Source organism: Sciurus vulgaris (genome assembly GCF_902686455.1).
Source record: "Sciurus vulgaris genome assembly, chromosome: 1".
In the NCBI taxonomy this organism is placed as follows: domain Eukaryota; kingdom Metazoa; phylum Chordata; class Mammalia; order Rodentia; family Sciuridae; genus Sciurus; species Sciurus vulgaris.
The window spans coordinates 113,650,553-113,722,641 of record NC_136461.1 but is presented as its reverse complement, the minus strand read 5'-3'; the positions used below and the strand labels follow the sequence as shown (position 1 = coordinate 113,722,641).

Genomic DNA, 72,089 nt, shown 5'->3' with positions numbered 1-72,089 from the left:
GTTAAAAAAAAGCTCAAAGAAATAATCTATACCTTTTAAATAAATAAATAGGCCAAAAATGAACAGCAAAGAACTTGCAGGCTCAGGGAATAACCCTGCCATAAGCTCTTCCTGGAGAATCTTGAAGAGGCATTTTTCACACACACACCCAGAATCACAGAAGCAGCTTTTGAATGATACACACTTAAACATTTAAAAATATCTAACTTCAGAACTGAGACTAAATAATGTGGACAAGGTGATAGAACAGCATTTAATGTTGTGTGCTCTGAAAATATAAATACAATATGGTTAACAAAATATAAAGATAGGAGAAAGCATATGGAAAATGGAGTAAGCTCATTGATTGTGTTATGTAAGTACACTTTTAAGAGCAAATTGGGAATAAAAGCATATCACTTCAAATTAGATGTGGGGAAAGTGAAAAGAGTTATAGAAAATATCATTATTAGAATAGGGAATGAATAGACAAAATACAAAGGGGATATAAGATACACACTACATAAATATGTACAATAAAGGTAGGCAAAGATAGAATATAAGCAAACCTTCCTCAACATCAAAAGATATTCCAAGGTTAGAGATGTAGCTCAGTGGTAGAGTGCTTACCTAGTATGTACAAGGCCCTGGATTTGATCCTTAGTATCACAAGGGATACTACACACACACACACCACAATCCCTACACGGACCTATGACTATACATATGTGTAAATGTGTATATGTTGTATACATATACATATATGAATTCTATACATAATCACATACATATGTGTTCTAAAACCCAATCATATAGTAACCTAACAATAAAAACTATTTATAAAATATCCAATACTAAGATGCAAATAAAAAAAGTCATCAAACTGCATTATTCAGAAATAGAAATAATACAAATAGAATTCTTATAGGCACATGCAATATTGATGAATAATGCCAAATCTGTGGTATCAGTTGTTGATGGAAATTAACAACACATACACACACTATTAACTTATGGATAAAAGGAGATGAATAAGAAGTAAAATTGATGAACTTTTAGTTAACAATTAAAAAAGACATATGAGGATCAATTGAAAACCTAGAGAAATATCTACAAAGAAAATGAAACAAAAACAAAAAGAAGAATTAATAGAATTATAAGGGGAAATAAACAACTAAAACCAGAAAATAAGTGAATAAACAAACAAATAAATAAATAACCTACATTTTGGAATCAACAAGGTAGTAAATTACTAATCAACGTAATTTTTTAAAAGGTAAAAAAAGGTGGGAGTGAGAAAACACAGATACGTAACGTAAGAAGTAACAATGGGCAAAAGATGTAAAAAATTCACAGAAGAAATACAAATAATTCTAAAATATGTGAAAGATGCTACACTTGTTTATAATACTAGAAACAGACTAAAACTATACTGAAATACCATTTCTCACCATTAGCATGACAAAATGTCTGTAAGTTTGAGGTGGAGCTCACACTTCCTGGTGGGGATGCAACATGACTGCTCAGAGGAGGGGAATTTGGCAAAATTCATCAATTGTATAAATACCTGTTTTGTATTTATTGTATAAATGCTGTTTCCCCATACTCGAAGTAGGGTCTAGCAAATAGTAGCATTCAATAATTAGTTACTGAAGGAATTAGATGACTTGATCTCTCCTTACACATACACGAGTTGATATCCCTACAGACTTGAAACTATGTAAAGGTAGATATAATCAAGCTCATAGCAAATAAGAAAATGAAGTTTTCTTTAGTGTTGCCAAATGTCCTGCTGTTAGAAAGGGGCAGAGCTAGGACTAAATCCAGGTCCTCTGAATACAAACTCAGTGTCAAATCACACCTCACAGAGCAGATAGAGCACCAGAGAGCGTGAGGATCTACCAAAGGGGTTGAAAGTCATAGAGAGTTGTCCTTCAGTCCCCATCACCATACCCATTGGGTGATTCTGGCCATGAAAATATGAAGCCCACATAGGCCTGGGAGAGAAAACTGCTCTCTGGATCCATGTTCCCAGGGAACTCCCAGGAATGGAAATGGGGTTATGAGTTACCAGTCCTTTTATCAGTTGTATTTCTTGCTGTAAACAGATGGACTGGATTCATGAATGACAATTCTAATCTTTGGGTTTGGCAGACGTGAGACTGACACTCAGGAAGGATCTGCCATCACAGTAGTTCAGAGCCTGGGGCCTAAGTGAGGTTCTTCCTAAGCCTCTGCATTCCCCAAGGTAGCTCAGACTGCTCCATTCCAGGTCATCCCGTGCCTCCATCTCCTTACTGGCCTCCCTTGAACTTTTAGTTTCCACATATATTTGTTCCTTTCAAACAATGTACATGTTATTTGAGAGTCAAAAGGAAAAATTTGTGTAAAATAGAGACGTGTTGGGAATGGAGTGTTTATTCATAGCCCCTGAGATGAACTCTAACATTTCTCTCGAAGGATATAGAAGAATCACTCTTTCACATCATATCGAACACAATAAAATGTACCCACGTGCCACTGACACACGATTTTTGCTGAGAAATTTTTTAAAGAACATTTTTATAATTTTCTTTTTTAAAGTATTTGGATGGAAGTAGCATATTTACCTGATTTTGACTATGATATCCTTGCAATTACAGTGCACATACTTGAGAGGAAAAAAAAAATCTATATTAAAAGTTTCTTAACAAGTAAAAAAATTCATTAGTACTAAATTTAACAACAAATGAAATTTACAAAGTTTTATTTCTAGGTATTTTAAATGTTTATGTATTTCTATTTTGCACATTTAAAAAATTTTTGGATACCTATAGAAAGATGTCTATTTATTTTTGATTCATACATTTTTGCTGTTCCTTGTAAAGCTCATAAGCCCCAGTCACAGTAGCCACAAATGTCTAAAGTCCTGTTCCCAGGAATACTGGGGCAAAGGGCTCACCCCAAAGGCCCAGCAAAACAGATAGCTTCCCATTTCTAGAGAGCAGGAACATCACACTTCTGCCCTCTAGTGACAGTTAAGACTAATGCCATTTTCCTGGAACATGTTAATCAAACATTGGACAGGCTCAGTAAGTAGTGTGGTGGTGGGTACAGCAGCACCCAGAGAAAGTACATCAACAGTGACCAACTCCAGGTTTCTTTGAACCACACAGTTTATTGTATGTGCTTTTGTGTTTAGGGGGTGCCCTTCACAGATCCACTCTCATTAGCAAATGGCTTCCAGTATTTGTACAGCTACATCATTTGCCAGGGACTTGGTTCCACTAAATGGAGACGGCCTTGTGGTTGCCTGATTATCTTACCTGTGAAAGCACATTTCTGGTGTAGTCCAACAGAGAGGCACGGAGGTAAACATCTCATGGCTCTACCTTTTCAAGACAGATAGTGGCAGTCTGTATATTTCTTGCAGAAGGGGGTTCTGAGACCAGAATATGGCCTACTCTTGTCCTGGCCATTCATAGAAACACTGGATTCATCGCCCAGCACTGATACAGACAACTCAGCTGTGTGTGGCACATTCTCAGTGTTCCTCACTGATATATGAGCTACAAATAATCAATGGTGGATCCCTTTGCTACATCTCTACAAAGAAAACAGAGTTTGGGTTGGAGAGTGTATATCCTGTTCTTAAATATTTCCAAATTGACAGAGGGGGAAAAAATCTAAGAAACTAGATCATTCAAATGGCTTTGCCTTTAGTGTCTGCAGATGTGGTGAGAGCCTTGCTGATCCACAAGGCCCAGTTTTCACAGAGGTGCTGAAAGTCAGGGTGTGGGGCCTGTTGGAACTGACAAGGCTGTTTTCAAGGCAGCACCACCTACTACCCATCATGCCTGAAAGAGACCCCTGAACCTCCTTTTCACAGCACTGAACATCTCTCCAGGGCTAGAAGCTCCCTATTCCATGGTGCCAAGCAGAAAGTTGAGGCAGTTTTGTGGCCCATGACTCTGGATGAAATATGAAGTGGACACTGGTTCCAGTTTGTCTAGGGATTCTCTGGAAAAGAACTTTATTACAAAGTGATGCAGTGGGGGCCACCCATAAGAGAAATGCTTCTTGGAGAAGTGTCTTAATGCCAACACAATAACATTTGCATTAGAAGTCACTATTCTAACTGGAAAAGAAAAGTACAGTTAGGTAACCAAACAGTCGGGTGCTATACTGGACCCAGAGTTTTGCCTGAGCTTTGTATAATCTTGTACTGAGCAGGCAGGAACTCTTTCAATCCATATTTTTAAATGTTCCACACAATGAGACACAAACTTGACTACAAATCATTATGTATTTATCACAGAAAAATCATAAAAGATGCAAGCAAAAAGGTGAATACAAAAAATAAATAATACTATTACCCAGAAATAACCATCATTCTTTAATCCCTTCTAGACCCTCCTCTGTAAGGATATTACCTTCTAAATATCTCTTTAAAATGTATCTGTATATGTGCAAATGGATACACCAATATCTATGCTATATATCTATCTGTAAAATATATAAATTATACCTGTATGTAAATCATATGTACAGATATAAACATAGATATGTGTGTGTGTATTATACAAAGATATGACCATGGTTCATGAGGGAATAGCTTTCATGGATTATTTTCAGTAATTTAGAGCAGTCTACATCAGTAGAATTTGTTGGTTAGGACTGTTTACTAGTGAGCAAGTTTACCAGAGTTCACACCTCAGTTGTGTACCTTACAAGAAGTGTGCCCTTGACCACGATACTTGTTTTAATTATCTGAACTCTGAAGTGGAGAAAATAATGGTGTCTCCACATATATATATGCAAGGATAGAAAAATTCATATATTTAATGCCTTGTATATGGCATGCTGAGCCCTCAACAAATGCTAAGAACTGAATGAACCATTCTTTAAGGACAGTCAAACATAAAAGCAAAGAATGCTTGAAGAAGAAAGAGAAGTTACAAATGATTCCAATAGACCTTGATGAGTACAGATGACTCTCATGGGCTAAACTTTCTTCCTTTAAGGATAATTGCAGCTTTTAGCAGCTGCTCTGACCATATATTAATTTAGGGAATTTCCATTTCAAATAAAAGAATTAGGGATAAGAAAAGAATTAGGGATGAATCAGTATTATTCCAAAGTAAAGATGTAGCACCTACCCAGGTCCCTTTTCTCCCAAGTTCCTGTCCTGTCCATCAGGGAAAAAAGTTTCTTATTGTTCACCTTGCTCCGTCTTAAAATTATTAGACTGTGAGATAAGAAGCATCTAAGTAGCAAACTCTAACTGGTGTTTTTCCACAGGACTCAGGGAGAGGAATGGAGGGTATGTGTGCTAGGAGAGGGCAAAGGCAACCATTTGCAATGACTGTATCTGACTTAGAGACAAATATTTAACAAACTAAAACAATCTGGGCCACAATGATGAGAACAATCTTTTGCGCTGCTGTTGTTTTATGATGCATTTCATAATTTAGGTTATATATATTTTTTTATTCCAAGAAAAAGCCACCATCCATGGAGGAAAATTCCTATATAGGGACTGAAATCTACCTTATTTTTCAATCCCAATCCCACAGGTAAATAAACGCCAATAATAAAAATGCTATGCTATCTGCTGATTTATATATGTGAACACCAGTTTTGTGCTGGGGTCCTATTATCAAGTGATCTGGACTTTCTCTTCCCATCAAACAGCTACGATGAAGTTAATAAACACAATAAAAAGTATACTGAAATAACCATGGAATCTGAGCTTGTACTGAAAAAGTCCAAGCCCTCTGCCTGTGGACCCCCCTAGACTAATATTAGATTGATATGGTTCCAGATGGCTTTACTACAGCCATCATGAATCCTGAGAATAGCTGTTTGGGCCACATTCTCTGGTGTTTGCAATGGCAATCTGCTCATCAGAGCCATAAACTCCCCATCCCAAATGACCATCTGTCATTTCATCAGATGAAAAGCTTACCACTCACAACAAACACATAGTTGCCCTCATAAAACAGGCAACTCAAATCTACTTCTATTTTCCATGATAAACCAGCCAGGAACTCAGTACTCTAATTATCAGCTATTGTTTCATGATAAGATCAGTAGGCATGCCTACTGTTGAAGTATTTGTTTGTCTTATGACAAACAAATTGGTGTTGTAAAATATAATTATACTATTACTCACAATCAATGAAAAATTGTCACATCTTCACATAACTCAGGGTATTAGTTATCCCAAAATTAAATATCGATGCAGTAATCTGAGGTAAACCACAGATTTATATTTTTTCCACCCATGACCAAGTCTTTCTGACTTAACTGGTTCCAGTCTTCTGCCCCCTCTCTAGGGTTTTGCTATCAGATTAGTTTGTTGATTTCTCTGCTCTACGCCCTTACATAAGCACCCCTCCTAGGTGGATGTGGGGCTTGCAGGTGGCTCTGCTATGATTCGTGGTATCTATTGAAATCAGTCAGCTTATCTAGTGCAGTAGCATGCCACAAATGATAAGCCTACGCTTCTTCAGGGGAAATGCAGGCACCTTTTATCATCCCAACATAGATAGGCAACCCTCACGTCTCCCCAGATCCAGAAACTAATAATAAAATTTGTCTATAAATATGCCAAGATTTTTTGTTTCAACCTTGAAACCTTTCTGTTCCTCCTGTATCTCAGGGTGCTGATCATCTCCTGAGAATATCATGACGTAGTGGAAAGATGCTGATGCCAGTCTCTGGTGTCAGAGTATCAGCAGACCTGGATTGAATCCTGGCTTTACAAACTGCTATCTGTTCAACTTTGAACCTGAGCCTCTTTCTGCACTTCAGCTTCCTCACTGGAAAATGAGGATCAAAACTGCTCCCTTATAGAATAGTTATGAGATTAATAGTATATGGGAAGCAATTTGCATGCTGAGGTGCTCAATAAATGCTGGTGCCCCATGCTCTCCCTTCTCTCATCTGTGCCTAGTCCTACTACCCTACCAATATACACAAGAAACTGCCAGTTTCTATTATTTTCCTCTAATAAAACTTCCCAAATTCTCCTTTTATTCTGCTTCTTCTACCCACAATCTCGGGTTGATAAGGTCTGTGGGAACCTAGGACCAGAGATATGTTGTTGGTAGATCAGTTATCTGGAGCCCCATGTTGAAAAACTATTTTTTGAGAAATGTGGAGTAAGTTAGTAAATTAGAATAAACTATATGAAAAGAAACTTATTAACATACATCAAAAGCTTTAGAACTATTCACACCTTTTGATACAATAATTTCAGCTGTAGGAATTTATCATATTAAAGAAATAATTGGATAAATTATCAAAGATTTATATATAGGATGGTCATTATAGTATTGTAGTGGTGAAAATGTGGAAGCAATCAAAATATTCAAGAATAGGATGCTAAAATAATGAAGTAAATACTAGACAGTCATTAAAAATTTTGTTTAGGAGGGGCTGGGGTTGTAGCTCAGTCGTAGAGCACTAGCCTCGCATGTATGAGGCACTGGGTTTGATTCTCAGCACAATAAATAAATAAAGTTCCTTTGAAAACTAGAAGTATTTTTAAAAATTATATTTAAGAGTTCATAATATCATTGAGAAATAGTCACAATATTATACAAACTTGAGTACACTATCAAATTTAAAAGTATATTACATAAAACAGAATTATCATATGCTCTAGCAATTCTGCTCTGCGTATATATCAAAAAGAAGTAAAAGCAGGGAGAAGAGATATTTGTGTACCTAGGTTTATAGAAACATTTTTCACAGCCAAAAATTAGAAGTAGGCTAAGTCCCACCAGTGGGTGAAAAGATAAGGAAATGTGGTACATAAATATAATGGAATATTATTCAGTCTTAAAAAGGTAGGAAATTCTGAAGCATGCTATGATGTGCATAAACCTTGAGGATATTATGCTAAATGAAATAGGTTAGCCACAAAAGGACAAATACTGTATGTATAATTTCATTTATATGAAGTATCTAGAATGGTCAAATTCATATAGAAAGTAGAATGGATGTTGCCAGATGCTAGGAGGAGGGATCAATGAGAAGCTTCTATTCGATGTATACAGAGTTCAGTTTGGAAAGATAAATTCTGAAGACAAATGGTGGAGGTAGTCACAATATGGATGTACTTAATACCACAGAACTGCACTGCACAACTAAAATGGTTAAAATGGCCCCTCCCCACCTTCTGTAGTGCTGCTAGGCCTGCAGGTCTGTGTTGAGCCTTGCCACAGGATGGGATTTATCAAAGCTGTCAAGAAGAAGACCTACTTTAAGAAATACCAAGTGAAATTTAGAAGAAGACATGGTTAACACCAATCACTATGTGTGGAAATGCTCAGTGATTCTGCATAAAAGTAAGTATAACACATCCAAACACAGGATGACAGTTCATGTAACTAACAGAGATATCACTGTCAGACTGTTTATGCCTATATAAAAGGGGATATGATAGTGTGTACAGCACATGCACACAAATTACCAAAGTATGGTGTGAAAGTTGAACTGACAAATTATGCTGCAGCATATTATACTGGCCTGAAGGCTTCTCAATAGATTCAACATGGAGAAGATCTATGAAAGGCTAAGTGGAGATGACCAGAGAGGAATACAATGTAGAAAGCATTGATAGTCAACCCAGTACCTTCACCTGCTGTTGGGATCCACTTTGCCAGAACTGCTGCTGGCAATAAAATTTTTGGAACCCAGAAGGGACCTCTGGATGGAGGCTTGTCTATCCCTCATAATACTAAATGATTACCTGGTTATGATTCTGAAAGCAAGGAACTCAGTGCAGATATGAACGTCATGGGTCAGAACTTTGCAGATTATACGTTACCTAATGGAAGAAGATGAAGATGCTTACAAGAAACAATTCTCTCAGAATCTAAAGGGAAATGTCAGATGGGTATGGTGGTGGGTGTCTGTAATCCCAGTGGCTCAGGAAGCTGAGGCAGGAGTTTTACAAGTTGGAGGCCAGTCCTGGCAACTTAGCACGATCCTGTCTCAAAATAAAAAATAAAAATGGGGTTGGGGGTGCGATTCAATGGTAGAGTATGCCTGAGTTCAATCCCCAGTACTGCACACACACACACACACACATTAAAAATAAAAAAGTACAATGTAACTCCAGATGTGGAGGAGATGTATGAGAAAGTTCATGCTGCTTATACAAAAGGATCCAGTCTATGAAAAGAAGCCCCAGAGACAAGTTAATAAGAAGAGAACCATCCCAAAATGTCCCTTGCCAAGAAGAAAGAGCAGGTAGCACAAAAGAAGGCAAGTGTCCTCCAAGCTCAGGAGCAGGCAGCTGAGAACTAAACCAAATAACAATTTTCTATGTAGATTTTTCAGGTAAAGACAATTAGCTTGCTGGCAAAACAGTTTTTAAAAATGGTTAAGATGGTAAATTTAATGCTGTATAGGTTTTACCATAAGAAGACATGTGATATACACATACACATATACATATACATTTGTGCAATTCATATGTACATACATAAATACACATATATAAATGAAACACCAAAAGGCTATAAGCCAAATGTTAGTGACCTGTAAAGTCCAAGTAGTAGGATATTTTTGCTTTCTTCTTTATATTTTCCTGTATGTTACAGCTTTTCTATTATGAACATGATGCATTACTTTTATAGCCAGGGGGATAAATGCTCTTTTAAAACCACTAGAATTTCTTTCAACAGGTGGTTTGCTTTGATCAAGGAGGAGGCTGGCCAGCTGTTCTCTGCTGGGCCTACAGGCAGATGTGTGTGTGTGGTCCACAGCAAGACTTTCTCCTTTCAGATCTGCCCTTAGTCTTTACAAGACAGTTTCACCCTCACAGAGCTCGTAAAGAGTACCTGCCCACACACAGGCATTGTTGAAGAGCATTTACAAGGTCTCTGGATCTAGTACATGAATTCTTGGCTGTTTTCATCAGGACTCCTCCCAATGCCCCAGAAGCTGTTTGGGCTGTTTCCTCTGACTTATAGCCAAATGAGTCAAGTTGAGGCTTGGGTGGCAGAAACAGGATAAGCAGCAGAGTAGCACAGCTGAAGGTAGCCATCAGAATTCCACAAGGTAACCATTGGCCAGATACTCCCTTCCTCTGGTCCCTCCTTCCTTCCTTCACTGGTAAGATGAGGGGCTCAGACAAACCAAAACCTCTTCCTTCAAATCGAGCTTATGATTCACTTGGTCTGTGGAGACTTCCCTGATGAACTCCTCCAGATTCTGAGGGTCACTTTAGCAGTTGTGTCCTCAAATCCATCTCTATAAAGTTGCAGTCATTATTTGCAAATATACCACATTTTCTTTATCCATTCATCTGTTGAAGGGCACCTAGGTTGGTTCCATAATTTAGCTACTATGAATTGAGCTGCTATAAACATTGATGTGGCTGTATCACGATACTATGCTGATTTTAGTCCTTTGGATATATCTATTCAGGAATAGGATAGCTGGGTCAAAGGGTGGTTCCATTCCAAGTTTTCTGAGGAATCTCCATACTACTTTTCAGAGTGATTGCACCAATTTAAAGTCCCACCAGCAATGTATGAGTGTACCTTTTCCCCCACATTCTCTCCATCATTTGTTTACTTGTATTCTTGATAACTGCCATTCTCTCTAGAGTGAGATGAAATCTCAGCATAATGAATTTGCATTTCTCTAATTGCTAGAGATGTTGAACATTTTTTTCACATATTTGTTGACCATTCAAGTTTCTTCTCTTGATAAGTGTCTGTTTAGTTCCTTTGCCTATTTATTGATTGAGCTATTTTTTTTTTTTTGGAGTTGTTTTTTTGAACTCTTTATAAAATATATCTTGGATATTAATACCCTATCTGAGGAGTTGTGGCAACAATTTTCTCCCATTTGGTAGGCTCTCTCTTCATGTTCTTGATTATTTCCCTCGCTGTGAAGAAGCTTTCAAATTTGATGCCATTCCATTTAGTGATTTTTTATTTTACTTCTTGCATTTAGGAGTCTTGTTAAGGAAGTCAGTTCCTGAGCCTGAAGTGGAGTATTACTCAACCATAAAAAAGAATGACTTCATGACATTTACCAGTAAATGGGTGGATCTGGAGACTATCATGCTAAGTGAAATAAGCCAGTTCCAAAAAGTCAGTGGTTGAATGTTTTCTCTGATATGTGGAAATTAACTCACAATGGGGTGGGGGATTAAAAAGAAGAGAACTTCAGTGGAATAGAAAAAGAGGAATAAAGGGATGGGAGGGGAAATGGGAAAAGACAGACAGTGGAATGAATCTGCCATAACCTGCCTATGTACATATATTAATTACTACAGTAAATCTCACCATTGTGTACATTCACAAGAAATTAATTTTAAAAAATAACTATGTAAATGGCAGAAAGATCAATAGAGGGAAGGGAGCAGGGGGCGGGGAAGGGGAGGGGAAACAGAGGTACTGGGGAGTGAGTTATGTAAAAATTGATTCTACTGCCATATATAACTTAAAAAAAGAACCAATACATTTTTAAAAATTTAACAATGACTCACATATAAGTTCTTTAGCAATTTTCATGTGAGTCCTCCACAGTGCCAAGGAGTTAGCATCCATCTTCCAGTATTCTGCCTGACCTTCCATTCCCAGCAAAGAATCCCAATCCTAAGTTATTAAACAGGTCTCAGGCAACTCACAATTCAGCAGACCCTGTGTGTACTGGACACATAGCCTGCCCTATTTGAAGTCATCATTGATTCCCCTGTGCCCTTAAAATAAATTCTGAACAAAGTTCTGATAAAGATATATAAAGGTCCACAACCTAGTTTCTGTCTTCCTTTATCAGACTCAGCCTTTGCTCTGCTTCACTCATGCTTTGTCTCTGTTGGTATACTTTATATGCTGGCTATGTCAAGCTTCCAGAAATTCCCTTAACACATCATGCCATAAATTAGGTAGGAGCCTTTGTATCTGCTTGTCTTTTCTTGCTCTATTTGGATTTGACATCTTTAAAGACACAGTTCAAATGATAGCAATCCCTTACAACTTAGAAACATACTGTTCAAACTGCCTGTAAAATACTATTCTGTTTAAGTAAGCCAGAGCTGGCCACTGTTACTTATTACCAATAATCTTGCACATCATCTTCTAGAAAACCTTACTGAATGTCTCTCAATTCCAGGCACTGTGCTGGTGTAGAAGGGTGGAGGAATACAAGGCTGCAAACCTACTCTTAAGGAGTTCATATCTGTGTGGAAAAAGACAGACAACAATGCAAGGTAAGTAAAGAAACCATCTGAATACTTAGGAAAACATATCTTAGATCTGCAAGAACCCAAATAATGAAGTATTTAACTGCCATGGTGAGTCAGATACTTCACAGAGGGGGTAACAAACACCTGAAGAGGTAGCACAGTATCAGTGCTAGAGTGGGCTCTAGAGCCTGTTTCAAATCCTGTCTGCCATACACTGGATATGTAGTTTGGACAAGTTATTTAATGACTTTGGTTCTTGATTTCCTCACCTCTGAAATAAGCAATAATAATAAGACCTATTTAGTAATGCCCTCTGCAGCTGGCTCATTCTCCAGGGTCTTTATATAGAACACACTCCCAGGTTTGGTTCCAGTTTTTCTTAAGGAATCATCCATCTCAAGCCCAAGCCTCAACTTCAGTCATTAATTTATGAATGAGCCTCTTCCCCTGGGTAGAAGGGTCATTCTTTTGGTCTCTAACTAAAATGTGCCCCAGCCCTTTCCTGTTCTTTCCAACTTTACCTGTGCTTTAAGTTTGGGTCAGCACTATTTCAGGTTTAGCTTTCTTATTCATTGAAAAAGAAATAATCCTCTCCTCTACGACTGCTCTGAATAGTTCTCCCTGAAGCTAACCAAACCCTGGATATTAGCATTCTAGATTTCCCTTAACAACATTCTTCTTACCTAAGTAACCTGGTATATCAAAACCTCCTAGGTTTTTTGAATGGAGAGGTCTGGGTTGAAATTACAGCTTCACTTCTAGCAGTCAAACCTTAAAAAAGTAACTCACCTCTTTGAACCTCATTATCTACTTCATGCAATTATTTCAATACCCAAATAAGGAAGATGTGTGACAAATCTCTGTTGAATGCCTTTCCTTAATTGGTTGCTATTATTTTCTGTATTCCTACTTTGAAATCTCTCTGATGGTCACATCTACAACCATTCCTGATTTCTCTACCTTCAGATTTTTTTTTCTAAAAGTCCTGTCTCCCAAGAGTAATACTTATAGATTTTTGGTGCTATCTCCTTGGTCATGCTTTGCATGAAAGCCATGTTCACTGTCATTCCATCTTAGCTCAGTAAAAGTATTCTCACTTTTAATTTAAGTTTACATCATCATATTATGCTGAAAAGGTATGTCATTGAATTTCAACTGGATATCTGACAAGCTCTTTTATCCTTGTGGAAAAATTGAAGAAATCTTGGGTGCATAAGCAATTATGTAATTGCCTAAACAAAGATAGTGATTAATGAATCAGTGTCTTTCCTAAGAAAGCTTGTAGTGTCATGCTAGGGTTCTATCCACACCCATTATGGCTAACATTTTCATTAATGATTTGGATGCTGATTTCTAAAACAGATTCATCAACTCACAAATGACATGAAGTTAAGAAGGATAATAGATACTTTCAGATCAGAACAAGTTTTCTTTTTAAAGCAGCTTAGTTTGATGGGCTGAATAGAATAAGAAAAATTTTCAAAGGCAAATGTAAAGTTCTTTGCTTGGCTCTAGAAAACCAGCAGTATGATTGAGCTGGTTTAGCAGTATCCATTCTCTCCACTGAAAGAATGATTTTATATTATTTATATAATTGCTGAAAGTTCCATATAATCTTAGGAAAAATTAGAAGTCTGGCTTCAGAATAAGGAAGGTTGAGAAATACCCTCATGCAGCTAGATCACACCTTTAGAACTGGATGCAGCTAAGGGTGACTCATTTTAAGAAAGATAGTAATGTGCTGAAATGCATTTTTAAAACATAATTAGGATTATAAATTATATAAAATGGGAATGTTTGAAGGAGGCAGGAATAGGTAGACTGACCAAAAAATTTACAAGATTCAAAGGGAACAGGACAGTAGAAGGATGCAGGAAGTATAGGACAGGTCCTCATCTCAAGGAGCCCACTGGGTGACCAGTGTTATAAGAGAAGATTTGAAAGGGGGAATAGATGATTAATTAATAAATATTAATTTAGGGGGAATCTATAAAGCTAATATCCAGGGTGGCTTCGGACAGAACAATTTACAACAGTCTCAAAGGAATGGATCATTACTTCTTCCATGAATAGGAAAGCTAACCCTGACAGAGTGCTGGCCCAAACTTAATGCAAAGGGAAAATTGGAAAGAGCAAGAAGGGGCTAAGGCACATTTTAGGTTGAACACTTCAAGAATGAGCCGTAACTTTGCCTGAGACAGATTCAGATTAGAACCAAATTTCAAGAGATTTGGCCCTGGCCTAGAACCAGTTTGTGAGCTGACAGCTCTGTGCCCTGAGTAAGTTCTTGCTGATTTGCTATCTTACCTGACCAACTGCAGTGACCTTTTATTCCAACTTTTTATTTGTTCTTTGCCTTTGTTCTCAATGCAGCCTACTGAAACCCTGTGGTTGTCCTAACCCTTCTTAGCCTTTTTATAACTTATATATATGTATGTCATTATGATTTTAGTGTTACAGATATTAGTAATTAAGATTGGAATAAAAGAACCTGTGATTGCCCAGTTTATGTCTCCCAGGTAACTTGTAAGTACTCAGTGAGTTGCAACTAATGACAGTGATGTAACTTTTGACATTGTGGAAAGAAGCAAACATACCTGGTCTGTGTTAATGGTATAGCTCTCACAACAATAGACTTTTGGAGGCCTTCTAGAGCTTCATTCTTTCAGCTCCTCCCACATTCACATGATCTCTAAATTCCTACATTAATCTTTTATTCCCATAATACAGTGATTCTCTTTTCCTAACAAAAATAAGATGGATACAGTAGGCCTAATTTTTACATGGCTGTCCCTACCCTCTTATAAAAAAGAAGAAACAAAATTTAATCATTCTGACCTCCATTCAACTCTAGTTTTCTTGGCAATGTTGCTTAAAAATACAGTTGGGGATACCTCAGATATTATTGCTTTGAATTACTGAATCATGCCACCTAAAATGCTTCCTGCATTCTTGAGAACAGGCTTCCTTTTGGATGCCATTAGTCCTGCAGTGTTCTGGATACGTAATTGGATACTTTCATCTCAGACTAAACCCCAGCATTCCTAGTGGCACTCATCAATAGGAAGCCAGGTAATGAATGTAAGATTTGGACATATTATAGGACTGACACTGGATCTTCTTGAACCCCTTCCTAAGCAGTGATTCACTATGATCATACTCAGCCAGTTGTTTTAGAAAACAAGAAAGTTCATTACACTACTTGGAATCTCCTACCTCAGTTGGTGCAGGCTCTAAAGCCAGCTGTGTACACAGGGTGAGTTGGGCACATTAGTTGGGTGGCAGAGTTAAAGAGCCAGCTTTGCCTAGCTTAACAGATAAGTTCAACGTAGTTTCTGGCCACAGAGTGGGGCCAAATTGACTTGGGTTGGGTTGTACAGAACCTGGGTTTCTGAATCCTCTTTGGCTGCCAACTGTTGTGATCAAAGCACAAACTCTGCAGCCAGACTGCCTAGGGTTAAATCCTGCTGTGATTTGGGGAAAGCTGCTTACACAATGAAGTGAAGATTAAAAGAATAATGCACTTAAAGTGTTCTATACATGACTGGTATGATAATAATAGCATTATTGGCTCTGCACTAAAATCTGTTTTCTCTTTTTGGTCATTCTCTTATTGCCATTCCATCTATTTTTTCCCAAATAATGATGTTTTATTACAGACTTGTGAGGCACGCCCTCTACCCTCACTCTATCCAAAGTACAGTACACACCATGGAATAGTTTTTCATCTCTGTCTGGGCAAGCCTACCACTTGGCTTCAACACTTTCCCATCCAACTAGTGCTTAAATTATCATACAAGCATATAACCACTACTGTAATATGATCTTGTCTCTCCCCCACCACTTTTCAAACTTCATCTTCTAAAGGAACAAAACAGCTCTCATCACAGGACCTTCATCCACCCCAGAACCCTTTTTCCTCTCTAGAACACTCTTCCCCTGCAACCATGGCTTGAGCACTCACTTCTGTCTTGTCTTTGCCCATAAGTCACCTTCTCAGGGCTTCCCTGATCCACACCTTTCCAATTCCCAATCTTTTTACCTTATTTTTATTCCACAGTGCTTATCACCGTCTGTAAGACTGTCTATTTATTCATTTATTAATTAGCTCTTTCTCCTCATTCCCATTCCTATTAGTCTCCCTGCCTATATATGTCACTGTAGAGGAAGACACTCCATCCCATTCACTAACAGTATAATGGGATTGGACCTGCTATAGCCTCTGAACTTTTTTATTTTTATTTTTTGCAACACTGGGGATTGACCACTCAGGCCTTGTACATGCTGGGAACATGATCTACCACTGTGCAACAACTCCAACCCTTATTTTGAGACAGGCTGACCAGTTGCCCAGGCTGACCCTGAATTTGCAATCTCCTGCCTAAACCTCACAAGTAGCTGGGATTCAGATGTGCACCATCACACATGGCTAAATATCACTTTTAAAAAGTGGCAGGATAGTACACTCTTCCCACATACATAAGGCAAAATAATATTTTATTGTCTTATGAATATATCATCTATATGGTCATTCTCTTATATCTCTTGCCAATAGTAAAGCCGGGGGCTGTAGGTATGCAAAAAAGAAAGTGATAAATATGGAAAACAATATGTGCATGTAAATTATAGGAATAAGGAACACTGAGAGACAGATACGTAGAGTTGGGATGTTCCACAGGTTCATAAATTCCCAGTCCAGATCAAAGGTAACTCACTGAGCTGAGCTGCATAAGGACTTCAAGTTGGACCCCTGTGAATTCTGTCTTAAAGATTTTTTCCATTCCTATTAACTCATTCCATGGTGAGTTAATCTCTCAGATAGAAAAATGACAAACTGTTATAGTGGCAATAGGAAACTAATAAGGAAATAACTTGTTACTGGTTGTTGTGTTACATACCTTTATATGTTTCCAGATGATGTGGTTCCTATTAAATTACCAGGTGCCATGTCTAGAGCCAACTCACATTTTTTGTTATCATTTTTAAGGTAATTATGATGTATTTTGATACATGCCTATTGGTTAATTTGAGCAATATTGATGTAGACAGTAAATAAGTATTTATTGATTAATTGATTCACATTCTGGACTCTATAAATTCAAGTTTCCAAATTCAGACACAGAAAGTCACCTCATATTTTTTTGCTTGAGTCTTCCTGAACTCTTGAGATACTATTTGTTATTTTTCCATCAGAGAGACTATAACAAATACCACAAATTTCATGGCTTAAAACAACATAAGGACTGGCGTTGTAGCTCAGTGGTAGAACACTTGCCTAGCATGTGGGAGGCACTGGATTCGATTCTCAGCACTGCACATAAATAAACAAAATCAAGGTCCATTGAAAACTAAAAAAAAATTAAAAATTTAAAAAATATAAAAACACATTGAAATTGAGCAACACTATCATAAAAAAAAACATAAAATTTTCTCTTACAGTTCTGGAAATTTGATGTTTGAAATGAGTCTTACAAGGTAAAGTCATGATGTTGCCAGATCTGTGTTCCTTCTAGAGGTTCTAAGAAAAAACCCACTTCCTGACCTTTCCATTTTCTAGAGGCAGTCCACATTCCTTGGCTCTCTCCATCTTTAAAGTGCATCCTTCCTACTTCTACTCCCGTCATAATATCTCTCTGACTTTGACCCTCTTGCCTTCCTCTTACAATGAACCCTGTGATGATGGCAGGCTCATGCAAAGAATCCAGGATAATTTCCTATCTGTGTATCCTTAATTTTGCACATCTTGCAGTCTCTTTGTAAGTCCCATGTAAGGCAACGTAATTTACAAGTCCAGAGATTAAGAAGTGGAAGATCTGGGTGACCATTATTCTGTTTGCCACAGAGGCCATTAGATAAATAAGCACACAGTTTAATAAAAAGAACAATGAACTAGAGTCAAAAGGTATAGTTCAAAAGGCCTGGGCTTGAGTATGCAACTCAACTGGCCTCATTGAGTCCATTTCCTCTAAGGCAAAATGAAGATAATAATACTTCAAATGGCTATTATGAGGACCAAATCAACAAATTAGATTTAAAAAAAACCTGTCAACCAAAAGCTATTAAAATTTAGTTGGTTCTGTTCAACAAGCATATCCTAACCATGCTATGCCTGACATGTGTAGGTGACGAAATATCATGAAAAATAAGACATAACCTTAGTGTCAAGGAATAGTTTAGAAGACTGATAACCAAAGATTACACTTTATTAACTTGTGGTTTTTTTTTTTAATTTCAAGATAGGTATGGAAAGCAGTACTCATTCAGTAGAATCCATACTTCAAATTCTGAATTTTGTTCTTTTCCTCTTGTGATGATTGAACAGCAGCAATGAAGTAGAACTCTTAGCCCCAAGATCATGAAAGTAAATAACTGATACACTGTAGTGTACCTGTTGCTAAGTTATGATGGTCAGTAGGTCTGGTACATTAGCTACATTGTCAATTTATCATATTTTCAACTTATGATGGGTTTACCAGGACATAGCCCTATTGTAAGACAAGGAGCATCTGTAGTGTGATTAGAGAAACAACATGATTACAGAGGAGGAGAGACAATAAAGAAAGGGCAGTTCCTGAAGGAGAAAAGGTACCAACAAAGGCTTCACAGGGAAAGTGACAATTCAAACAAGGTTTAGAGGGATAAATCAATTTTCAGACTGATAGAAGAAGGAGGTCACTATACACAGAACAAGAGCCATGCCAAAGCACAGAGGTGGGAAACTGCACTATGCAATCAGGAGTTTTATACTAGTGTTTCCACGTGAGGCAGGGAGATAGGAGTCATGTAGCAAAACAGACTGGAAAACTGAGGGGAGATGAAGAAGTGTTTCCTATGCTGTTCTCAAAAGCTTAACTTTGCATGTACTGAGAAATCATTTAAACATTTTAACCTGGGAGGTGACCAACTATTCCATGTTGCCTGGAATTATCCTGGTTGTTGTAAGGACATTCCTAGGACTCAGGAAACTCCTTAAAAAGGGAGAATCAAATCTAACCTAGGATGGATGGTCACTCTCTGAGACAAATTTGATCAACTTATTTTCCATATAATTCACTGTGGCTGAAGTGCGGGGGGTGAGCTACAAAGCGACAGAATGGAAGAAAGGAAACTGATAAGAAACCGAGGCTATAATCTTGGGGAGAGATGAGGAAGACTACACTGAAGCAGTGGCTGTGAGGAAGAAGGCAGAGGTGAGAACAAGCTGTTCAGAAGCAAAATTTACACAACTTGTTGAATGACTTGGCATAAAAAATGAGGTAGCAGAAGAAGTGTAGGATAACTCCCAGGATCTGAAGCAACTGGCTAAGTGAGTTTAATGCCAATAGGCAGAAAGAAGTAAGGAAGTTAAGTGAGTTGATTGGGACAGGGAATTTCCACTTGGAACATGTTACATTTGGGTTTGATGTTTCCATGGGACATGCAGGTGGAGTTCTCCAGGGCATGATCTAGAACTTAGGGGCAGCTCAGATCTGGAAAGGCAGTCACATTCTGCACAAAAGTGTAAGGAGATGGAAGAAATAAAAGAAAAAAAAAGGTTGTTTACAAACAACAATTATAATAGCTACCATTCAGTGGTGTTGGGACCTTTGGTTGAGAATACAGGCTAGTTTGAACCGGTTTAGTAGACAAATATGTGGGGATGAGTCACCAAAAACAAAGGCATGCCTTAGATCTCAGAAATGGACAGGAGCCAGAGAAGATCCTGCCATCAGGGCTCTTTATCATCACAGTCTTCTTTGTGCCTCTGAAACCTGCTCCATCCACTATTCTCTCTTGTTAGACATTTTTTCTTTTTTTTTTTTTTTTTCCTGCTTCACAAGTTACATGGCTGTCCACATAGTTAATTAACATCTCCATTCAGGGCACCAGACAAAGACTAACAAGGTAATCACACAGTGCTAACACTGAATTCCAAGGGAAAATAATTATTATCCCAGCTTGAATTGGGCAGAAAATCTGGACCAAATGTTTATGGACAGGATTTGGAAGAGAATGGGCAGACCCCAGAAAAGACAACAGAAGGACAATGACCCAAGTTATCCTTTGCCCATATGTTCTTCTTTATCCTTAGAATAACTCTGTGAGGTATTTATTATTTCTATACCTTAGACCATAAATTCTCTGAAGGTGAAGAGCATATCAACTTGCTCACCATTATATTTCCAGCTGAGATGCCTAGGTCAAGATTAATAAGTATACTTTGTATAAGGGAGTGATTGAATGAATGAACCTCACATTTTCATTTGGGGAAACTTGGCAATGAGGAGGTTCAATCACTTCCCCAGAGTGACACAGCCAGGTAACAGGAAGGAGAATCAAATCCAAATCTAATCCACTTCAGACCTTGTGCTCTTTAAGTGAGGAAAATTCATTTCTGATGAGGTCCTCACTGCTACCCTAAAAAGCCTGAATTTCTTTAAGAAACAATATTTTGGACCCTAAAGATAAACCAATAGCAGTGAATCAAGTTATATCCCACCAGCAGGTAAGAGAACTTATCAGGTCTATTCTGTGCTGAGACCCAAATGAACATCAATATATCCACACAACTGTCTGGAGGCCAGCTCTTCGTACTGGGCACAGTGCTCATGACTGGTGGTAATAACACAACATAAGACACTGGGAAGGCATCTGTGGTACAGCAGCCCTAGGCAGTTCTGTCTCATGACTTGACCATCTCACAACTAAAAGGTCCAACTGAAAAATATCCCAGGTATGCATCCAACCATGAGCTAAATAAGATGATCTTATACCCTTCGAGAAGGTCACACAATTTTCAGTCCCTTAATATAAGAATTCAAAACCACCAATTAACAAGTACCTCTTCAGCACTTATGTTAGATAGTTAGGAAATATGGTAAAAGGACCAAGGACTAAGAACACGTGATTTGATGAAGTATTTTTTCTACCAAATTTCTTTATGTATCTAAATAAGGACATATATGGTCATACTTAAATATTTAACAAATCATCTCTTGCCTGCGTTATTGCAATGCTTCATACTTCATCTCCGCAGTTCTTTTCTTGCCCACTCACAATCTATTATCAACATAAGGGTAGGGTAAAATTTTGAAAAAGGAAATCAGATCACTCCTTTGTTCTAAACCTGACGTGACTTCTCATCTTGTTTAAAGTAAAAGCCAAGAGTTGAAGCCTAAGAATCTGGATCATACATCCTAAGTTAATTACCCTCTCACTTACTCTGCTCCAGACACACTAACCTCCTGACTGATTCATGAAATTGCCAGTCACACTCCACCCCAGGGCCTTTGCATGGGTTGACTTGTTGACTGAATGGTTCAAAGAACAAAATAATCTCTTGGGAAGAATTTAAACAATATAATGCAAAACTATAATTTCTACTCTCTGAACTTAAAAGCTAGTCATATTGACAAAATGATTCACATTTTAAATAATCAGATTGATGTGTAAGAACAGATACTAAATTGTATATATGGGACTGTAAGTGTTACATAACTGGAGAAAAGAGAATTGGGTGGCAAAAAATATTTAAAGAATATATGGACTGAAAAATAGAATAATGATAATGATAATCTACATAGTACTGAAGGGTTTAGAGCAAGGCTTTGTAACTTTGTTTTCATTTTATCCTCACAATAGCCCTTTGAAAAAAAAGTGCAAGACGTATTACCACCCCATTTTGTAGAAGAGGTAGCTGAGTGGAGAGAATGGTGTGATTTATCAGGAGAATACAACCAGAAAAGGATAGAGGTAAAACTCAGATCTCCTATAAAAATTTCTATTTATTTATTTATCTTCCTGTTCAACAAATATTTTAGCATCTTCCATGTGTCAGTTACTATTGTAGGTATTTATAAGACAGCAGTAAATGAATTAAGCAAAGTCTCATAGAACTGATATGCTAGTGAAGGGCAGAGGCAATTATTAGATTATTTAGTAAATTATATAATATATTGGATGATGGTAAGTGCTATGGACAAAATAAAGGCAATGGGAGTTGTATAAAGAGGGGGGACATTAATTAGGATATTCATATAAACTAAGAATCAATAAATGGGATGACATCAAACTAAAAAGCTTCTTCATAGCAAAGAAAACAAGAGTATGGAGAGACAGCCTTCAGAATGGAAGAAAATCTTTGGCATCTGCACCTCAGATATAGCAATAATCTCCAGGTTACATAAAGAACTCAAAAAACTTAAAACCAGAAAAACAAATAACCCAATCAATAAATAGGCAAAGGAATGGAACAGGCACATCACATAAGAAATATGAATGGTCAACAAATATTATGAAAAATTGTTCAACATCTCTGGCAATTAAAGAAATGCAAATCAAAACTACATGAGAGTCCATTTCACTCCAGTCAGAGTAGCAATTATCAAGAATACAAGTAACAATAAATGCTGGTGAGGATGTGGGGGAAAGGGTACACTCATACACTGCTGGTGAGACTGCAAATTTGTGCAACTACTCTGGAAAGTAGTATGGAGATTCCTCAAAAAACCTGGAATGTAACCACCATCTGACCCAGCTATCCCACTCCTCAGTATACATCTAGAGGAGTTAAAATCAACATACTATAGTGATGCAGCCACATCAATGTTTATAGCAGCTTAATTCACAATAGTTAAGCTATGGAACCAACCTAAGTGACCTTCAACAGATGAATGGATTTAAAAAAAAATGTGACATATATACACAATGGAGTATTACTCAGCCATAAAGAAGAATGAATTTATGACATTTCAAGTAAATGAATGGATCTGGAAACTATCTTGCTAAGTGAAATTAGTCAGTCCCTAAAAGCCAAAGATCAAATGTTTTCACTGATATGTTGAAGCTAACCCACAATAAGAGGAGAAAGGGAAGGAAGAGATATTTAATAGATTAGACAAGGGGGAATAAAGGGAAGGGAGAGGGAAGAAGAAAAGGAAAGACAGTGAAATGAATCTGACATAATTTTCCTATGAATACACCATAGTGAATCCTACCATCACGTATGTCCATAAGAATAGGGTTCTATTTAGAATAAAATATATTCCTTCCTTGTACAATTATGTAAAAATGAATTCTGTCATGTATAACTAAATATAAACCAATAAAATAAAAAATCATACTACAAAAGTAATATTTTAACATTTATTTTTAAATTTTTTCCAAATTTAAACTTTTTGGTATATAGTTATTCAAACTTTGACATGTACAAATAGGTGTATAACAACTACCATAGTCAAGATATACCCATTACCACCAAAACTACCCCATGCCTTTTTATAGTCTCCTGTCTCCTCAGCCCAGGCTCTGGCAAACACTTATCTGATTTCTGTCCTGATAGCTTTGCCTTTTTCAGAATGTCATTTAATGGAATTATACAGAATGCAGTCTTCCAAACCTGACTTTTCACTTAGCATAATGCATTTGGGATTGATTTTATTATTGATTTTTATTGTATATATCTGGAATTATGTCACAGTTTTTGTTTATATATTCACCAGGTGAAAAACGTTTGGGTAGTTTTCCAGTCTTTGGCTATCATAAGTAAAACTGCTACAAATATTTGAATGTAGGTTTTTGTGTGAATGTAAGTTTCCCTTCAACTGGGGAAATGTCTAGGAGCGTGATTGTTAGGTCAGATTGTTTATTTACCTTTAGAAGGAACTCAAGTTTTCCAAAGTATCTGTACCATCCTTTCATTTCCAGAATCCTCCTTACTCTGCATCTAGTTAGCACTTGGTATTGCTAATGCAACGTTTTTAAAAAATTTATTCTAATAGGTATGTAGTAGAATCTCATTGTAGTTTCAGTTTGCATTTTCCTAGAGACTAATAACATTGAACATCCTTTCATATGCTCATTTACCACTAGTATATCTTCTTTAATGAAATGTTCATTCAAATTTATTGCTTATTTTTTCCAGTGAGTTGTATTTTCATTGTTGAGTTTTGAGGGTTCTTTTATATAAACTAGAAACAAATCCTTTATCAGATGTGTGATTTACCAAATTTACTCATTTGTCATTCTCTCAACAGTATCTTTTAAAAAATTCTTTTTTTCTGTTTCCTTTTTTCATACTGGAGATTGAACCCAGGGGTGCTTTACCACTGAGCCCTTTCTATTTTTTATTTTGAGAGAGGGTCTTGCTAAGTTGCTTAGGGTCTTGCTGAATTGCTGAGGTTGGCTTTGATGCACCACCACACCTGGCTTCTACATTTTGATGAAATCCAGTTTATTTTTTTTTCTTTCAAAGGTTGTGCTTTTACTACAGTATCTAAGAAAACTTACCTAACCCAAGATCACAAAAATTTTTTCCTGATTTGTTTTCTTCTAAGAGTTTCATTCCTTCTCTCTCTTCCTTTCTCATCTGACTATTCAATTGTCCGAGCACCATCTGTTGAAGAGACATCTTTCCTCTATTTCCTAAATGACTACTTTTTGCTAATAGGACACTTTCTTGCTTAATGTAGCTAGATAGTCTTCAAGAACCAGTGGGAATCCCATTTTCTTTTTTTCAGGTTTTTTTTTTTTTTTTTTTTTTTTTTTTTTTTTTTTTTTTTTTTTACTATTTTAGTTCCTTTTCTTTTCCTTACAATTGTGTGTCTATATGTTGTAATTTCTTTGGAATTTTCTACATCAACAATCATGCTATCTGCAAATTGAGTTTTTACTTCTTCCTTTCTATTCCAACCAATAGTTTTCTTGCATAGGCCAAAATCTCCACTATGATTCTCAAAATGAGCAGTGCAATCCATACTTCTTCCAATCTTAAAGGTAAAGATTTCAGTCTTTTACCATTAGCTGTAGGAATCTTGTAGGTACCTGCTATCTGGTTGAAAAAGTTCTCCTCTATTCCTTTTTAGCCTACAGATTTTTTAAAATCACAGATGAATGTTGAATTCTACCAAGTGCCTTGGCATCTATTAAGATTATAATAATGTCTCCTTTAGTTTTTATATGACATAGTACTTTGATTGATTTTGGAATACTGAACAATCATGGCATTCTCAGGATAAACCCCAGTTGGTCTTAACATATTATGCTTTTCATACATTGTTAACTATGACTTACTAAATTATTAAGAATTTTGGCTCCTATGTTCATGAGGAAAATTGGTCTATAGTTTTCTTGTCTTATAATGTCTTTGTTTTGCACTAAGGTAATGCTGACATCATAGAGTGAGTTGGGAAGTATTCCATTCTCTTCAATTTTCTGGAAGAGTTTCTGTATAATCAGTGTTATTTCTTCCTCAGATATCTAGTAGAATTTATTATGAATCTTTCTGGGCCTAGAGTCTTCTTTGTGGGAAGGTTTTAAATTACATAGTCAGATATTTAATAGATAAAAAGCTGTTCAGTTCAACCATTTATTTCTAGTTTATTATATGTTGACAAATTATAGTTGTATATTTCATTTACTTTTTAGTAACCTTTAGTGTCTTTTAAGGAATGTTTCCATTTTATTTAAATCATCAAGGTTATTGGCATAACGTTATTCATGATATACCCTCATTATTCTCTTAAGATCTTAAGACTCTGTGATATCTCCTCTCTCATTCTTGAAATCAGATATTTGTGTCATCCCTCTCTTTTTTCCCTAATATGTTTGGCTAATCATTTTGCAATTTTATTTACCTTTTTTAATAACCATATTCTGATTTTATTAATTTTCTCCATTAATATTTGTTTTCCACTTTGTTGATTTATTGCTATTTTTAAAACCCTTTCTTCTTACTTTTGGCACAATATTCTTTTCTTTATTCTCAGGAGGGAAGCTGAGACCATTGATTTAATACTACTCTTATTTTCTGATATTGACACTTAGTGCTATAAATTTTCCTTTACTGCTTTGGTTGCAACTCATAAATTGGGATACATTCATTTTTTTCATTTCTATTCAGTTCAGAATACTTTCTGATTTCATTTTTAATTGGTTCCTTGATTCACAAATTATTGTGAATTTTATTTTACTTTCTAAATACTTGAGTTTTCATAGATTTTCCTGTTGGTTTCTATCTTCACTTCATTATGATCAGATAATATACTTTGTATGATTTGAATAATTTTAACTTACTGAAACTTACTTCATGACTCAGAATTTCATCTGATAACTATTCCATGTGCACTGAAAAAGAATGTGCATTCTGCTATTATTGAGTAGAATGTTCTATAAATATCATTTAGATCAATCAGGTTGATAGTGTTCTTCAAGACTTCTACATCTTACCCATTTTGTCTACTTGTTTTTATCAATTATTAAGAAAGCCTGTAATTGAGTATTTCTCCTCACAGTTCTATCAGATCATGTAACACTAGAATTGTACTGACCCTGCCTGAATTCCCTCTACTGTCTTGTGACTTGGGAACTTGCTACCAGGCTTTAAGTTGGGGCAATTGCAGTGCTTTCTTCATTTCTCCCCTATTGTATGATGGCTAAAAACTTTGGTGAGTTTTTTTTTTTTTTTTTCTTTCTGGAATTAAGGTAACAAAAGTGAGAAGGTTAATCTTATCCATATTACTTCATTTTCCCAGAAAATTCTGAAGGCAATAATTGAATATGGACTTAAAGGAGGTGAGGAAACAATATCAGAAAAGAGCACTCCAGAGAGAGAAAACTCTGAGATGAGCATGTCCCTGGAAAGTTCATGGAACATTAGGGAGGCCAGTGTGACCATGGCAAAGATTGAGAGGAGAGCAAGAAATCTTGAGTCCCACTCAGGCCACCTACAGAAGCTACTATAGAGTGTTAAGCAGAGGAAAGACATGCCCAGACTTTTTAAAACTGTTGACAGACTGTGGAGGATTAAGAATAAAAGTAAGCTTATCAATTAGGTAGCTAGTAGTACCAGCAACAATTGATGACAGCTGGGATAGGATAGTAGTAGTGGAAATTATAAGAACTACACAAATTCTGATTATAATCTGAAGGTAGACTCAATAGGATTTGTTGACAGCTTGACTTGGAAGGTAGGAGAGAACAAGGATGTCAAGAATAATCTAGAATAATTCTAGAATTATACTGTTATATTCATCTTTTACACTTGACAAATAAGTTTAGGGGTTAGCTCTTCTACTATCACATTTACAGTATGAACACTGGGTATATATTTAATACTTTTTCTCCAGTTTCTTTCCCAAGGGTATAACACATATCAGCACATATAAATATTTCTTGGGTATAAGAATTAAAGCCTATGGAGCCTATGGGACTAAATTGGCAATTGAAGTGGGTTTGGTGCAGACATGTATGAGAATAACCAACATCTGTTTATCTTAGTGTGGGAGCCACAGAATCTACATTAAAATTGACATCCACAGGGCCCTCCCTTCACTACCATTCTCAAAATGGAGACCCAACCTGTCTTATCACTTACAATCCTGTCTGATAAATAGCCAGGTTCCAGATTGATATGTTGTGGAACTAATAGTCAGTAAACCAGTCCTACAGCAGGCAGGTTCTGGATGTGGCTGGTTTGTTCCTAACTCAACTTACCTCTGGCTTTTGAGATCTAAACTGAATTGGGCTTTTCTTCATCTGAACTCCTGCCACTGGCAACTTGAGCAGCTTTCAGGTGAAAGAAACAGTGAAATTTGGTGAATCAATTTACATGTAGGTAGAAGGCTTTAAAACTGTAGAATATAAACTCACATAAGGCCCTTGGTCAGCAAACATCTCTCTGCCATTTAGACCAATCTGAACCAGTCAGTACTACTTACCTGTCAGAATCCTATAGACAAGAAGTAGAGAAATCCAAAATTCCATAATCCATTAGAAACAACTGTGAATCTGGTGTCTCATGAAAGAGAAAAGACAGAAAAGTTTTCTATCTATAAAGACCCAGAGAATTCATGGCTTCAAGATTTGTTAAGAGTAAGTCTTCCTAGTGAGGATGAGGTAACTAAGATCCATGGACAGCCAAGAAGAGATGCTCCCAGGGACTAGAGTGCAACCAGAGGAAGTAAAATTATAGATTCAAGAAGCAGGACAAATATATCAATATAACCCCTCCCCTAGTGGATCAGTAATAGATTGAATGGAAGAGAAAGATGGAGACAATCTATATATCCTAAACTTAGGACCTATACTTTGACCTGAAATCTTCAATATAAATGGTTTTTATCTGAGGATTATATCTCCATTATGGACAGAATACACATTATTATCATCACCATAATAAATAGCATCAAGATTATTAGCATCATAATCATCTGTAATCAAAGGGTCCACCAGTTCACTGAGCCAGAACCACAATCTACTTCCAAGCAGATCAATCAGAGGCTACTTTTGTACAGTTCTATATACCCAGAAATACTGATGGATCCCAAACACAATATCTGACATATGATTTTAGCTCTCAAACGAAACTGGTACAGTAAGTTTCATAATGACAATGTCCACAAAATGCAAACAGTATAGTATTTTGATCAAATATATAAAAGATAGCAATTTTTAGATTTTGAATAAAAATAGCAACTTGTACATTTATTGAATGCTATTTTGTACTAGGCACTTTACTCGCTATCTCTTTTAGGCTTTATGACAATCCTGTGAAGAAAATTTAACTAAGTGACCAAGGCAGCATTCCAACCGAGATCTGCCAGATTCCAAAGTTCATGTTCTTAGTCACTGGGCTAAACTGCTGTGCTTATTTTAGATTTTAGAGAGAAGACAGGAAATGTAATCTTTTAAGAATCTTACCCTGTGTCTTCTCTGGATTCTTCTATGTGGACCAGACTCAGGGAACATGTGTGAAAATGGTCGTGGCACAAATTTAGGCTAACAGCTTTCTCTTGGGGCCACGTCCCAGGACCCATTTTCCATTTGTATTCCTGCCTCTTAAACCACTCCCATCCCAGATATGAGTGAAATGTCATCTCTCAATAACTTAGAAAGCTAAGAGTTAGTCTTCCAAGGTCAGGGGTCCTGGTACCTCAGGTAACAGATTCTACTCAAAGTATCTCCAACTTGCACAAAACTGAGGATACTGGGTGGGGTGATTAGATTCTGGAACACAGTAAGTCTCTGAGAACTTAGTCACCCTATAATAGTTACATAAAATAATTACTCTATCTGCCTTTTGCAATTAACTCACTAAGCTAATTAACTAGTGTCCCTTTTTCAAGACAGCAAACCATAAGTAAGAAAACATCCCACTAAAAAAAGAGGAATACTGTGGATGTGATTTTCCAGAGATCTCACTTTATTATCCTTTGTCTTAGAGTTCATATGCTCAGAGGTGAGACATAAACAGACAGTCTCAGAAGGTCTAAACACTGAAGCAATTAGTGCCAGAGGCAAGGAATGAATGCATAGGCGGAATGACTACTTATAATAGATTTTAAAAACATAATTGATTGTTAAAGAGAGAACAAATGAAATTATCACAGACAATGGCAATAATTAATAATATTAATTGAGTTACTTAATGATTTAAAATTTAATCCTGATGCCATAACTCATAGAGGTCCTGGATTTATTTTTCCCTAGTCCTACTCAAAGATATCATCCTAAGTAGCCCACGGTAGAATTTTTGTCATTTCTTTCCTCATATAGAACACATGAAAAATCAGTCTCATTATGTATTGTGGAGTAAATCTGTCCCTAGTTAAAATTTTTAGTGATTTAAGGACAGACAGACAAGGCATTCTGGGCAATCCCAAAAAAGCAAATAGCAAATCCTCAATGCCCTTTAAAAAGGGTCTATCAAGATCACTGAAGAAGTATGATGGATAATTCCAAAATTATAATTAATCCCAAACCAGTATAACTTCATTGAAGACACTGTGCCTAATACTGGACCTTTTGTGTTATAGATCTTTAATAATATACATTAACTTTGTGTATGTGTGTGTATCAGAGAGAGAGAGAGAGAGAAAGAGAACGGAGGGAGAGAATGTGTGTGTGTGTGTGATATATACATAAATCTTCAATTTTCCCTGATGCTCAAAGGGGCCAAGCTTTAGTTTCCATCTAGCTTCATCGTACTGTTTCACATATTCTCAGAATGCCTCATTCTGGGAAGAACGTAACAAAGAAAAGGGTCATGAGGAAACAGGAATCACAGCTCTGGGAAGATGGCAGAGGAAGAGCAAAGAAACAAGAACCCTCTGGTTCCAGAAAATCTCCTGAAAAAGAGGAAGGCTTATCAGGCCCTCAAAGCTACCCAGGCAAAGCAAGCGCTTTTGGCAAAGAAGAGAGAAAAGGAAAACAGTTCAGATTTAAGCGACTGGAATCATTCCTACATGATTCTTGGAGGAAGAAACGTGACCAGGTGCGTGTCAGATGACTAGAAGTGAAACCTCATGCTTTGAAAATGCCTGATAAACATTCCTTGGCCTTTGTTGTATGCATCCAAAGGATTAGTGGGGTGAGTTTGCTGGTGCAGAGGACCATTGCAAGACTTCGTCTGAAGAAAATATTTAGTAGTGTCTTTGTTAAAGTCACCCCGAAAAGCCTAAAAATGCTGCGGATAGTAGAACCTTATATGACTTGGGGATTTCCAAATCTGAAGTCTGTCCAGGAACTCATCTTGAAACGAGGACAAGCAAAGATCAAGAATAAGACCATCCCCTTGACAGACAACACAGTGATTGAGGAGCACCTGGGGAGGTTTGATGTCATTTGTCTGGAAGATCTCATTCATGAAATTGCCTTCCCTGGGAAGTATTTCTGGGAGATCTCTAGGTTCTTGTGCCCTTTCCATCTCTCTGTGGCCCATCATGCTACCAAAAATAGAGTGGGCTTCCTCAAGGAGATGGGCCTACCTGGTTATCAGGGTGAACGCATCAATCAGCTCATCCACTAGCTGAACTAAACCCAGAATATCTGAAAGCAGTGCATTGGAAGTACATGTTTTTGTTTTATGGAATTGTTATCAAGTATCTTCAGAGAAGATTATTTTCTGCCTTAAGAAAATGGAAGGAAGGGATTGGGGAAGAGACAGTAGTTATGATCATGGCAGGCACCTGTCATCAGAGACAAGTTCCAAGGAAAAATTCCACTGTTTCCTACACTGACCCACCTCTGCCTCTGAAATCAACACATGCCATGGAGAAAGAAGTCCTGTTTTGTCAGGGGTTTAATGTTGGTGAATGAGTAACCCAAGCATGTATACAAGGCCCCCTAAGACTTGTAGCAGTTGACCAAGTCTAGGAGCATACTTGAATCTAGAGGTCCCAAGAGTCTTGTTTTGAAAAGACTTGAAATACTTAGGAAGAAAAGTACAAAATCTGTGCTCTTCTGTCTCTGTTGAGTCCATGTTCCACCTTTTGAACAACAGCTTTGTGAACTCTGAGACTTGCCTTGGCTCTAAGTGTATCTGGGGGCTTTCTATCCTGGCCTGCAACAGACTTAAGTTCCTTTCACTAGCTCAGAGTTTAAAAGAGGAAGAACCCTTCACCGTGAACACATATACTCAAAATTTTGCTTGGAATTTCAGGGTGTTCATAGACCCTTCTCTTTCAGGACCTGTACATCTTCTCTGAGAGTCCTGTTCTTATAAGCATTTGGACTAGTCTTCTGGTTCCATGTTCTGTAGAAACCAGCCAGTTGTGTTTCTGTTAAGAACATAGTGGCACACACCTGTAATCTCAAAAGCTCAGGAGACTGAGGGAAGATTACAAATTTGAGGCCAGCCTCAGCAATTTAACAAGACCCTGTCTCAAAGTTTTAAAAAAGTGTGTGGGAGGATGTAGCTCAGTAGTAAAGCATCCCTGGGTTCAATCCCCAGTACCAAAAAATAGTGACAGATTGTTCACTTTTGCACCATCTATAACTCTACGTTACTGACCATTTCCCCCACCTGGGGTTCAGGATGAAATTTCCAGGTTTCCCTGATCAGCCTTCTCCTTAAAATACAGATTAGGAAGAAGAGTCATTTCTTGTTTGGCATGGATGAAATTAGCACTATTTGACTTTTAGGACCCAGACAGGCAACTTGCTTGGGTTTGTTTTTCCATATTCTGGACTTAAGTGTCCTTTATCTTTCTGGTAATGAGGTAGATCAACAAGGCTTCTGGAGATGTTAATCCTGAAAAAAGTGGATACTATTTGTTTTCTGTCTACCCCTAAAAGTGGTACTCCCTCTGTTCCCTCACTTGCTTCAGCTTGCTGTCTAAGCAGTTGGTGAGAATGTCAGAGCCCAGTTAAACTGAAAACATGCTTAATCATTATGTTTCTTGGTCCTTTGGGTCAGCTCTGCTGCAGTTTTGGCTCTTGGAGACCCTCAAATACAGCTATGAAAATTGAGTGAGATGCATAGGAATGTCTTAAAATGTGCCAGCTTATGAGGTAATTAATTAGGTTTGGTTCCAGAGTTTAACCTGCGAGGAAGATTCTATATATGTGTTACTTTTCTATTGGAGAGCACTTGTGAAATCAGATTATTTTAAAATGATGTATCACAAAATCATGGAAAAACAAAAAACAAAAAACGAAAAAAAAAAAAAAAAAGAAAAGGGTCATGAAACCGTAGAAAGTTCTAAAAAAATATTCAGTGAAGTAAAATGAATTGTTGAGAGTCCCTGGACCAAAGAAATGAGTCCAATTACTTTAAATTCATACTCAAGAATGGACTTCTGTTCTCTAACCTTATCAGTTATTCCCTTTACTTATGAACTTGGATCCAAATGTTTATAAATAGTTCCAAAAATCACATTTGTGGTTAAAAGGTCAATATTTTTACTCACCAAATAATATTCAAAAGAATGTAAATGCAGCCAGGAGCAGTGGCACATGCCTGTAATCCCAGAGGCTCAGGAGGCTGAGGCAGGAGGATCAAGAGTTCAAAGTCACCCTCAGCAAAAGCACAGTGCTAAACAACTCAGTGGGACTGTCTCTACATAAAATATAAAATAGGGCTGGGGATGTGGCTCAGTGGTCAAGTGCCCCAGAGTTCAATCCCCAGTACCCCCCAGCCAAAAAAGAGAATGTAAATGCACAAAATGCTACAACATTTTGAGCATACAGTTAAAGATTTTTAGGAAACTACTCTAATTGCAGAGGTTCTTTTAAGAAGAAAACCACCTGCTTTACTTATATTAGTGCCTTGCAATTTGTCAAAATATATAACTGAGCTCATTTAGTATTCACTAAATGAATTCACTAGAACTAGGAGTTCTAATGCCAATTAAGTTCCTTTTCCTTCAGTGAGTTTTAACTAGCCAGTAAGTTTCCAAATCCATCACAGAGCAATCTCTTCTCCACAATGTCATCACAGGTTATTGATACTGTGACTGTAAGGACCATATAAGCATCCAAGATTTAGACTTCAGATATGGCCCTAAGGAGAGTTCAGCAAGCATCAGGAGATTCCAGGTGGGATATCTGAGTTAAATCTAACAGGTCACTGAAGCCCCATATTGTATTTGGAAAGCCTGGGTGTGTTAGCCAGCATCCTCTTTGTGAGAACCCTATTGCTCCAATACATGAATCTCAAGATATCAACAATCTTGTGGAAAAAATAAGAAGGAATCTGTGGATGAGGGCAATCTTGGCTGGTGTAGGTAGTAGGTCTTCCTCCTGGATTTTTCATAATAAAATTTTTAGTTCCTTTGAAGGCCAAGTTCCAAAAACTTGTCCTGATTTTACCTAGAAAGAGAGACCATGAGGAGTGAACAGAGTTAAAAATCATCTCTAGGAATCATCACCCACCCAAACCTAATTTGTATCTTTCTAAATCAGATTAAACTTGATAGTAAAAAGGAAAATACATTGAATTTTCATCATGTACTAAGCATTATCTTAATATATGTCATCTAATTCTAAGATGTCTGTAATTGGCCCCATCACACAGGTGTGGAAACATACTCAAATTTAGAAAGTTTACCATATTACAGGTGGATCTAGGATACAAAAATGATCCACCTGTCTTAAGTAAAATTAATTTTTTCCCTACTATATCATCATCTACAGGCCAAGAACAGGTCCCTAAACTGCTTTTGGAGAAAAGATTTTTAATACATATCAGTGTTCCTGGATAAAGTCACAGGTATCAGCTCTAAGTCGAGTTCATTGAACAACACTGAAACAGGGATTTCTAAGAATCACAGCACAGAAAAAAATGATAGACACAAATTCTCTTAGGTCCTAAGGCAAATTCTTTATTTGAACACAATAGGAAATAAAGCAGATTACTCTAACTTGGAGAAGGTTCACCTAGAATAAGATTAGATGTAGAAACAAATCCAACATCAAGTGAAAAAACAAAAGCTGGAACTTTCACATATGCAATTAAAGTTGCTTTTAATATTCAAAGTCATTTTTTTTTCCTTTTGAAGACAATCCAGTGGCCCACAGTGCCTAAGCTCCACCAAATGGGTGTATAGTCAAAATGTCTGGTGGTTCCTGGCAGCCTAGGACAATGTGACTATGGAATAAGCAGAAAGAAGACCCAAACAGGAAGTATTATAGCTAGAATTGTGCCTTAGTTGTGTTCTCCAGGCCTCTGATTCTTTGAACTAAATATCTTTTCAGAACCTGAGCAAGCAAAGGTCTCTACTGATATTATCAAATTAATCCTTAGAAACCAGTACTTTGGTTCCTTTCCAAATGGTAGTTAGTCCTCTCTGAAATGGTGACAATAATTGTTCTTCAGAATTGCCACTGAAATAATCTGACACGTGTCCACTTGTGACACTAATAATACCTTATGGTTATTAAATAGGGAAAACTGAAGCACTGAAAGTGGGGAAACTTACCTAAGGACACAGACACCACGAGAACCATGACTTTCTTGCTCAACCATGCATACACAAGGACCCACTAAATCATACACTTTTAAAGGCTAAATTTTGTGACATATAAATTATGTTTCACTAAAGGTGCTCTATTTTAAAAAGTCAGAACTTACCTTCCAGGCAATACTTTTGACACACAAATAGTATTTCTGCCTTAAAAGGTCTACTACTGGTTTCTAATTTGTTTTTACCAAATGCACTCAAGCACCTCTTACATATAAAACCCTGTGCTAGATGCTATGAAATATTTAGCAAAAATGAGCTTGCAATAATTACATAGTTTACTAGGCATTTAATATATACCACGTATTATTTCTATCAGTACGGTTGGTGCTGTTATTCCCATTCTTTAAGTTTGGAAGCTGAGGCTGAAAAGCTTAGTTGCTCAAGTAACACAGCTAGTAAAAAGGTAGAGCTGAGATTTGAACTCAAGTCTTTCTGATTACAAAGTCTTTATTTTTATCCATATGTTAAGCAAGTGAGAAGAGGAAGAAAACCCTGAATGCAAAGGGTATAAAAGAGTAAATGGCAGAGTTCTGAGATGTGACAAACTATGGAGAGTTTCAAAGCTCTAAACTAGAATGCTGGAGTTACCCTAGGGGAAGACTTTACAATTCTATCTCAATGTGGAGTGTGGGGCCTAAAAGTCTTCTTGACACAGAAATAATTTTAACAAAAACAGCATTCTAAAAGATTCATATAATTGAGAATGACTATAATATCAAGGGAAAACAACTTTCTGTATGGTTTTTCTGTAGAAAGACTCCCTAGCTATGATATCTCGGGCAAATTCATTAATATTTTGTGAACAGATGCTCATTCTAAGAATTTACCAAGCTCCAGACACTGTCTAGAGGATGAGGTGAATAAGATATGATAACTGCCTCAAAGAAGTGCCCAGATAGGAGCTGACTGAGCCCAGATATATGGTGTATGTGTGGTTAAAAATGCCAGGCCTTAGCATCAGACAGCATGTGTTTCTATCATCATGCTGACACTGACCCTGTGTGAATTTAAGCACTTTTAAATTTCTTTATGTTTCTACCTCATATGTAAGACAGGGTAATTCTGACCTTACAAGGTTACCATGAGAAATAAATATGTAAAACCACCATGTCTAGAAAGACAGTGAGCACTTAATAATATCTATTCTCATAATCAACTGGTGGCAAAATACAGAAGAGCTGGCTTATCATGCCTAACACAGCTTTCTGATTATCTTTCTACCCTCAAATATATTTGACCTATTTTATGTATATAACTGACAGTTTCCCAAGGGTCCCAAAGAAATCAAATTACCAATGGATAACAGAGTGTTGGAAGAAAGCCCACTCTAAATTCACCTTGAACACGTCTGAAAACATTACTTTTATATACAGTCCATTATACTTTATAGCCTATAAAAGAGCCTTCATAGGGTCAGAGAATGCTTGCAGTGCTCTTTACACTACTCTTTCATATTATCTGTATTTGACTGAAGTCCTAAAATGGTGCAGAATTTTTGCATAGCAGTTATGCAATAAATAGAGTAAGCTAGTGAAATGATTAAGAGTAATGGTGCTATAATAAGGTAGATGTGAGTTCAAATCCTGATTCCTCCACCTTGTAGCTATAACTCTAAATACTTTTATGCTTCCTAAACTTGGATCTTGATCTGTAAAATGAAATATAAATGCATATAGAAATGTTGTGAAGAGATGATATGGTATGTGAAACATTCAGCACACTAGAACATAGTAAATTGTCAATAAATGGAAGTTATAATTGCAAAGAGATATGAATTAAGTAAACCTAGTAGTTTGGGTTCATTTCTAATTAAATTTTTTGTGCACCTGCCAACTATCTTTCACTCTGCTACTTTCTGTGGGTATTAGATAAAGGAAACAAATTACGTGAGTTTTCTAAAATGAAGCCTCTTCTTTTCACACGTCTCTGACCCTAAACAAATTGTCCTGCAACATGTCCTCATACTGGAAGGTGGGGCACAGTACCAGCCTTTAGGCAATCACCTTAGAGATGAGAATGTGAAGAAGGAGGAAGATAAACATGTAGAGAGGTGGAGTTAGATTTGATTGGAAATTATCAGTCCTTCCCACAGAGGACAGCACCCACATTTTATAAGCTATATAAGGATCACTATTCCAATCCACCATTACCCTGCAAGCTGCATCAGGCTTTATCCTACTTGTTCCTTTGGTAAACCAGGTGAGAGAAAATCTCATTCTGTTACATTTATGAATATTTGGTGTTATCCATATTAGAAACTAAAGAGTAGAGATAAGGCAGAGATTGCATATATTTTGTCATTCTTTCCTTTTTTTCTTTTTGTTGCTTTTTTGTATGTCATTGTTTTTTCTGGACTGTATAGCTCAAATAGGGAAGAGTTTGACATTGTGGTAGAGTCTCCTGCTTGTTCAGCGTTGGTTCCTACAGCTTCAAGATCTAATTATCTGCTAGTCAAACTCCTGCCTCCATTGCTAAGCTTTACTCCCTGGTTAATGAAAAAGAACGGTGTTTGATCAAGTGCTGAGATTGGCTCATTTCCTCATTTTTAATTTGCTGAATTCACGACTTGGATCCAGTATACTTCTGCTGCCCAAAGGGGATGCAAATGTCATGGCAGAAGAACTATCACTTTTGACTCAAGAACAGCAGCAGTAAAACTAGAGAGAATGGGGCAATGGTGTCTATGTGGGTCTGGAAACTTTGGAAGCTCTAGGACGACACCCAAAAGTAACCAAATTGTAGAGACATTATGCAGAGACTATATTCATTCATGATACAAAATATGGAGCACCCTGAGATCTAATCCTCATTGGACCAACAACATGCCATTTCTTGAACTTAGCAAAGTAATTCAAAGTTAATAAAGTTTTCGCTATGTTGAACAGTGCTATAAAATCCCTAATCCATACTTATATGTTGAAGCTTAAAAGAGACAGAGGTTTGAAAAATAATAATATTGAAATGAGAACTGTGTGATGCTCAGATTCAACTCTGTTCTTGAACAATAAAATAAAATGAGATAAAATCAAATGAGAGTGTAGATGAATTAAAAGAAAAGAAAATGAATAATAGTTTTTTGTTATTTTTTCATTCTAGGTTTACTTAAACTTGCAAAAAGATGACAGATCTTTTAAGAAGTGTTGTCACTGTCATAGATATTTTCTATAAATATACCAAGCAAGATGGGGAATGTGGCACACTGAGTAAGGATGAACTAAAGGAACTTCTGGAGAAAGAATTTCGTCCAATTCTGAAGGTGAGGACCATGTGCAAGACCACTAGGGTCTTGCATGTGCTCTGTTATAGAACCAAGATTAGCTGTGAAGGGCACCCCAAAGGCCTTTGAGAAAACACTAAGAGCAAAACTTTGTGGACATTATAAAGTTTATTAAGGCATATGTATTTTTAAAAGGCAAATGTTTCTTCCTCACTTTCCTGTGCACACCCAACTTATAGACTCAGTCCTTCTCATGCACTCAGGCTTCCCTTCTGAAAAAGCAGAAAATAAATTTGTACTACATGAAGTAATAAGTTATCCTGTCAAGTAGGGAAAAGTGTATAGAGTCTGGATATTATCCACAAGGGAGTTAATAATGTGCCCAGGGAGATAAAAAAAAAAAAAAAAAAAAAAAAAAAATACAAGCACTTTTTTCCATCTACATGGGAAGGACTGTTATTGACTTCAAAATAATAGGTCCTAACATAGAATATGTTAACATGTATATTTAAAATTTATATAAAACTAAGATATACCAGTTAACCAAGTGTGGTTTCTTCCACTCCTTCCCATATGCCATACTTGAACACATAAATTTCTAGCTTAAATTCTTGAAAGGTTTTCTTTGGAGGATTCCAATAGTCTCTATTTTCTATTACTCCTTCATATTTGCTAGGTCCTGCTAGCTGAAAGTAATGCTTGATTGGACTAAAACTACAGAATGTGAAATACCCACAAATCCATAGCCCCACTTAGTTGTTTTAGTTGATAATATGGGCTACACTGACCAGGTCTCCCTTGGTGTGTCACTCATATATAGAACCCAGATGATCCAGACACAGTAGATGTCATCATGCATATGCTGGATCGAGACCACGATCGAAGACTAGACTTTACTGAGTTTCTTCTAATGGTATTCAAGCTGGCCATGGCCTGCAACAAGGTTCTCAGCAAAGAATACTGCAAAGCTTCAGGGTCAAAGAAGAATAGGCATGGTCACCGACACCAAGAAGAAAATGAAACAGAAGAGGAAGAAGAGGAGACACGAGGACGGAAAAAAGGTTACAGACATTCAAGTTGGAATGAGGGAGAGGAGCTTGGATATAGTTCTGGGGGTTCAAGGGGGACTGCAAAATACAGACATGGGTCCAACTCCAGGCGGCTGAGAAGGCAAGGTGAATTATCCAGTTCAGAAGGATCGGAGAAAAGGTACCAGGGGTCTAGTTCTGGACACTCCTGGAGTAGTGGCGAAGAGAGATATAGTTCCAACTCTGGAGAACTATGGGAAAGAAACAAGTCACATGGTAGCCCCTCTAGGGAATCTGGGGAGGAATATGAATCTGGATCTGGGTCAAAGAGTAAGGAAAGGAAAGGTCATGGTGGTTTGTCACATGGACTAGAAACTAGTGAACATGAATCAAACTCTACACAGTCAAGAAAGAGTGGAGGACAAAATCTTGGGTCTAGCTCTGAAGGTTCAGGAGACAGTAGGAGACAAAGTCATGCATGTGGTTACAGTAATTCAGGTGGGTGTGGAAGGCCACAAAATGCCTCTAGCTCTTGTCAGACAAGTAGATTTAAAGGGCAAGGAAATCCATCTAGCTGTACTCAGTCAACTTGTCGATCAGGAAGTAGTGGAGGACAAGGTCATAGATGTGTCTCAGGAGGGCAGTCCTATGGTCAATCTGAGCCTAGTTCCTGCAGCCAGTCTTGTAGTCAGAGAAGACATGGATCTAAAGAATGTGGTCAACCACAGAACTGTGGAGGACAACAAGGAAGAGGCTCAAATCAATCCTCTTGCTGTGCACAATATGGCTCTGGAACAAGTCAGTCTTCTAGCTGTGGTCAACATAGATCTGGTTCTTGTGGACAGTATTCAAACTCTCATCAAAAGGGGTCTGGTCCAAATGAATTTTCCAAATGTGGTCAGCATGGTTCTGGTTCAGGTCAGTCCTGTAGCTATGAACAACATGGAACAGGTTCCAGTCAGTCCTCTGGTTTTGGGTATCATGGCTCTGACATAGGTCAGTCTTGCTGTGGCCAGTGTGGGTCTGGCTCAAGTCAGTCCTCTGGCTATGGTCAACAAAGCTCAGGTCATTCCTCTGGTTTTGGGCAGCACAGTTCAGGCACAAATCAGTCCTCTGGCTTCGGGCAGCACGGGTCTGGATCGGGCCAGTCCTCTGGCTTCGGGCAGCACGGGTCTGGCTCAGGCCAGTCCTCTGGCTTCGGGCAGCACAGTTCAGGCACAAATCAGTCCTCTGGCTTCGGGCAGCACGGGTCTGGCTCGGGCCAGTCCTCTGGCTTCGGGCAGCACGGGTCTCACTCAGGTCAGTCCTCTGGCTTTGGACAGCACGAGTCTGGCTTGGGCCAGTCCTCTGGCTTCAGGCAGCACGGGTCTGGCTCAGGCCAGACCTCTGGCTTTGGGCAGCATGGGTCTGGCTCAGGCCAGACCTCTGGCTTCGGGCAGCACGGGTCTGGCTCAGGCCAGTCCTCTAGCTTTGGGCAGCACGGGTCAGGCTCAGGCCAGTCCTCTAGCTTTGGGCAGCACGGGTCTGGCTCGGGCCAGTCCTCTGGCTATGGTCAACATAGCTCAGGTCATTCCTCTGGCTTTGGGCAGCACGGGTCTGGCTCGGGCCAGTCCTCTGGCTTCGGGCAGCACGGGTCTGGCTCAGGCCAGACCTCTGGCTTCGGGCAGCATGGGTCTCACTCAGGTCAGTCCTCTGGCTTCGGGCAGCATGGGTCTGGCTCAGGCCAGACCTCTGGCTTCGGGCAGCACGGGTCAGGCTCAGGCCAGTCCTCTAGCTTTGGGCAGCACGGGTCTGGCTCGGGCCAGTCCTCTGGCTATGGTCAACATAGCTCAGGTCATTCCTCTGGCTTTGGGCAGCACGGGTCTGGCTCGGGCCAGTCCTCTGGCTTCGGGCAGCACGGGTCTGGCTCAGGCCAGTCCTCTAGCTTTGGGGAGCACGGGTCTGGCTCAGGCCAGTCCTCTAGCTTTGGGCAGCACGGGTCTGGCTCGGGCCAGTCCTCTGGCTATGGTCAACATAGCTCAGGTCATTCCTCTGGCTTCGGGCAGCACGGGTCTGGCTCGGGCCAGTCCTCTGGCTATGGTCAACATAGCTCAGGTCATTCCTCTGGCTTTGGGCAGCACGGGTCTGGCTCGGGCCAGTCCTCTGGCTTCGGGCAGCACGGGTCTGGCTCAGGCCAGTCCTCTAGCTTTGGGGAGCACGGGTCTGGCTCAGGCCAGTCCTCTAGCTTTGGGCAGCACGGGTCTGGCTCGGGCCAGTCCTCTGGCTATGGTCAACATAGCTCAGGTCATTCCTCTGGCTTCGGGCAGCACAGGTCTGGCTCGGGCCAGTCCTCTGGCTTCGGGCAGCACGGATCTCACTCAGGTCAGTCCTCTGGCTTTGGAGAGCACAGGTCTGGTTTGGGCAAGTCTCAATCTGGTCAACATGGGTCAGGCTCAGGTCAGTCTTCTAGTTACAGTCAACATGAGTTTAATTCAGGTAAATCCTCTGGTCATGACCAAAAAGGATATAGGAGAAGTGAATATATTCCCAGAGGACAGGGACAAACCACACAATCAAAATCAAGTGTAACTAGAAGACAAAGTGGGAGTCAGACCAGTGACAGTCAAGAATACTCAGAAGATTCAAACAGACACTCAGGATCCACTCAGGGACATGCTGGATCTCAACATGGAGAGACAGGATCCACAAGTCAAGAGAGACAGGGAACTGCTCATGGACAGTCCAGAGACACCACTGGACACGCACAGTCTGGCCAGAGGCAGTCCTCACACTCTGAGTCCAGGATAACTCCAAGGAGATCGTCTATTCACACTGAGTCCAGTGGCAGTGAAGGGCAATCGGGCATCTCCCACAGACACTCAGGATCCACTCAGGGACATGCTGGATCTCAACATGGAGAGTCGGGATCCACAAGGCAAGAGAGACAGGGAACTGCTCATGGACAGTCCAGAGACACCACTAGACAAGCACAGTCTGGCCAGAGGCAGTCCTCACTCTCTGAGTCCAGGACAACTCCAAGGAGATCGTCTATTCACACTGAGTCAAGTGAAAGTGAAGGGCAGTCAGACATCTCCCACAGACACTCAGGATCCACTCAGGGACATGCTGGATCTCAACATGGAGAGTCGGGATCCACAAGGCAAGAGAGACAGGGAACCGCTCATGGACAGTCCAGAGACACCACTAGACGTGCACAGTCTGGCCAGAGGCAGTCCTCACACTCTGAGTCCAGGACAACTCCAAGGAGATCGTCTATTCACACTGAGTCAAGTGAAAGTGAGGGGCAGTCAAACATCTCCCACAGGCACTCAGGATCCACTCAGGGACATGCTGGATCTCAGCATGGAGAGACAGGATCCACAAGTCAAGAGACTCAGGGAACTGCTCATGGACAGTCCAGAGACACCACTGGACGTGCACAGTCTGGCCAGAGGCAGTCCTCACACTCTGAGTCCAGGACAACTCCAAGGAGATCGTCTATTCACACTGAGTCCAGTGGCAGTGAAGGGCAATCGGGCATCTCCCACAGACACTCAGGATCCACTCAGGGACATGCTGGATCTCAACATGGAGAGTCGGGATCCACAAGGCAAGAGAGACAGGGAACTGCTCATGGACAGTCCAGAGACACCGCTAGACGCGCACAGTCTCGCCAGAGGCAGTCCTCACACTCTGAGTCCAGGATAACTCCAAGGAGATCGTCTATTCACACTGAGTCAAGTGAAAGTGAGGGGCAGTCAGACATCTCCCACAGACACTCAGGATCCACTCAGGGACATGCTGGATCTCAACATGGAGAGTCAGGATCCACAAGGCAAGAGAGACAGGGAACCGCTCATGGACAGTCCAGAGACACCACTAGTCGCACACAGTCTGGCCAGAGGCAGTCCTCACACTCTGAGTCCAGGACAACTCCAAGGAGATCGTCTATTCACACTGAGTCCAGTGGCAGTGAAGGGCAGTCGGGCATCTCCCACAGACATTCAGGATCCACTCAGGGATATGCTGGATCTCAACATGGAGAGTCAAGATCCACAAGTCAAGAGACTCAGGGAACTGCTCATGGACAGTCCGGAGACACCGCTAGACGTGCACAGTCTGACCAGAGGCAGTCCTCACACTCTGAGTCCAGGACAACTCCAAGGAGATCGTCTATTCACACTGAGTCCAGTGGCAGTGAAGGGCAATCGGGCATCTCCCACAGACACTCAGGATCCACTCAGGGACATGCTGGATCTCAACATGGAGAGTCGGGATCCACAAGGCAAGAGAGACAGGGAACTGCTCATGGACAGTCCAGAGACACCACTGGACGTGCACAGTCTGGCCAGAGGCAGTCCTCACACTCTGAATCCAGGACAACTCCAAGGAGATCGTCTATTCACACTGAGTCAAGTGAAAGTGAGGGGCAGTCAGACATCTCCCACAGACACTCAGGATCCACTCAGGGACATGCTGGATCTCAACATGGAGAGTCGGGATCCACAAGGCAAGAGAGACAGGGAACCGCTCATGGACAGTCCAGAGACACCACTAGACGTGCACAGTCTGGCCAGAGGCAGTCCTCACACTCTGAGTCCAGGACAACTCCAAGGAGATCGTCTATTCACACTGAGTCAAGTGAAAGTGAGGGGCAGTCAAACATCTCCCACAGGCACTCAGGATCCACTCAGGGACATGCTGGATCTCAGCATGGAGAGTCAGGATCCACAAGTCAAGAGACTCAGGGAACTGCTCATGGACAGTCCAGAGACACCACTGGACGTGCACAGTCTGGCCAGAGGCAGTCCTCACACTCTGAGTCCAGGACAACTCCAAGGAGATCGTCTATTCACACTGAGTCCAGTGGCAGTGAAGGGCAATCGGGCATCTCCCACAGACACTCAGGATCCACTCAGGGACATGCTGGATCTCAACATGGAGAGTCAAGATCCACAAGTCAAGAGAGACAGGGAACTGCTCATGGACAGTCCGGAGACACCGCTAGACGTGCACAGTCTGACCAGAGGCAGTCCTCACACTCTGAGTCCAGGACAACTCCAAGGAGATCGTCTATTCACACTGAGTCCAGTGGCAGTGAAGGGCAATCGGGCATCTCCCACAGACACTCAGGATCCACTCAGGGACATGCTGGATCTCAACATGGAGAGTCGGGATCCACAAGGCAAGAGAGACAGGGAACTGCTCATGGACAGTCCAGAGACACCGCTAGACGCGCACAGTCTCGCCAGAGGCAGTCCTCACACTCTGAGTCCAGGATAACTCCAAGGAGATCGTCTATTCACACTGAGTCAAGTGGAAAGTGAGGGGGCAGTCAGACATCTCCCACAGACACTCAGGATCCACTCAGGGACATGCTGGATCTCAACATGGAGAGTCAGGATCCACAAGGCAAGAGAGACAGGGAACTGCTCATGGACATTACAGAGACACCACTGGACGCGCACAGTCTGGCCAGAGGCAGTCCTCACACTCTGAATCCAGGACAACTCCAAGGAGATCGTCTATTCACACTGAGTCAAGTGAAAGTGAGGGGCAGTCAGACATCTCCCACAGACACTCAGGATCCATTCAGGGACATGCTGGATCTCAACATGGAGAGTCGGGATCCACAAGGCAAGAGAGACAGGGAACTGCTCATGGACAGTCCAGAGACACCACTAGACGCGCACAGTCTGGCCAGAGGCAGTCCTCACACTCTGAGTCCAGGACAATTCCAAGGAGATGGTCTATTCACACTGAGTCAAGTGAAAGTGAGGGGCAGTCAGACATCTCCCACAGACACTCAGGATCCACTCAGGGACATGCTGGATCTCAACATGGAGAGTCGGGATCCACAAGGCAAGGAGAGACAGGGAACTTGCTCATGGACAGTCCAGAGACACCACTAGACAAGCACAGTCTGGCCAGAGGCAGTCCTCACTCTCTGAGTCCAGGACAACTCCAAGGAGATCGTCTATTCATACTGAGTCAAGTGAAAGTGAGTGGCAGTCAGACATCTCTCACAGACACTCAGGATCCACTCAGGGACATGCTGGATCTCAACATGGAGAGTCGGGATCCACAAGTCAAGAGAGACAGGAAACTGCTCATGGACAGTCCAGAGACACCACTAGAGGCGCACAGTCTGGCCATGGAGAATCCCCACTCTCTGGGTCAAGGAGAACCACAAGGAGGACAGTTATTCACACTGAGTCCAGTGGCAGCGAAGAACACTCAGCAACATCACTTTCAGGATCCTCTCAGGGCCATGCTGGATCTCAACATGGAGAATCAGATTCCAGTATACAGGGGAGAAAGGAAACTGCTCATGCACAGTCCCAAGGTACCAGCAGTCATGGGCAGTCTGCCCATGGACAATCCCCACATAGTAGTTCCCATACAACTCCAAGAAGGTCACCTCTTTACAGTGAATCCACTGACAGTGAAAAGCATTCAGAAGTCTCACAGAGATACTCAGGATCCACTCAGGGTCATGCTGGATCTCACCATGAAGAATTGGGATCTGGTTATACACAGTCACATAATTCTCACCAGCTGTCAAGAGATAATATAAGGTGGCAATCAAGTAGTATTCATGGTCAGTCTGGAAGAAGACATTTTCAGTCACAAAATAGTAGAAAACAAAGACATGGATCAGGTCACAGTTGGAGGCATGGCAGTTATGGTCGTGCAGAGTATGACTATGGGCAGTCTGGGTATGGACCTTCTGGGGGTAGCAGAAGTAGCAGTTGCACAACTAGCCCTTTGAGGTCAACAGGCAGAGCTACAAATACTCCTGTGTCCACACATGGACAATCCTTTTCTATCTCTGATCAAAGTGGATTCAAAGCAACTGGAAGAGCAGGAAGGCAGGTTTCAAATCATGGACAGTCTGAAGTAAGTCAAGGGCAATTAGTTGATTCCTACAATCAGTCTGGATCCCATGTATCAAGAAGACAAGGATCTAGTCATGTCCATTCTATAGTAATTCCTGAACAGTCAAGTGACACGGATGTTCAATCTCAATTTGGTACAACTGGAAATAAGGGTTATATTCACAGTCAGTCAAGTGACCACTCTGGATCTGGTCATAGACAATACATGTCATTTTGTGGACATTTGGAATCTAGTCCTACTAGAAAGCAATCTGGTTTCAGCACTAATGAAAGGCAAGAATATAGGCAGAGCCAATCAAGTGATAGCTATGAGCCATCATTTGACAACATAAGCAGAAGTCAAAGATCCTTTTCTGATCATTCCCTATATAGTCAAGACCCTATGGGAGCTAAAGAGTATAGGTATTTACCAATAAATTCAATCACATGGGGTGAGGAAAGTCAAAGGCAAGAGTCAGGAACTAATCCATCTGGGGACATCAGAAGATACAGTCAGGATGTAGATGATAAGCAGACAAGAGGCTCTGAAGCCAGAGATTACCATGGGAAGGGAAGAACAGACTCACATTCCCTCTACTTAGATAGTAATACTCCACTCTATGAATATGTCCAAGAACAAAGGTGTTATTATTTTGAATAAAAAGTAAGTAGAAAACAAACTTACCCAAGATAAGAACTTAATGAAAGATGAGACACAAAGTAAGAAAATAGGATATTTAACAGAGTCCTTCTTTTGGTATTTGGGATTTTATGTCTGTTCTTCTGTATTAACTATAGTACTGTATTCTTATTAATTTTGTTTGGTGCTGGTCTTTTTGTAAGGCTCTATAATCACTGAGCTCCTTGGATAGAAAATAGTGAATGGAAGAAATAAACAGCATTTGGGCCTATATCAGAAGTATATAATAAAGTGTTCTGTATATTTAAGGAAAAAAATGAGCATTAAAAATTATTTTGAGACTCAAAATTAGGATATTCTAGATTTTTATTTAATTGATTATTAAAAAACCTATCCAAGAAGCTAAGACATATAGTTTAAGAACCAAAATTTCTCTAATATATACATTCCATGTCCTAAAGAAAGAATGTGGTAGTTCTCTAGGTAAAGATTCAGAATATTTTCATCTTTTTTGTCACCATTAGAACTCTGTACACTATTGAATTTATTGTCATGTCCTCCTAGATATAAGGACAAAAACTGCACTGCATTAAAATTGACAACAAACTTTTCTTCGAAGCATTGTTTCTCTTCTCTTTCATACCCACAAACACAAACATAGCTCCCTGTCATGGAGTCAGATGCACATTTTTTCTTCTACCTCTGAACACATAGATGGCAGTAAAGCACTCAGATATTAATAATAAGGAGTCCAGATCTGTTTGCTTCACATCTCCTTAGGAGCTAAAAATGGAGCTGCATACTCCCCAAAAAAGAGTTAAGATGTTTCAATGACAATGCACACTAAATTCAGAACAGAAAAATTATTGATTTCTACCTGATGTGAACATCTGCTTCTTGATACAAAAGAACATAAGAAAGATAATAAAGTTGAGACTAGGAGGTGCAGCTCAGTGGGAGAGAACTTGGCCTAGATTTGATTCCTACGAATTAAAAGAAAGAAAAGAAAGAACTGGGGGTGTTTCTCAGTGGTAGAACATTCGCCTAACAAGCACAAGGTCCTAAGTTTCTTCTTCGGTATTGCAAAAGAAAACAAAAAATGAATAAATTAATTAAGAAGTCCCAAGAAGGCAAAAGTCAACCATATCTGATCTTTTCCTCAATGTAATCATTGAGGAAAAGCATTGACAAGAAGGCTTTACACTGAGTTGACCTATGCTTTGGTTAATCATGATCATCACAGCAAACATTATCAAACATAATCCCAAAAGTAGCTATTTCCTAACATGAACTGAGCTCTAGAAATAAGAACTGTGCACTATAGATTTTCTCTGTCAAAGATATTATTGAAACACCCTTATGACTGGAGGCTAATAGGAGCCTGAAGTTTCCTGTAGAAGAAAAAAGATTAAAAATGTATTCCTGCCTAAGAGAAGAAAATATATGAATTTACTATGAATAATGAGAGAAATAACAAGCAGAAAAAATACTGACTTAAGCAGAATGTTTACCATTACAAAACCAAAGATAATTTCCAGAATGTCAGAGCTAATAAGAACTTCAAAGATCATTCCCTTAATTTGCAGGTTAAAAGAAAAAGAGCCACTTGGAATATTTTTAATAATTCTCTAATTATCCACTAATAATCTCCTAAGTCAGAATTTAGTATTCTACCTCTCTTTGCCTCAATATTAAGTTGTTTTTCTCCTACCTTCCTTTTTAATTCAAGTTAAAGTACAATTTGTCAGGAGGTATATAAAATCACTAGCCATAACATTTCCAGATGATCAAGTGGAGGCATCCAGAATTCATTCACTTTCTCCTTCACAAAGAAGAACCAAAGTAACAAGTGTACTGCTGCAGTTTGAGGTGAGTGACCATGGGAGAACACAGGAAATCAGCAAGAGGGAGACTGGAACCTAGTAACATTCACAGACCTGGGATAGCAGCAGAGTAAGACAAACAAAATATTCTGGATTCTGCCACACTGGATCTATAGCCAGAGAAGGGCTTTACCCCTTTGCAGGGTAAGGGTGAAAGAGAAAGTCCCAGCAAACCAATCAGTGCAGATACTGGAAATCCTAACCACTAAAAATTTTGCAATACTCACAGACTTGCAGTCTACTTAAGTAATATGATATCTGCACAGTAGCCTTGCTACTTTTTGACCCCACAAAAACACCACTGCACTGGCTCAGGGGATAGTTGCCTTGTGAACCAAAGTTGGCCTGGTAGAATGACTATGACTCAAACTCACTGCACTGTAAATCAAAGCTGCTGTGACATGAAGGAGAATGGAGAACACTGCCCTCAGGAACTAGCTCAGGGAGCTTGCCCTCAGACCAGGGGTGTGGCCATGAGGATTCATGTGACTGCAGGCAGATGCCCATGAAGTTCCTTCCCTCTGTACCATGGACAGTGATTTGCTACTAACAGGGCAGAAAAATAACACTGTGGACACATTGCTGCCTGGCTCACATGGCATGCTGAGGTGGCCTTGAGCATGCCACTTCTCTAGCCATTACCTTGCTTATAGGCACACATGGACAAAGGAAGTCCTAAGAGAAATTTTGCCAGGCTCTGGCCATATCCTGCTCTTGCCTACTCCCTGATGGGCACTAAAGTTGAAAGTCTGGTGGAGAAAAGCTCTTGCAATCACCCAATCCCTGGGCATGCATACCCAAAAGAGGCCTGAGAGAAATTTTGCCTGGCTCTGGCCATGTCCAGTTCTCACTGGCTCCAAGGCAGGCATCCAGCTGAAAGTCAGTGGGAGAAAAGACCTGGTCATCACCCCATCCCCACGTATGCACAGTTTGGGTGGGGAGGGGACCAAAGTTACACTTCTATGTGGTCACTTCCACAGCTACAGTGGAAAGAAACTTACAGTGTCTGCTGCCAACATACCTGTAACTGTTCCCACCACCAGATATCCCCGTACCGTGTCTGACTGTTGTACTGTGGTTCCTGCTGCCACCTCTCCCCATGAAACCCCTGATCCTACACCATCATCTGGTCAGAGGACAAGTGTTTCATTCCCTTCATTGCTTCTGATGTGGAGGTCTTTACAAATAACAGAGACATCATCAACAGTACCCAAGAAAACTCATCATTTAACAGAGGCCACCACTTACATTGTAGGAGTAGCCACATAGTATGATCCTTCACATCTGGCTCTCTACATCATATCCACCTGACTATCCGTTCTTGTGTGGCCCACAGAGATTGTGGGTCTCTCCAACTCTGAAACTAGTGCCCCAAATCACTAACCACAGCCAAAAGAACTATGGGGAGGCTACACTAAGGTGCACAGATGAAAATAAAGCCAATAGTGCATAACAAACCAACACGAGCAAAACATCTCTGAGAAAAAGCTACTTACTAAGAAGGCTACCCCCTCCCATAAAAATGGGCATCATTACCAGATAAACAAATCTCAACAAAGGAACACAAGAAATATGCAAAAACAAGGTAATATGACATTTTCAAAAGATCTTAATTCTCTAACAACAGAAGACAAAGAAATTGAAATGGATGAAATGCTTGGTACAAAATTCAAAAGAAAGATTATTAAAAAGCTCAATGAGATAAAAAATGATAAATAGTTAAATGAAATTAGGAAGAAAATGAAGAATGTGAATGAGAAATATAGCAGGAAGATGGAGATTTTGAGAAAGAATCAAACAGAAATCTTGAAGAGTTCAATTAAATTAAATAAAAACATTAACTGAAAGCATCAATAGACTAGATTAAGAGGAAGAAAGGATATTTGAGCTTAAAGACAGTCCTTTTGAAATATCCCATTCAGGCTAAAAAGAAAAACTGAAAGAATAAAGAGGGTATTCAAGGTTTAGGGGACACCCTTAGACAAACAAACACCCACAGCACTGGTATATCTGAAGGTAAAGAAATAAAGGTTAAGGACATAGAAAACTCATTTCAATAGTGTAAACATCCTTATTCTTGGGAAAGACATGGCCATCCATGTACAGGGCTTATAAAACTACAAATAGATGACCAGAAAAGATCTTCACTGTGGCATATTATAGTCAAACTGTCAAAAGTGTAAGACAAAGAAAGGATTTTTAACCTGTAACAAAAAAACACCAAGTCACATTTAAGGGCAACCTCATTAGACTAACAGCAGATATCGTAGCAGAAACCCATAGGCCAGAATGGAATGGAATGATATATGCTAAGTTTCAAAAGAAAATTGCCAACCATGATTATTATATCCAGCAAGGCTACCCTTCAGATAGGAAGAAGAAATAAAGACCTTCCCCATAAGCAAAAACAGGGAATTCATGACCACCAGAAAAACCTTACAAAAGCTGCTTAAGGGAGTCCTATATCCAGAAGTGAAAGAAAGATAATGCCCAGCATGTGAAAGTATAAATCCCCTAGAAGAGTAGATACACAAAAGAGAAACAGAAAATATAAAACATTATCAATACTGTAAATCATCAAACCCCACGATGAACGAGAAAAGAAGAAAAGAAAAAATATTCAAAACAGAAAAAAAATCAATGAAACAACAGAAATAAGTCCTCACCTTTCAATAATAACCTTGAATGTAAATGTACTAAATCTTCTAATTAAAAGATACGAGGTTGGTGTGGAGGCACAAGTCTGTAATCCCAGCAACTCAGGAAACTGAGGCAGGATAGTTGCAAGTTTGAGACCACCCAGAGCAAATTTAGTGAGACCCTATCTCAAAATAAAAAATAAAAAGGGCTGGGGGTGTAGCTCAATGGTAGAGTGCCCCTTGGGTTCAATTTCCAATATTGCAAAAAAAAAAGAAAGAAAATGAAAGCTGAAAGCAGAACTAGCTATAGTTACATTTGATAAAATAAACTTCAAGACAAAACTGTCAGAAGAGACAAAGGACAAAGAGGATCACCACATAATCATCAAGGGCTCAATTCATCAGTCGGAAAAATGAGAGATTACACTCCATTTATGTATGATCTATCAAAATGTGTAAATGCATTCTGCTGTCATGTATAACAAATTAAAACAAATAAAAAATAATTAACAAGATATAATGATTGTAAATCTACATGTGCCCAGTGCCAGAGCACTTAATTTTATAAAACAAACACTATTAGATCTAAAGGGAGAGAGAGACACTCCAATTGTGGGGAATTTTAAAACTTGATTTTCATCAATGGAAAGATCATCCAGACCCCCCCCAAAAAATTATATATATATATATATATATCTCAAGTAACAGACCTTAGGACTGGGGTTTGGCTCAGTGAGAGCACTTGCCTAGCATGTGTGAGGCACTGGGTTTGATCCTTGGCACCACATATAAATAAATAAGCAAAAGAAAGGTATTATGTCCATCTATAACTAAAAATATAAAAAAGAAACAAACATAAGGTTTAAATTATATTATAGATCATATTATTTACATTATAGTAGACATTTACAGAACATTCCATCCAATAGCTACAGAATACATATTCTTTTCATCAGCATATATAAATTTAAAATAGACCATAGATTAGGCCGTAAAACAAGTATTAATAGATTTTAAAAACTGAAATGGTATCTTGCATCCTTTCTGATCACAATGGAATGAAACTAGAAGTCAACAACAAAAGAAATTTTAGAAATTATACAAATACATAGAGACTGAACAACTCACTTTTTTGGGGGTTGCTGAGGGTACTGGTGGTTTAACCCAGGGGTACTCTACTACTGAGCTTCATCCCAGTCCTTTTTATCTTTTGAGACAGGCTCTCACTAAATTGCTGAGTGTCTTGCTAAGTTGCTGAGTCTGGCCTCTAACTTATGATCCTCCTGCCTCAGCCTCCCAAGTACATGAGATAATAGACATGGGACACCACACCTGCTGAATAATGCACTTTTGAACAAAAGTGGGTCATTGAGGAAATCACAGGGAAATTTAAAAGTTTTTGAAACAAATGAAAATGGAAACACAACATACCAAAACATGTGGGATACAGCAAAATCAGTACAAAGAGGAAAAATTTATATCAGTGAGTGCCTACATTAAAAAAAAAATAGAAAGATTTCAAATAAGTAACTTAATGATGTATATGAAGAATAAACAAGCAAGAACAAAACAAATCCCAAATTATCAGAAGACAAACCATAATCATTGGAGCAGAAAATATGAAGTAGATACTTAAAGAGAGAGATCAACAAAACAAAGAGTTGATTTTGTGAAAAAAGAAACAAAATTTCCAAACCTTTAGCTAGATAAATTAAGGAGAGAGAACGCCCAAATAAATAAAATTAGAGATGAAAAAGGAGACATTACAACTGATAGCACAGAAATAAAGAGGATCATTATGGATTAATTTTTAAAAACTACATGCTACCACATTGGAAATTCTAGAAGAAATAAGAAATTTATGGGTATATATGACCTTCCAAAATTGAACCATGAAGATACTCAAAACCTGAGTAGATCAATAATAGGTAATGAAATTGAACCAATAATAATCAATGTTCCAAAAAACAAAAACCCAGAACCAAGGGGCTGGAGATATAGTGGTAGAGTATTTGCCTAGCCTGTATAAGGTCCAGGTTCAATCCCAGCACTTTCAAAGCAAACAACAACAACAAAACCCCAGGACTAGATGACTTTACTGCTAAATTTTATCAAACTTTTAAAGAATAACTAAGGTCAATTATTCTCAAACTACTCCAATAAAAGGGAGATAATCCTTCCAAACACATTCTATGAAACCAGTATTACATTCCTATCAAATGCAAAGACATAACAACAACAAAAACTAATGATCAATATTGCTGATGAACACAAATGCAAAAATTCTCAATAAAATACTAGCATATCAAACTCAATAGCACATCAAACATATCACACACCATGATCAAACTGGTTTCATTCCAGTCATGCATGGATGGATCAAAATACGCAACTCATATCTCAATAATAACCCTGAAAGCTAATGGCCTGAACTCATCAATCAAAAGACATAGACTGGAAGATTGGATTAAAAAGAAAGACCCAACAATATGCTGCCTTCAAGAGACTCATCTCATAGAAAGACATACCCACAACTAAAGGTGAAAGGATGGGGAAAAAAAATACCATGCACATGGACTCAGCAAAAAAGTTGGAGTATCCATCCTCATATCAGATAATGTGGAATTCAAGCCAAAGTTAGTCAGAAGGGATAAAGAAGGACATTTCAAAATGCTTAAGGGAAGCATATATCATCAAGACCATAACAATCATAAATATCAATGCCCCAAACAGTGGCTCATCCATGTACATCAAACAAATCCTTCTCAATTCCAGGAACCAAATAAACCACAATACAATAATACTAGGTGACTTTAACACATCTCTCTCACCACTGGTCAGATCTTCCAAACAAAAATTGAACAAAGAAACCATAGATCTCAATAACACAATCAATAATTTAGACTTAATGGACATATATAGAATATATGATCCAACAAAGAGCAAATACACTTTCTTCTCAGCAGCACATGGATCCTTCTCTAAAATAGACCATATTTTATGCCACTAAGCTAATGTTAGCAAATACAAGAAGATAGAGATACTACCTTATATTCTATCAGATCATAATGGATTGAAATTAGAAATAAATGACAGAATAAAAAACAGAAACTACTCCAATACCTGGAGATTAAATAATATGCTACTGAATGATGAATGGATAACAGAAGACATCAGGGGGGAAATAAAAAAAATTCTTAGAGGTAAATGAGAACAAAGATACATCATATCAAAATCTCTGGAACACTATGAAAGCAGTACTTAGAGGAAAATTTATTTCATGGAGCACATTCAATAAAAGAAAAAAAAAATCAACAAATAAACGACCTAACACTACAGTTCAAAGCCCTAGAAAAAGAAGAACAGATCAACACCAAAAGTAGTAGAAGACAGGAAATATTTAAAATCAGAGCTGGAACCAATGAAATTGAAACAAAAGAAACAATTGAAAAAATTAACAAAATAAAAAGTTGGTTCTTTGAAAAAATAAACAAAACTGATAAATCCTTAGCACTAACAAAGAGAAGGAAAGAAAACTCAAATTACTAAAATTCGGGATGAATAAGGAAATATCACAACAGACACAATTGATACAAAACATAATTAGAAGCTATTTTGAAAATCTATACTCCAACAAAATAGAAAATCTCGAAGACATCAACAGGTTTCTAGAGACATATGATTCATGCAAACTGAATCAGGAGGGCATACACAATTTAAATAGATCAATTTCAAGGAATGAAATAGAAGAAGTCATCAAAAGCCTACCAACAAAGAAAAGTCCGGGACAAGATGGATTCTCAGCCAAGTTCTACAAAACCTTTAAAGAAGAGCTCATTCCAATACTTCTCAAAGTATTTCATGAAATAGAAGAGGAGGGAACCCTTCCAAACTCATTCTATGAAACCAATATCACCCTGATACCTAAACCAGACAGAGAAGACACATGGAGGAAAGAAAATGTCAGATCAATATTCCTAATGAACATTGATGCAAAAATTCTCAACAAAATTTCAGCAAATTGCATACAAAACCATATTAAAAAGACAGTGCACCACGATCAAGTGGATTTTATCCCAGGGATGCAAGGTTGGTTCAACATCCAGAAATCAATAAATGCAATTCACCATATCAACAGAATCACATGATTATTGCGATAGATGCAGAAAACGCATTTGATAAAATACAGCACTCCTTCATGCTCAAAACACTAGAAAAAACAGGGATAGTAGGAATATTCATTAACATTGTAAAGGCTATCTATACTAAACCCATAGCCAATATCATTCTAAATGGTGAAAAACTGAAAGAATTCCCCCTAAAAACTGGAACAAGGCAGGGATGCCCTCTTTCACCACTTCTATTCAACACTGTCCTTGAAACTCTAGCCAGAGCAATTAGACAGACCAAAGAAATTAAAGGGAAATGAATAGGAAAAGAAGAACTCAAACTATCCCTATCAGCTGATGACATGACTCTATATTTAGAGGAACCGGGAAATTCCACCAGAAAACTTCTAGAACTCATAAATGAATTCAGAAAAGTAGCAGGATATAAGATCAATGCTCGTTAATCTAATGCATTTTTATTCTTAAGTGATGAATCCTCAGAAAGAGAATTTAGGAAAACTACCCCGTTCACAATAGCCTCAAAAAAAAAATAAAATACAATACTTAGGAATCAATCTAACAAAAGAGGTAAAAGACCTCTACAATGAGAACTAAAGAACACTAAAGAAAGAAATTGAAGAAAACCTTAGAAGATGGAAAGATCTCCCATGTTCTTGGATAGGCAGAATTAATATTGTCAAAATGGCCATACTACCAAAAGTGCTATACAGATTCAATGCAATTCCAATTAAAATCGTAATGACAGACCTCACAGAAATAGAACAAGCAATCATGAAATTCATCTGGAAGAATAAGAGACCCAGAATAGCAAAAGAAATCCTTAGCAGGAAGAGTGAAGCAGTGGGTATTGCAATACCAGAACTTCAACTATACTACCAAGCAATAGTAACAAAAATGGCATGGTATTGGCACCAAAATAGACAGGTAGATCAATGGTACAGAATAGAGGACATGGATACAAACCCAAGTAAATACAGTTTCTTCATACTAGATAAAGGTGCCAAAAACATGCAATGGAGAAAAGATAGCCTGTTCAACAAATGGTGCTGGGAAAACTGGAAATCCATATGCAGCAGAATGAAACTAAACCCCTATCTGTCATCCTGAACAAAAGTCAACTCAAAATGGATCAATGACCTTGAAATCAGACCAGACACCCTGCATCTTATAGACGAAAAAGTATGTCCAAATCTTCATCATGTCGGCTTAGGATCAGACTTCCTTAACAAGACTCCCAAAGCAGAAGAAATAAAAGCAAGAATCAATAACTGGAATAGATTTAAACTAAAAAGCTTTCCCTCAGCAAAGGAAACTATCAGCAGTGTGAAGAGAGAGCCTACAGAGTGGGAGAAAAATCTTTGCCATTCATACTTCAGATAGAGCACTAATCTCCAGAATCCATAAAGAACTCAAAAAACTTTATACCAAGAATACAAATAACCCAATCAAAAAGTGGGCTAAGGAAATGAACAGATACTTCACAGAAGAAGATCTACAAGAAATCAACAGATATATGAAAAAATGGCCAATATCTCTAGTAATAAGAGAAATGAGAATCAAACCTACCCTAAGATTCCATCTCATCCCAATTAGAATGGTGATTATCAGGAATACAAGCAACAATAGGTATTGGCGAGGATGTGGGGAAAAAGGTTCACTCATACATTGCTGGAGGGATGCAAATTAGTGCAGCCACTCTGGAAAGCAGTGTAGAGATTCCTTAGAAAACTTGGAATGGGATTTTTGCCTGCCTCTCACCTCTCCATCGCCTGCCTTACTCCTATCCATCACCCAACGCACGAGGTTCACCTCCCAATCGTCCGACAACAGTCAGCAAACTGATCGCTGACCACCAGTGGAGCACCAGCTGCCCGCTGTTGCCTGGAAGTTCAGTTACAGTACTTGCAAGTGTGATTACACGTGGCTGCCACCATTTTGAGACAACAGCCAAGCCCCTAGGACCCCTGGCTGGACTGACTGAGCCCCACCTCCAGGATCCCTCAGCCCAACTGATCACTCCCTGCCTCTGGGGACCACACATCCACTGACTGCTCCCTGCCGCCAGGACCCCCAGATCAACTGCCTGCGTCCTATCACCGGGACCCCAGACCGACTGATTGCACCTGGCCTCCAGGATCCCACAACCACACCAAACACACCCGAACTCCAGGACCCCTGCCTGACCAACCGAATCCCACCGCCAGGACCTCCTGCTGATCACAGCCACACGCTGAGCTGCAGCTCCCCATTTGCCAACACGTTTTGAAGCCAGAGCGGCCATCTTGGATAATCCTGGAAGCTGTAGCTCCAATCTTTAGGTGGGGCAAATCCCATCCTGAGACGCCTGCTGGAGGCTTGAAGCTCACTGTCAGGTACCTCTCATGCATCAGGCTACTGAAGACTGGGAAGTTTCATTACTATATGATTGTTATACCGTAGATTTTCTTCTTTCTCCTTATTGAAAAAAATTTGTTTTTATTTTCTTTACTTTTCTTGCTCTCTTCTCCTTTTGTTTACCTGTTCTCTCAGAGTCTCTTTCTCCCTTTATTACATGCTAACATCAAATTTCTTTTGAATACACTCTCACTCTTTCTATTATCTAGAACTTCTGTATATTCTTTTCTTATCCATTAACAGCCACATTCTACATCCCTCTGCATCCTCTTTCTCCTCCATTTGAAACTGCAGACCTTATTGCAAATCTGTTTGTTTTACTGAAGATAATATTTGAACTCATTCTGTTTATTATGACAATTTTCTTATTGTCCTCATAGGGGCTATTTGGTCTAGGATTGCATAGTGTCTGAATTGGGCACTGCAAATATTGATCTCCCATTAAAGAAAGGGTTTTGGAAACCCATAGGGCCACTGTAAGCCTATAGAGGGAAATCTGCAAAACCCTAGATCTGCACTGCTAGAGGGGAAGATACATGAACAACATGAAAAAACAAGGGAAGAAAATGATCCAAACAACTCTGGATTCTATATTAATAGAATCCAATCACAGTGTGTTAGAAGAAATGTCAGAAAAGGACTTCAGATTATACATGATTAAGATGATTTGCGAAGCAAAAGATGAGATAAGAGAGCAATGCAGGCAATAAATGATAATACCAATAAGCTGAAAGAGCAAATGCAAGAAGCAAAAGATCATTTCAACAAAGAGATCAAGATTCTAAAAAAAAAAAAAAAAAAAAAAAAAAAAAAAAAAAGAAATCCTTGAAATGAAGGAAACAATAAACCAAATAAAAAACTCAATGGAAAGCATCACCAAAACACTAGACCACTTGGAAGACAGAACCTCAGACAATGAAGACAAAATATTTAATCTTGAAAATAAAGTTGCCCAAACAGAGAAGATGGTAAGAAACCATCAATGGAAACTCCAAGAACTATGGGACATCATGAAAAGACAAAATTTAAGAATTATTGGGATTGAGGAAGGCACAGAGATACAAACCAAAGGAATGAACAACTTATTCAATGAAATAATATCAGAAAATTTGCCAAAACTGAAGAATGAAATGGAAAATCAAATACAAGAGGCTTACAGAACACCACATGCACAAAATCACAACAGAACCACACCAAGGCACATTATAATGAAAATGTCTAACATTCAAAATAAAGATAGGATTTTGAAGGCCGTGAGAGAAAAGCATCAGATTACATATAGGGGGAGACCAATATGGATAGCAGCAGACTTCTCAACCCAGACTCTAAAAGCTACAAGGGCCTGGAACAATGTATTTCAAGCTCTGAAAGAACATGGTTGCCAACCAAGAATCCTATACCCAGCAAAACTAACCTTCAGATTTGAAGATGAAATAAAATCCTTCCATGATAAACAAAAGTTAAAGGAATTTACAAATAGAAAGCCTGAGCTACAGAATGTTTTCAACAAAATATTCCATGAGGAGGAAATGGAAAACAACGATGGAGGTCAGCAAAGGGAGGAAATACCTTAGAGAAAAACCACTGAAAGGAAAAACCAAGCCAACTTAAAAACCAAAAATAAGCCCAAATGACTGGGAATACGAATCATATCTCAATAATAACCCTGAATGTTAATAGCCTAAACTCATCAATCAACAGACATAGACTGACAGAATGGATTAAAAAGAAAGACCCAACAATATGCTGCCTAAAAGAGACTCATCTCATAGAAAAAGACATCCACAGACTAAAGGTGAAAGGATGGGAAAAAACCTACCACGCACATGGACCCAGTAAAAAAGTGGGCATTTCCATCCTTATATCAGATAAAGTGGACTTCAAGCCAAAGTTAGTCAGAAGGGATAAAGAAGGACATTTCATACTGCTTAAGGGAACCATAAATCAGGAAGACATAACGATAGTAAATATTTATGCCCCAAACAATGGTGCATCCCTGTACATCAAACAAATCCTTCTCAATTTCAGTAATCACATAGAGCATAATACAATAATTCTGGGTGATTTTAATGCACCGCTGTCACCACTAGATAGATCTTCCAAACAAAAACCAACCAAAGAAACCATAGAACTCAATAACACAATCAATAACCTAGACTTAATAGACATATATAGAATATTCCATCCATCAACAAGCAGATTCACTTTCTTCTCAGCAGCACATGGAACCTTCTCGAAAATAGACCATATGTTATGCCACAAAGCAGCCCTTAGGAAATGCAAAAAAAATTGAGATACTGCCTTGTGTTCTATCAGATCATAATGGACTGAGAATAGAAATCAATGACAAAATAAAACACAGAAATTACTCCAACACCTGGAGACTAAATAATATGCTATTGAATGAAACATGGATAACAAAAAACATCAGGGAGGAGATAAAAAATTTCTTGTTTAGGTCAATGAGAATGACAATACAACATATCAAAATCTCTGGGACACTATGAAAGCAGTACTAAGAGGAAAATTCATTGCATGGAGCACATTCCAGAAAAGAATGAAAAGTCAACAACTAAATGACCTAATATTACAGCTCAAAGCCCTAGAAAAAGAACAGAATAACAGCAAAAGTAGTAGAAGACAGGAAATAATTAAAATCAGAGCTGAAATCAATGAAATTGAAACAAAAGAAACAATTCAAAAAATTGACAAAACAAAAAGTTGATTCTTTGAGAAAGTAAACAGAATAGACAAACCCTTAGCCACACTAACAAAGAGAAGGAGAGAGAAAACTCAAATTACTAAAATTCGTGATGAAACAGGAAATATCATAACAAACACCACTGAGATACAGAACATAATGAGAAGCTACTTTGAAAATCTGTATTCCAACAAAATAGAAACTCCTGAAGACATTGACAAATTTTTCTAGAGACATATGCTCCTCCCAAACTGAACCAGGAGGACATACACAATTTAAACAGATCAATATCAAGCAATGAAATAGAAGAAGCCATTAAAAATCTACCATCCAAGAAAAGCCCAGGACCAGACAGATTCTCAGCTGAGTTCTACAAGACCTTCAAAAAAGAACTCATTCCAATACTTCTCAAAGTATTTCAGGAAATAGAAAAGGAGGGTACCCTACCAAACTCATTCTGTGAAGCTAATATCACCCTCATACCCAAACCAGGCAAGGACACAGTAAGGAAAGAAAATTTTAGACCAATATCCTTGATGAATACAGATGCAAAGATACTTAACAAAATATTGGCAAACCATATCCAAAAACATATTAAGAAAATTGTGCACCACGATCAAGTGGGATTCATCCCTGGAATGCAAGGATGGTTTAACTCCATAAATCAATAAACGTAATCCATCTTGTCAATAGACTTAAGGATAAGAATCATATGGTTATTTCAATTGACGCAGAAAAAGCGTTTGACAAAATACAACACCCCTTCATGCTCAAAACACTAGAAAAAATAGAGATAGTAAGAACATACCTGAACATTGTAAAGGCTATTTATGATAAGCCCATGGCCAACATCATTCTTAATGGAGAAAAACTGAAACTATTTCCTTTAAAAATGGGAACAAGACAGGGAAGTCCTCTTTCACCACTTCTATTCAACATTGTCCTCAAAACTCTAGCCAGAGCAATTAGGCAGACTAAAGAAATTGAAGGGATACGAATAGGAAAAGAGGAAATTAAGCTGTCACTATTTGCAGATGACATGATTCTACATTTAGAGGATCCAAAAACCTCCTCCAGAAAACTTCTAGACCTCATCAATGAATTCAGCAAAATAGCAGGCTATAAAATCAACACGCATAAATCTAAAGCATTTTTATACACAAGCGAGGAAACAGCTAAAAGGGAAATGAGGAAAACAACTCCATTTGCAATAGCCTCAAAAAAAAAAAAAAAAAAAAAACTTGGGAATCAATCTAACCAAAGAGGTAAAAGATCTCTACAATGAAAACTACAAAACATTGAAGAAAGAAATTGAGGAAGACCTTAGAAGATGGAAAGATCTCCCATGTTCTTGGATAGGCAGAATTAATATTGTCAAAATGGCCATACTACCAAAAGTGCTATACAGATTCAATGCAACTCCAATTAAAATCGTAATGACAGACCTCACAGAAATAGAGCAAGCAATCATGAAATTCATCTGGATGAATAAGAAACCCAGAATAGCTAAAGAAATCCTTAGCAGGAAGAATGAAACAGGGGGTATCACAATACCAGAACTTCAACTATACTACCAAGCAATAGTAACAAAAATGGCATGGTATTGGCACCAAAATAAACAGGTAGATCAATGGTACAGAATAGAGGACATGGACACAAACCCAAATAAATACAATATTCTCATACTACACAAAGGTGCCAAAAATATGCAATGGAGAGAAGATAGCCTGTTCAACAAATGGTGCTGGGAAAACTGGAAATCCATATGCAGCAGAATGAAACTAAACCCCTATCTCTCACCCTGCACAAAAATCAACTCACAATGGATCAAGGACCTTGAAATCAGACCAGGAACCCTGCATCTTATAGAAGAAAAAGTAGGTTCAAATCTTCAACTTGTTGGCTTAGGATCAGACTTCCTTAACAGGACTCCCATAGCACAAGAAATAAAAGCAAGAATCAATAACTGGGATAGATTCAAACTAATAGCTTTCCCTCAGCAAAGGAAACTATCAGCAGTGTGAAGAGAGAGCCTACAGAGTGTCAGAATATCTTTGCCATTCATACTTCAGATAGAGCGCTAATTTCCAGAATATATAAAGAACTCAAAAAACTCTACACGAAGAATACAAATAACCCAGTCAACAAATGGGCTAAGGATATGAACAGATGCTTCACAGAAGAAGATCTAGAAGCAATCAACAAACATATGAAAAAATGCTCACCATCTTTAGTAATAAGAGAAATGCAGATCAAAACTACACTAAGATTCCATCTCACCCCAATTAGAATGGCGATTATCAAGAATACAAGCAACAATAGGTGTTGGAGAGGATGTGGGGAAAAAGGTACACCCATACATTGCTGGTGGGGATGCAAATTAGTGCAGCCACTCTGGAAAGCAGTGTGGAGATTCCTTAGAAAACTTGGAATGGACATACCATTTGACCCAGCTATCCCACTCCTTGGCCTATACCCAAAGGACTTAAAATCAGTATACTACAGAAATACAGCCACATCAATGTTCGTAGCTGCTCAATTCACAATAGCCAGACTGTGGAACCAACCTAGATGTCCTTCAATTGATGAATGGATAAAGAAACTGTGGTATATATATACAATGGAATATTACTCAGCTATAAAGAATAATAAAATTATGGCATTTGCAGGCAAATGGATGAAATTGGAGAATACCATGCTAAGTGAGATAAGCCAATCTCAAAAATCCAAAAGACGAATGATCTCACTGATAAGTGGATGATAACACATAATGGGGGGTGGGAAGGGGGCAAGAATAGAGAATAGAGAAAGGAGGGACTGTATAGAGAGAGGAAAAAGAGCGGTGGGAGGGGTGGGGGGGGAATAACAGAATGAATTAAACCTCATTACCCTATGTGAATGTATGATTACGCAAATGGTATGCTGTTACTCCATGTACAAACAGAAACAACATGTATCCCATTTGTTTACAATAAAAATAAACTTAAAAAAAACAAAAAAGGAAACTTGGAATGGAACCACCATTTGACTCAGCTATCCCACTGCTTGGCCTATACCAAAGGACTTAAAATCAGCATACTACAGAGATGCAGCCACATCAACATTCATAGCTGCTCATTCACAATAGTCAGATTGTGAAACCAACCTAGATGCACTTCAACTGATGAATGGATAAAGCAACTGTGGTATATATATACAATGGAATATAACTCAGCCATAAAGAATAAAATTATGGCATTTGCAGGCAAATGGATGAAATTGGAGAATATCATGCTAAGTGAGATAAGCCAGTCCCAAGAAACCAAAGGACGAATGATCTTGCTGATAAGCAGATGATGATACATAATGGCAGGTGGGAGGGAGACAAGATGGAGGAAGGATGGACTATACAGAGGAAAAAGAGGGGTGGGGGGAAGGAAAAATAACAGAATGAATCAAGCATCACACCCTATGTAAATGCATGATTACACAAATGGTACGGCTCTACTTCATGTACAACCAGAGAAACAAGTTGTACCCCATTTGTTTACAATAAAAAAATGCAAATCAATAAATGAAATACATTACATTAATAGAATGAAGGAAAAAATCATATGATCATCTCAATTGATTTAGAAAAAGCATTTAATATAACCCACATCGCTTCATGATAAAAGCTCTGAATATATTAGGTATAGAAGGATCATACTTCAAGATAACAAATGCTATATTTGACAAACTCACAGCCACCATCATATTGAATAGAGAAAAGCTGAAAGCAATCTAAAGTAAGAAATAAAATGAGATACCAACTTCACCACTCTTATTTAAGTACCACAAATTTTATCCAATCAGGATAGAGAAAGAAATGAAAGGGATACAAACATAAGTGGAGGAAGTCAAATTATCCCTGTTTCTATCTGATATGATTCTATACACAGAAAAACACAAAGACTCCATCAGAAGACTAAAGAAATCAGTAAAGTTGCAGGTTGAAGGATATAAAAATCAGTAGCTTTTCTATATACCAATAACAAATTTCCTGATAAAGAAATGAGAGCAATGCCATTCTCAATGGCCACAATAAAAATAAAACATCTAGAAATAAACTTAACTAAGGAAGTAAAAGATTTCAGTAAAAATCATAAAACACCAATGAAAGAAACTGAATACACTAAAAGATTGAAAGACCTCCCATGTTCATGAATTAGAAGAATTAGTATTGTTAAAATGTCCATACTACCCAAAGCCATCTACATATCCAATGCAATCCCCATCAAAATACTAATGACATTCTTCACAGAACTAGAAAAAAATCCTAAAATTCATATAGAAATACCAAAGACCCAGAGTATTCAAAGCAATTTGGAGCAAAAAGAATAAAGCTGGAGGCATTGTGATACCTGATTTGAAGACACACTACAGAGCCATAGTAACCAAAACAGCATGATGTTGACATCAAAAGAAACACACAGACCAACAGAACAGAATAGAGATCCCAGAAAAAAATCCACACATCTATAGCCAGCTGACTCTCAACAAAGATGTCAAAAATATACACTGGAGAAAGGATATTATCTTCAACAAATACTGAAGGAAGAACCAGATATATACATGATACTTGACCCTCCCCACAACTCTGACCAAAAATCAACTGGAAATGAATCTAAGACGTAAATGTAAGACACGAAACTCTAAAACTACTATAAGAAAATATAAGGAAAACACTTCAAGACCTTAGAATAAGCAACGATTTTCTGAACAGGACCCCAAGAGCATAGGAAAGAAAAACAAATATTGACAAATGGGATTACATCAAACTAAAAATCTGTAGAGCAAAGGAAACAATCCTCGAAATGAAGAGACAACCTAAATAGGAGAACTTAGTTGCTAGCTATTCATCTGACAGAGGGTGAATATTCAGAATATCTAAGGAACTAAAAAAACTTGAAAATGAAAAAAGAAGTGAGTCAATTAAAAATAGGAAACTGATCTAAATAAACACTTCTAAAAGAAGAAATACAAATGGTCAATAAGTATATGAAAAGCTACTCAATATGATTCACCATCAGAGAAATGCAAATCAAAAATACAGTGAGGTACCATCTTACCCTTATTAAAATAGCTAGTCAATTTAAAATAAAAAAAACACCAATGCTGGTGCAGATGTGGAGAAAAAGGAATCCCAGACACTGTTGGTGGAAATGTAAATTAGCATAAACACTGTGGAAATCAGTATGGAGGTTCCTCAAAAAACTAAAAATAGAACTACCATATGATCTAGCTATCCCACTCCTTGGTATATATCCAAAGGAAATGAAATCAGCATACGTAACAGATACTTGCCAGTATTTAAACAATAGATATACTTGCAGGTAACTAAAAGAAGTTGACCTAAAAGTAGAATAGTGATTACTAGGGCCTCGGGTGGATGCTGGGACAGGGGTGGAATAAGGGTGGTTGGATATGATCAATGTGCACTGGATGCATGTATGAAAAATATCACACTAAATCCCATATATAGATATAATTAATATGTTAATTTAAAAATTAAAATCCAATCATGAGCAATATTGGAAGCAGAAATTATATGAAAACAACAAAAAGGTTCATTCTTCTGATAAGTATTAGAACCTATGTATGTAGTTTTTAATTATTTCAAGAACTAGTCTTTATGAACTTTGTCATGATATGTGATCAAAGGAACACTAGTTATATTAGTTTACTAGTGAAATTAAAAATTACTGTTACACTATTGATGATACATGAAAAATTATTGTATATATGGTGATTAACCCTGAACAGTAAACAATTCATACAGATATGTTCATCACTATTCATTTAATCTGTTGTTTAAAAATCATTAGAAATTTAAGTTCATATTTAATCTCATGCAATTTCTGTTGTAGGTAAAGTAAATGAGACTCATAGAGGTTAACTTGCCCATATTATGCAGCTAATTGGACATTCTGTTGTGACCACAGTATAGGTTTCTAATTCTCAAGTCAAACCCCTTCCCATTCTTCCAGGGGGTCTGCACTCATACTACACATTCTACGTTCCTAAATCTGTACATTTACAAGTGTCTAAAATTCTACCAGTCCCCTGAATCAAAGTTAACTGGCTATTATTGTATGTGTGAACATATGTGTGGAAGTACAAATATATACTTGATCATACTCATTTTAGTTTAAATATAATTTTTAAAAGTTAATATACTCCAGATTGGTAAAATACTCAATAATTAGTTTTAATCAAATTGGGGAAAATTGTTCCTTAAAAATTATACCAAAGATACTTTAAAATAACAAAGAGAATTACACATTTCCCTTTTAAGATAAAAGTAAATGTAAAAATGAGACAAAAAAAAAATGGTCCACAAGAAAAAAGATTAGAAACTGGGGTGCCATGTGGAATCCTTGTGAAAAGTTGAATTTCTTGGAGGTTATTCAGCTGGAAAGAGAAGAATGATAGGTATATACAGTTAGAAATTTCCCTTTTTACTACTACTTATATGCCAGCATCCTACAGATAAAATATGTCTATGTCAAGGAATAGATGATATGAATGGATTATTTCCAGCATGTTTGAGGCTGTCAGGGAAGAGCACATGACACTGAAGAGAAACTCTGAGTGGTTAAACTGGGAAACAGAAAAGATAAAACTCTTCTTCCTCCAAATTTTCTAGAAAAGGATGCCCTTAGGATAAAGGGAAATTTAAGGTCAGTTTGTACTTACACACTGTATATGCTGGCTTCTTATGTCTTGTAAGACATAGTGCCCTCATCCTGAGGGCTTCTGATAATAAAAGACCATATAAAATAAAAATACACATGGAGAGCAACCTGTGATGACCATGCTAATGCAATCAAAGGTGAATATGTAAGATGTAGGGGAAATGAGAACGTAGAAAAACAGAAAAGGAGTAAAAATAGAGGCAATGCTGGATCCAAGTGTAAATTAATCAAGCGAGCAAAAAGAAGGCAGTTTTCTTGTTTTATAATTTTAATTTTTCATTTTATTTGTTCTAATTAGTTATACGTGACAGTTGAATGAATTTATATTCTTTTTTTTATTGTAAACAAATGGGATACATGTTGTTTCTCTATTTGTACATGGCGTAAAGGCATACCATTTGTGTAATCATAAATTTACATGGAGTAATGTTGTTTGATTCATTCTGTTATTTTTTCCCTTCCCCCCACCCCTCCCACCACTCTTTACCCTCTATACAGTACTTCCTTCCTCCATACTTGCCCCCCTTCCTAACCCTAACTCTAACCCTAACACTAACCCTTCCCTCCCCCCCATTATGTGTCATCCTCCACTTATTAGCGATATCATTCGTCCCTTGTCTTTTTGAGATTGGCTTATCTCACTTAACATGATATTCTCCAATTTCATCCATTTGCCTGCAAATGCCATCATTTTATCATTCTTTATGGCTGAGTAATATTCCATTGTATATATATACCACAGTTTCTTTATCCACTCATCAATTGAAGGGCATCTAGGTTGGTTCCACAGTCTGGCTATTGTGAATTGAGCAGCTATGAACATTGATGTGGCTGTATCTCTGTAGTATACTGATTTTAAGTCCTTTGGGTATAGGCCAAGGAGTGGGATAGCTGGGTCAAATGGAGGGTCCATTCCAAGTTTTCTAAGGAATCTCCACACTGCTTTCCAGAGTGGCTGCACTACTTTGCAGCCTCACCAGCAATGTATGAGTGTACCTTTTTCCCCACATCCTCGCCAACACCTGTTGTTGCTCGTATTCTTGATAATCGCCATTCTAATTGGGGTGAGATGGAATCTTAGGGTAGTTTTGATTTGCATTTCTCTTATTACTAGAGATGTTGAACATTTTTCCATGTGTTTGTTGATTGCTTGTAGATCTTCTTCTGTGAAGTGTCTATTCATTTCCTTAGCCCATTTGTCGACTGGATTATTTGAATTCTTGGAGTAAAGTTTTTTGAGTTCTTTATAGATTCTGGAGATTAGTACTCTATCTAAAGTATGATTGGCAAAGATATTCTCCCACTCTGTAGGCTCTTTCTTCGCATTGCTGATAGTTTTCTTTGCTGAGAGGAAGCTTTCGTTTGAATCTATACCAGTGGTTGATTCTAGCTTTTATTTCTTGCGCTATGGGAGTCCTGTGTTGAAGTCTGATCCTAGACCAACAAGGTGAAGATTTGGACCTACTTTTTCTTCTATAATCTGCAGGGTCTCTGGTCTGATTCGGAGGTCCTTAATACATTTTCAGTTTAGTTTCGTTCATGGTGAGAGATATGGGTTTAGTTTCATTCTGTTGCATATGGATTTTCAATTCTCCCAGCACCATTTGTTGAAGAGGCTATCTTTTCTCCATTGCATATTTTTGGCCCCTTTGTCTAGTATGAGAAAATTGTATTTATTTGGGTTTGTGTCCGTGTCCTCTATTCTGTACCATTGATCTACCTTTCTATTTTGGTACCAATACCATGCCGTTTTTGTTACTATTGCTTTGTAGTAGAGTTGAAGATCTGGTATTGCAATACCCCCTTTTCACTCTTCCTGCTAAGGATTGCTTTAGCTATTCTGGGTTTCTTATTCTTCCAGATGAATTTCATAATTGCTTGCTCTATTTCTGTAAGGTACGTCATTGGGATTTTAATTGGAATTGCATTGAATTTGTATAGCACTTTAGGTAGTATGGCCATTTTGACAATATTAATTCTTCCTATCCAGGAACATGGAAGATCTTTCCATCTTCTAAGGTGTTCTTTAATTTCTTTCTTTAGTGTTGTATAGTTCTCATTGTAGAGGTCTTTCACCTCTTTTGTGAGATTAATTCCCAAGTATTTTGTTTTTTTCGAGGCTATTGTGAATGGGGTAGTTTTCCTAATTTCTCTTTCTGAAGATTCATCACTTATGTATAAAAATGCGTTGGATTTATGGGCATTGATCTTGTAACCTGCTACTTTACTGAATTCACTTATGAGTTCTAAGAGTTTTCTGGTGGAATTTCCAGGTTCCTCTAAATATATAATCATGTTATCAGCGAACAGGGATAGTTTGAGTTCTTCTTTTCCAATTCGTATCCCTTTAATTTCTTTGGTTTGTCCAATTGCTCTGCCCAGAGTCTCAAGAACGATGTTGAATAGAAGTGGTGAAAGAGGGCATCCCTGCCTTGTTCCAGTTTTTAGGGGGAATGCTTTCAGTTTTTTACCATTTAGAATGATATTAGCCATGGGCTCAGCATGAATGGCCTTTACAATGTTAAGGAATGTTCCCACTATCCCTATTTTTTCTAGTGTTTTGAGCATGAAGGGGTGCTGTATTTTATCAAATGCTTTTTCTGCATCTATTGAAATAATCATGTGATTCTTGACTTTAAGTCTATTAATATGGTGAATTACATTTATTGATTTCCTGATGTTGAACCAACCTTGCATCCCTGGGATGAAACCCACTTGATCATGGTGCACTATCTTTTTAATATGTTTTTGTATGCGATTTGCTAAAATTTTGTTGAGAATTTTTGCGTCGATGTTCATTAAGGATATTGGTCTGAAATTTTCTTTCCTTGATGAGTCTCTGTCTGGTTTAGGTATCAGGGTGATATTGGCTTCATAGAATGAGTTTGGGAGGGTTCCCTCCTCTTCTATTTTATGGAATACTTTGAGAAGTATTGGAATGAGCTCTTCTTTAAAGGTTTTGTAGAACTCAGCTGAGAACCCATCTGGTCCCGGACTTTTCTTTGTTGGTAGACTTTTGATGACTTCTTCTATTTCAGTACTTGAAATTGGTCTATTTAAATTGTTTATGTCCTCCTCGTTCAGTTTAGGCAATTCATATGTCTCTAGAAACCTGTTGATGTCTTCGAAATTTTCTATTTTGTTGGAGTATAGATTTTCAAAATAGCTTCTAATTATGTTTTGTATTTCAATCCTGTCTGTTGTGATATTTCCTTGTTCATTCCGAATTGTAGTGATTTGGGTTTTCTCTCGTCTTCTCTTTGTTAGTGTGGCTAAAGGTTTATCAATTTTGTTTATTTTTTCGAAGAACCAACTATTTATTTTGTCAATTTTTTGTATTGTTTCTTTTGTTTCAATTTCACTGATTTCAGCTCTGAGTTTAGCTATTTCCTGTCTTCTACTACTTTTGGTGCTGTTCTGTTCTTCTTTTTCTGGGGCTTTGAGCTGTAGTGTTAGGTCGTTTATTTGTTGAGTTTTACTTTTTTATTAAATGTGCTCCATGAAATAAATTTCCCTCTAAGTACTGCTTTCATAGTGTCCCAGAGATTTTGATATGATGTTTCTTTGTTCTCATTTACCTCTAAGAATTTTTTAATTTCCTTCCTAATATCTTCTGCTATCCATTCATCATATAATAGCATTTGGAATAGTTTCTGTGTTTTACTCTTTCATTTATTTCTAACTTCAATCCATTATGATCTGATAGAATACATGCTAGTGTCTCTATCTTCTTGTATTTGCTAACATTAGCTTTGTGGCATAATATATGGTCTATTTTAGAGAAGGATCCATGTGCTGCTGAGAAGAAAGTGTATTCGCTCTTGGTTGGATGGTATATTCTATAAATGTCCGTTAAGTCTAAATTATTGATTGTGTTATTGAGGTCCATGGTTTCTTTGTTCAATTTTTGTCTGGAAGATCTGTCCAGTGGTGAGAGAGGCGTGTTAAAATCACCTAGTATTATTGTGTTATGGTCTATTTGGTTTCTGAAATTGAGAAGGATTTGTTTGACATACATGGATGAGCCACTGTTCGGGACATAGATGTTTATGATTGTTATATCTTGCTGATTTATGCTTCCCTTAAGCAGTATGAAATAACCTTCTTTATCCCTTCTGACTAACTTTGGCTTGAAGTCCACATTATCGGAAATGAGGATGGATACTCCAGCTTTTTTGCTGAGTCCATGTGCATGGTATGTTTTTCCCCATCCTTTCACCTTTAGTCTATGAGTATCTTTTTCTATGAGGTGAGTCTCTTGCAGGCAACATATTGTTGGGTCTTTCTTTTTAATCCAATCTGCCAGTCTATGTCTTTTGATTGATGAATTCAGGCCATTAACATTCAGGGTTATTATAGAGATATGATTTGGTTTCCTGGTCATTTGGTTCATTTTTAAAATTTTATTTATTTATTTGTTTGACACAACTTGTTTCCTCCTTTATTTGACAATTCCTTTAGGATAATTCCTCCCTTTGCTGATTTGCTTCTTTGTTTTTCATCTCTTCCTCATGGAATATTTTGCTGAGAATGTTCTGTAATGCTGGCTTTCTTTTTGTAAATTCTTTTAGCTTTTGTTTATCATGGAAGGACTTTATTTCATCGTCAAATTTGAAGGTAAGTTTTGCTGGGTATAAGATTCTTGGTTGGCATCCATTTTCTTTCAGGGCTTGAAAAATGTTGTTCCAGGCCATTCTAGCTTTTAGGGTCTGGATTGAAAAATCTGCTGATATCCGTATTGGTTTCCCCCTGAATGTAATTTGGTTCTTTTCTCTCACAGCCTTTAAAATTCTGTCTTTATTTTGTATGTTAGGTATTTTCATTATAATGTGCCTTGGTGTGGGTCTGTTGTAATTTTGTGTATTTGGAGTCCTATAAGCCTCTTGAACTTGATTTTCCATTTCATTCTTCAGATTTGGGAAATTTTCTGATATTATTTCATTGAATAAATTGTTCATTCCTTTGGCTTGTTTCTCTAGGCCTTCCTC

At 38.1% G+C, this 72,089-nt stretch overlaps 1 protein-coding gene and 2 pseudogenes across 3 annotated transcripts; all 3 read left to right on the top strand.

Annotated features, from left to right (window-relative positions):
* The first annotated feature begins 8,193 nt into the window (after window positions 1-8,193).
* On the top strand, window positions 8,194-9,965 carry LOC306665034 (large ribosomal subunit protein uL18-like; annotated as a pseudogene). The gene is made up of 2 exons: window positions 8,194-8,866; window positions 9,948-9,965. The product of its transcript is annotated as a large ribosomal subunit protein uL18-like (transcript).
* Window positions 9,966-30,225: 20,260 nt separating this feature from the next.
* LOC306670933 (ribosomal protein uL30-like) lies at window positions 30,226-31,448 on the top strand (annotated as a pseudogene). Its single transcript has one exon. The product of its transcript is annotated as a ribosomal protein uL30-like (transcript).
* A 5,561-nt stretch (window positions 31,449-37,009) lies between these two features.
* On the top strand, window positions 37,010-47,247 carry LOC306670475 (uncharacterized protein). Its single transcript, XM_079155108.1, has 6 exons — window positions 37,010-37,095; window positions 37,993-38,152; window positions 38,934-40,440; window positions 41,425-41,452; window positions 41,531-44,266; window positions 45,615-47,247. The coding sequence occupies exons 2-6, from the start codon at window positions 38,015-38,017 to the stop codon at window positions 46,657-46,659; spliced, it is 5,454 nt and encodes a 1,817-aa protein (XP_079011234.1). The 5' UTR covers window positions 37,010-37,095; window positions 37,993-38,014; the 3' UTR covers window positions 46,660-47,247.
* Window positions 47,248-72,089: the final 24,842 nt, after the last annotated feature.

Bases quoted from the DNA above. Each gene is read 5' to 3' on its own strand.
- LOC306670475 (XM_079155108.1), top strand. From the start codon at position 38,015: ATGACAGATCTTTTAAGAAGTGTTGTCACTGTCATAGATATTTTCTAT. The intron at 40,441-41,424 runs GTCAGTCCTCTG...AACATAGCTCAG, and splicing joins GCAGCACGGGTCTCACTCAG to GTCATTCCTCTGGCTTCGGG. The intron at 41,453-41,530 runs GTCTGGCTCGGG...TGGAGAGCACAG, and splicing joins TCTGGCTTCGGGCAGCACAG to GTCTGGTTTGGGCAAGTCTC.